Below are 63,168 nucleotides of genomic sequence, written 5' to 3' on the forward strand. Positions count from 1 at the left end.
TAGAAACGGAGCCCTAGCACAGTGTTGGATATTTCTATACGTATGTACTGATATCAGATAAACTCCATTACAGTATTAGACTAGAAAGGGTGCCCTGTAGAATGCAAATCTCCGCCAGGAAGCATGCCCTACCTCTTCCTTTCTGTCTGGGACAAGTGGTGACATAGTGGTGCGCAAGTATGAAAAGGCACAGGGCAATGAGGAAAGGGATATATTAAAGGACTCGCATTACTTCATCCTAGTGATCATATATATAGCCTAATGCATTGCAATATGTGTGCACAACTCTCCCAGCTCCAATGTCAGTAAGATACTGCACGTGATTCTGAACAGATTTATCATTCAATGTTATATTTAATCAGCTAAATGTGATTGTTAATTTAATTCCTTGTGTTAAGTATGTTTGTCACCAGCCAGTTAAATATTTGTCCCCACAGTTGTATACCATAGCCTTAGTGAGAGTAAGTAAACTGTATTGTCACTGAATATTACAGCTACAGTACACACGTTGACATTCAATTGTACACAGAATTGACAAGTGAAGAGATGTAACGATACACAGCTATTGTCAAAGATCACAGACCATTGCCAGCATGTTGTCTCAGGAAAGAGACTTCAGACTTGACTGTGATGAGGGAAAGGTGACAGACTGGTCTCAACCTGCATGACTAATGTTAAATTCAGTAGAGATGTCCCAATCAAATAATTATTTTCAAATCCAGCATGCCCATTTGGCAACTCTACATGTCTGTGATTTCAAGACTGCACTGTTTTAGCTTTGGTGCATGCGTTTGAAAACGTGTGTCAAAGGGGTTAACTGGGTTGAATGTGCCGACTTTGAGACGTGATTTGTCATATATGTATATTTTGGTGTCTTAACGTCAGAGGCATATTTGAGCGTGCACACAAATATAACAATGCTTGTCTTGGTAATAGGCAAGATTAGCTACGGACCGACACACGGGTGAAAACATGATCTCCTGGCGGAGATAATTTCAAATTATGAATTTTGTACATAATCTTTTACTAAACCCCTCTGAGAGAAGGTCATTTAGGAGACCGCATGTCTGGAAATGCATCAATATGCTGAAGTCAGAGCCTGTCAGTAACTGAAAGTGCATGTATCATTAATGTTTCAAAATCTAAGCACAATCAAAAGGAAATATCTTTGCATTGCTGCATTTTCTACCAATTTCTCATGACTGGTCGACTAAAAAATACGTTTGGGTGAGGAAAATGTACATGGTATCAGTACCAATAATTATTTGTGAATTATACCGGCACTCTTTTAATCTCTTGACTTCCTCCAAGGTCAAAAAGAATATGATGGAATGGTCATTACAGTATAAAGCATGTAGATCCATGTTTGTTTTTGAGTGGCATAATTTTTGGGAAAGCAGCTGGTTTATAAATCATACATGAACATGTTTCTAGTAATTTACTAGAGTTAAGTATTTTACCACATGAAGTTTATCCACGTGTCAGCTGTCTTTGATTGTCTGAGCCCAAATTGTTGTCCTCATACCCTTTGGGAAGAGTATAATAAGAGAGAATGTATGTTGAGTCATTTTACTTGTCTTGTTGACTGTGAAATTAGCCAATTTGTTTTACTTGAAGAAAGACACTCATTATTAAGCATGAGAGTGTCTGAACTGAATATATAGCCTATACAGTATAGTATAGTTTTTTGTTTATTTTTCTAATGTGGCTGTATTACACCATTACAAATGCATATCGTATTAATATATATAGAGCATTTTCTTTTGTATTTTGAATGTGTGACAAGCTAGGGACATTTGTTAAAGCGATACTATTTGTGTTTAACGGTGTGGGGGCGATACACAGCCTACTGTAGGAGTAGCTGTCTTTCCGAGATTTCAGGACAATATTTGAGAAGGCTGATCACACCTCAACACTTAAAGGTCTAGAAGTGAAACTACTTGTATTGAATTGCAAATTGGTGCAAAAACGCTCAAGAATGAAAAAAAAGCATAGTGTCGCTTTAATGGCAAAACAATTGAGGCCATTGTTTACGTTTTCATCTCCTTGTGAATTACTATTATATGCAAGTAACACATTTTTCAGGTTTCCCTGACTCAGTGGAGCATTGAAACCAAGTAATTAGTGCGGAGTTCCCCAAGTGTTCTTTTGTTCTTATGCAGTGTTTTCATAAATGCCTTAAGTGCGGATTTTGAAATAAACACATGAACTTGAGTTCATTTAATGTTGGATATCCGTCTGGTTTTCATTTCTTTAGTTGTAATATTTATTCAACTAAAATTACTAACTTTTTTCATGCTGTAGCTATTCCATTATTGCTCACCTACAACCATATGGGGTTTCCTTACATGCTGGAGATTTGCAACACACTGTTCAGAAAACAAGCTGCCCCTATGCTAAGCCATACCCTGACATTTTTGGAAGACACACACCCACACATTGATGCATAAGTGTCAGCAATATTCAATAGTCAGCAGTGTCATTTGGCAACTATACATTTATTGAAATCCAGGACTTTGCAGCTTACAAGTATTTGCTCAGTAATATGATCAGAATAGGCCTCATTGGTGACACCCTTGTGTCTTTTCCACCCTATAGCCATCTGAGGAAAGAAAATTATGAAAGAAAGAGCAAGACAATAACATATTTCTTGATTACAGTTCTGACTATCCAATGAGAGTGCACCGGTTCATTTACATTTGGAGATTTCAACTCGGTAAAAAAGAAAAGAAATGCAGCTTCACTGCTCACACTCTCTAACAGATGCAAACAGTGGAAGACTGGGATCTGGAATGAATGTCCATTTTGTTCACAACGCTCCATAACCAACTTTTGTTCAGAGATCAAACCAGCAACTGTGCTGCCCTCAAGAAAGCACCTTTTCAGCTAAAACCTCTGAGATGATTGGCACAATATACTAACAAAATGTTAGGAGCATGTTCCACACAACCCATTATTACTAAACAAAAAAAAAAAGACAATCAATAATCAAAAATCAGATGTGGAATTTGTAAACACTTTAAACAAGTTCCCTAAAACATTCTGTAAACAATAATAAATGTTAGTCCTTGAAATCCTTTTGTTCTATACAGCTTAGATTACATTTGATTTATTTGATTACAATAAACTATTGATGATAGATATTAGTAAATGTTGAGAATACTTTTTTCTTAATTGCATGTACATAATATAAAAGTGACATTATAATTTTTAATGCTTCTTTTGTGCAAAATGCTTTAGTAAACTATATTTTGGCATTTATGAGTAACTTTGAAAAATAATTGGTTGAAAAACAAATCAAAGGTGATTTTTCAGAGCCCCCTTGGAAATTTCCCCACAATATTTAGACATTAGCAACTTCGTTCAATAAATATCCATCTCCATCTGTAATACTGTGCAAAATTATGGGTTCAGCAAGTGCAAGGAGGTCCGCCAAACTAATCAATCTATCGTGCTCTGCAAGATTCTAGCCAACGCTGGCTAAGGCTGAGTAACTACACAACATCAATGACATACCTGCCCCATTTTCCTAATGATAATGGTAGGTAGTTCAGACAGAAATAAAAAGTTAAGGCATTTGACTCTCTGCAAAGGCAATACCAGTGGCTGCGCTTAAAATATTAGGTGACAGTTTTACGGAAACAAAATATGAAACTGAAATTAAATCGTAAAATAAGACAAATCCTTTCCCATTACTCACTCTACCATGGCCAAATGAAGAGAATGGTTGACAGCTTGAAGGCTAGATAGATACTGTAGGAAATAACACATTTCCCTGAATTAAAATTGGTTAGATTCAAACACAAGCCACCGATGCGATTAAGCTGTCAACATCTCACAATTGAGATATATTTCAAGTCAATCATTAGACTATATAATTTAGATCACCTTCCAAAAATCCAGTTCTGTGGTATTATCAGTAGTGTGGGGTTGTACTGGATATTTGCTTCTAGAGTTGAAGGGAACATGCAGCTACCAAAGGATCTAGCTTTTCATACTGCTTAGTTTACATGCTCTTCATTTTCTTTGTCAATCAGATCATTTGAATGCATTATAGAAAGTGGCAAGGACATTAGCCTATAGAAAGGACATTGTTTAGTGTATGATCGATTACATAAAATGATCAAAATTAACATGCAAACATTTTTGAAAGAATGCATTGATTTCTGTAATTCAGATTAATGCAATCCCAACTTAAATATACCACCAGTACTTTTTGTCAAATTTGGTCACATTTACCGAATGGTTACACTCCTTCCTTCATTGTCAAAACATGGCCAAAGGATGAAACAATGCCAGTTATAAGGGCTAAAAAGACAACACAATGCAACTAGTGTCACTACATATGTTCACCATTTTGAAGGCAGGCCCAAACCCAAGCCCAAATGCTGATCACTGATACTAACAGTCAAATACTGTACATTCAACATGGCGTCCCCATTTTGGGCAAGTCGTTATATAAGGGAAAATAACTGATCTACAAGCTCATGTCACACCAAACTGAGCTCCATCGGAGGTTTGTCTCCATTTCTGTTTGAGCAGAAGACCCACTATTCTGTTAGTTTCAGCACTGTGCTGAGGGATCAGACCAGCGGCTGCTACTCTTCACTGGACAGAAAGTTTGCACATGCATATGACGTGTCCTGAAACTCCAATGCCTTTACACTTTTAGAAGGGCTAGGACGTTGGGATCAATCCGTTCAACCCGAGCTCCTGTTACAAGCAAAATAATCTCTATTCGTGGCTCTAGCAGCATGAAAGTGACACGGCACAATGTGAGCTTGCAGATCGGCCATTTTCACCGCACGACACAATTGTACTACAAAGAATACAATAGGGCTTGAGTGGTTACACTATGCATGTTGTATGAAGGTTATTGTCTGCTACTGTATATAATACTATGTATGGCATCATATTGTACGCAAATTACTTATGTCTTGAAGGGGTGTTTCATTTTTTTCTGAAGGATCAGATACCCAAGTTGGTCTTAGGTGAGCGATGAAATTGCAGTGACTGACCATACATTCGCCAAGTTGTCATCTACCCATTACTGACACAGCCAAACAATTCCCCCAGCTACACCACCAGTCAGTCGCCTCTCCACAGCTGCTGTACTACTCAAACATCACCCTTTAAGTGTCTCTTAAATTGGTCTTTATAGTACATATAAGGCTTTGTTTCATATTGCTTTCTCTGACCACATTTCGACAATAACAAATTTGATAAAAGATGGGGGGGAGAATTCACATAATCTGGTGACCATGACAGAAAAATACATCTTTTTACATTCTAAATTAAGACTGTCAGGAGATTAGATGAGAGTATTAAGGCAACACATTTTCCAGGGGGAAGCTACAATCTTGCAGAATTCGACATCTCTGATCCACGCAGCTTGGCTCAGCTCAGCTGGGAATCTTTGCCATCCCAATTATTGAGAGTAATGGAAGGCGAATGGGGGTGGGGGTGGTGGGGGGGGGGGTGGAAAAGGGTTACAGGTCATCGTCCCCAATTCCCTCAAAAGCGTAGTTGCCATGGAAATCATTCCCACTGATGTCATTTGCAGAGTTGGATGCGCTGATCCCACGAAGTGACACCGAGCTCAGCTTGGTCTGTATGGAAAGTCATAGCATACTTAGTAAATGATGCAATGATGCTAGATGTAATTCTGGCATCTCCTAAACCAGTGGTTCTCAGCCTTTTCAGGCCGCGACCCCAAAAATAATCATATTTTAACCGGGACCCCCCCACCCTGACGAGCAGCAAGAGTTGAGGCATTACATTTTGTATAACATGGTTCTATTGTGAAAATAGCAGATCTACCTGGTCACGTTGTGATCATGTAGCTATTTTCACAATTTCTGCCTCTAATAGTTGACAATTTGGCCAACATTTAATTTGTCATTTTAGAGGTATTAAAAAGTCCTTAAATTGTAATTTTAGAAATGTGCAGATACTCTCTACACTTAAACTTTATGTTGGTTTGTTTACTGTTGAGAGAGAAAACAATGTTGCACATTAGGTTACTCATCTGGGGACCCCCCCAAATAATTTGCCGACCCACAGGATGAGAACCACTGTCCTAAACAGACAGACAACAGAGTAAAGTACACATTACAAATATATAATAATTTTAGAGCATACTTATTATTAAAGACCATCTGAAATAAAATAAATGAACCACCCGCCCCCATCGCTGTGATTGGCTGAGACACACTCACACAGCAACCGTTTCACTAGGAAATACAGTACATCACGATATGGTTTGCAAAAAGCCATTTCAGCTGGTCAGTAAGTAACCAATATAAAGGGGGCCAAATGTGGCTGCATTTTGCTAAACGTGCAAAACCGATAAACAGAAACTTGAACTTAACTATAAATCAAACAGTAAAATGTATTCTAAAATGTACACTTACCGAGAGTTTGACGATCTGTTCACGATTTGGGTCTGGAGAGTCCTGCAGCAATATGAAGATTCAAAGTCAAATACATTTTGCACCAGACAAAGCAGCAAACAAATGTGATATGCTGTCCTAGTCTCACCAGTAGAGGGGGAGATTTCACAGCTTGCTGACTGTCTGACCGGTGTATAGAGCCATTCTGACGTTTCCTCAGCATCTACATGTGACACAGTACAACAGGAGATACTGTATTGCAGCCAGAGTAGAAAAGCTTGAATATCTGATGTGTGCTGTGTGCCTTGCAGATATTTTAGGTTTGTTTACAGACAGTAACAAGCATTATAAAGTTTAAGTGTATGGGGTGCAGTAGTCAATTTAACTAAACGATTAAATAAAACCAATTCGAGAAAAAAAAAAAAAGGATTGGAACCCTCCGTGGTGGGGGGCAGGGACTTTACCACTGCGCCACCCAGGCACTCTAAAGCTCTATACTACAGTATATTCTGATAGTAATCATTGCGATAGTGCAGGGGTCTTCAATGTTTTCAGGCCAAGGACCCCTTAGTTGAGAGAGATGAAGCACGGACCCCCACTACCTTATCATAGATACCATATCGTTTCATTGTTTGACAGCACAATAATTGTGTATTTTGAATTCATGTCAATGTGTGTTTTCACATATTTAACCACTTAAACCGTCAATACTTAATAAACTTGACCTTTCACTCTGTACTTAGTCTGCTCTATTTCCCCTCTACACCAAACCTCTTTCTGCAAGGTGTTGTGAGCTTGTAGATCTGCTATTTTTGGCTAAAGTTCTCCCAATATGGATGCTAGGGTTCAAGTGGTTAAAGGAGTTCACCCCCAAAATGACTTTTTTCTATTTATTAGTCACGCCATGGAGAGTAGAGTTCAGTAATATTTTTTGTTTTTTGTCACATTCCTAAGACAAAAATGTGATAACAATAAATTTACCACCATTCATTCTCTGTCTCTCCAGCTCTTTAATAACCAGAAAATACATTTCCAGGTAGCAGCCAATCAAGAGAGAATAAACATTCATCAGCTTAATTTTTACAGTGTTCCAGTTCCAATTTGGTATGCTCAACCATTTGTGTCATCACTTCCAATGGCACTTGTTTGATCTGTATCCTCACTGAGTTCTCCATCCTGATTGAATAAAATTGGTATCCTGACCTGACAAACGCATTTTCTATTTAATAAAGAGCTTAGCTGTAGTCATGGAGACTCCAGTTACTCAACAATCTATAGCAATGAGTACTATCAAATCAATTAAAAAATTATTTTTCAATTCAAAGGGCTTTATTGGCATGAGAAAAATATGTTTACATTGCCAAAGCAGAAGTGCAAATCAATTACCCTACCTTTAAGTGGTTAATCAAATTAAACTGATTAGGCGCTTATAAAAGATCCAATAGAAATGTCTGTGTTGATTTGTTGATGCATTATTATTATTCAAGTGCTTCTCAATAATTTGATAAGTAGGAAAAGTAATCTATTGAGAGTTGGAAGAGTTGATTCTCTGAATACATAACAAACCTTCTTGATGCTGCCGCCCGACTTCTTCACCATTAGCTCATCCACCATGGCCTGAAGGCAGATACTCATCATGATAGCCTAAAGATTAGAGAAGAAGAGTCAGACAATTCTATTGATCCGATACGGAAATCCCCCAAAATAATATTTACAGTATGTTGTTCCTGCATACTGCCTAGTGTTTTTCTTCCCTCCCCTTTATCCTGCGTTTAACAATTAATCTTAAATACAACTCAGGGTCACTAAAGTAAAAAAGCTCCCATCATCCAAGTTGATCCTTCTTTATTCAGTTAAATGAGTCCACAGGGTCAGCCTGATTTCGTCTTGAGGCACGGTGGAATATCCCTTTAATCTATTTCAATTTAAACGCAGCTCTAATATAAAATAAATAGCTCACACCTTTCAGAGAAAACATACAAAAGTAGTGTATAATCACATTCAACCCAGTCACGCAGTATGTACAAATTAAACCACTCTCAATCTTGGTTCCGTGGACCCTTATTGGTCTGTAACTTGGTTTCATCTGGACACTCTCTGATTCTTCAAATGTCTTCTAAATCCAAAATGTTTTCTGAAAAACTTATGTTTCTATGTCAGTGGTCCTCAAACGTTTTAATGTCAAGGACCCGAAGAAATTAAGTATTTGACCGTGGACCCTCCTCTCAATATATTTTGAGTTACAAATGTTCGCTTTAAAAATATCTGTAATCAAAGATTCATACATTTTCACGATTTTTCAAAATGATCTACAAGCTCATAGCGCAGCACTCGCTGCCGCACTATGACCTTGTATATCTGCTATTTTTTAAAAGCTTAAGTAAAAAAGAATGGTTACAGTGGACAAAAGTGACACAGATGCCATCGAGGTCTAAATGGGTTCAAAGATATTCTCAAGCTGTTGAGTGACCCTGCTTGAAGCCATCATTGAGGTCTTATACCTGTGGACTTGTGATGGTGACCCACTGGAGCCGCTCCTTGCTCATCAGGTACTCGAAGGCCAGCTCCAGCTTGACCTCGCACTTGGCCGAGCTGCAGGGATTGGCTGTGCCATTAGCCACTGGAACCTGCTGTGTAGGAGGAGACACCAGATGGTTATTTGGACAGGCTGAGAGGCAGACGTTGTAATTGCAACCTGACCATATTGTACATCGTCATTGTGGCCACAAGTCCTGTCAACAACTTCTAACCGCTCGCTGTTGATGCATGGACACGTCTTTTGTCCACTGCAATGGTATTGCAGTGAAAGCCATTTTAATTCTTAATAAAACACTTTTAGTAAGCATACAATTACACATTTCAAAGTGATATTCTTTTGGTTAAAAGTAGGCTCTGATTTGTCTGGTAATAAGGATCTCCTAGAAAATACATTTCCCCGTATCACCAATTTAATCCAATCAGGAAAGAGAACCCATTTATCAGCTCAATAGTTCCAATTCCAATTTTGTCCATTTATTTTTGTTTTTGTTTCATCACTTCCATTGTCAAGTATATATGATGTATGCTACATGAGTTTCTTTCTTCTGGTTGGATGAAATTGGTATGCCGACCTTCGGTTTCTAAAGAGCTGGAGAGATTGGGAAACCACTGTTACTGCAGTAACGCTGTCTATTGCAACGATTACGATCACACTATTAGAGCTATTTAATGCTTACTTTAACAATCAATCAATTATACTTGCTTTAAATAAAATATATATTTTTCCCCAACCTCCCTCCGTGTTGTCACACAATGTTATTAACAATCCCAACAAGTTTTCTGCCCTATACCTGGGCAGCATCACAGCTCCCGTTTTCCTGTGAACTTTGCACATAACTTCTGGGCAATGTTGCTTATTATAAGTAAGCAATAAGCAACAGTTGTGTTTTTTTTGGGATTGTTTCTTAAGTGTTGTTGCTAAGTAGTCTTGCTTCCTTATGAAGTTTAAACCACAAATGTTCATGCCAAGGCACATCCTGAAGCTGATCTGGCGGCTTGTGTTGGCCATGGCCAAGAATATAACGTTGGCTTTGGTTGTCTTCATTTATTTCTAGAGGTGACAGAGTACTGAGTCACTCAGTGCTTTCCGGTCCACTAATTAGGACTACTTCCTACTCACGAACCCAGTCCACCCACACCCACACACAAATAAACAGAAGATAGCATGAATGACCCACACACACAGTATATATACAACCTTGTATAAACTGTAACTTTTTGGGATATGGAAAAAGGAACCTGTGTCACAAAGGATCCAATGTAGCCTAGTTATTATTTAGCCACAAGCTCATATTTTTCATTGTTAAATATTTATAAAACCCAAAGAAAGACGTAACCGCTTTCAACCTAGTGTCCCTATGTCAGGCATGTCATTATACCGGTAGGCGTTTTTTAAATATAGACAAAATTATCACATTGCTTGTTATGTTGTTTGTAGATATGCCCTATATTTAATGGTGTGTAACCCCAACAGTAATAGAGCCGTATGTATTTCCGTGTGCTGGCAGTGGCAGCCTGTGAGTGTGTAGGAAGTAATACAGGGTCTGGTAAAAAAAGAAGGCACTCTCACCCCATCTCTCTCACACACACAACTGAAACTGTTTCAAATTGTCTTCCTTGCGGAAACGTACAGCTCATTCCCTTTATTGTGCAACTCGTTAAAAACGTTAAGATGACATTTAAGATGGCACAGTAAAGTAGGATAGCAGTACGCCACTAAATAGGATGTTTTGAATTGTTTGTTTGGGATGGAATGTCCTCATTAACCACATGAACCCTAACATCCCTATTCTGGGAATTTAAAAAAAAAAAGAAAGAAGGGAAAATAGACGATCTACAATATCTCACAATGCGTTGTATGATCGCATCAAGTCATTTTGTGACCTTGTAGATCAGGGGCTTTTAAGCCGTGACATCATTTTGTAGGCAGAGGAGAACTCTGCCCCCAGAGCATTTTCTGTCCCTCGCTATTTCAACAGATCCGAGACAAAAATAACGACTAAAGTATAATTCTAACACTTTCCTTTCAACAACAAAGAGAAGAAAAATGTGTAAATAGTAAAAATAGTAAAAAGATTCACGGAAACTGGGGGCAGAAATTCTCCTCTGCCAACAAAATGATGTCATACTTAACAGCCCCTGTTGTCGACGAAGTATAACATAATGCTTAAGTAGTTAATAATTGATTCATTGATAATATATATTTTCTTTTTCCAAAAAATGTAAAAGCTGTGCTTCCCGATAATTCAATTAACCTAAGAAGGCACCGTTGCCCATATCCATGCCAAACTTTGCACACACACACTCCTTGGATGGCAACTCACAACCTCCACCCCCCTCATTCCTCAGATGCCCCTCTTCTAGCGCCACCATTAGGCCGATTTATTGCAGAACACATCTTTGGACACTGCTCCTACAAATCTTGGCCAAAAATCACGCAAAGCGGTACACAGTATCTCTAACCCTGCAAGGCCCAGCGTTGCTTTTTGGCAAAAAATTTTAAATCATTTAAAAAAAAAATGTTATAATTAGTTTTCCTGTTCTTTTTTCACATTAACATCATCATTAAATCCTATTGTTTAGTATTACAATGCCATTGGCCACGATATTTGCATATAAATACGCCCCACAGAGGCTGACATTCACACTTCCCAGAGAAGTTGAAATTCCAGCGTCTGGACGAACATCATCTCACTTTTTAACTGAAGCTATTCCTCACAAAAAGTAAAGTAAAATCCCTGTAATATTGTTTTTCGTGATCATTAGAATGTCTAGAACATGTACATGTGTTATTATTTTGAAAAATATCCCCAAAATGCAAATTGGAGCATGATTTATGATTTATGGCTATAAAACCTTACAAAAACATTATTAATTTTTTAACATTACATTTTCCTGTGATTAGGACTCCTACAACACCATCTGATTTTTTTCAATTTCTTTTGGCCAGTAGAAATTAATTCGGGCCTTGCAGGGTTAAAGTCATGTCATCAACATGGATCTGTCCAATTTCCCATATTCCCTCCTGATTGCATACGATTGCCTTCTAAAGTTTGTGTATGCGACCTGACGGTCGCTTATCTCCCGATTAGAGTCTTAACTGGTATACATTCTAGTAGAGGCTGGTGCTCCACGGTATGAGGCTGGTGGATCAATATGCCGTTAAGACTTTGTGGTGACTATGTGTTGGTGTAATTGGACTGATGAAGACGAACAACATGGAGGGTCAGCACTTTCAGTCTGCAGCAGGAACAGAAAGTGGTACTTGGCTCTGGCTGGGTGAAGAAATGCGTTCCGTAAGACCCTGTCTGCGCTAATGAGTGAATGAAGTGGTAGCATGTACTGTATGTAGCGTAGCGGTCAAACCCCCCCACAAAAACCCACCTCTCTAGGAAAAAAACATCTGCTCTCTAACTGGATTCGCTCCAACACTTCTCTCCCGCGTCTCTCCTACTACACTATCCCTCTCTGCTGTGCAAAAATAGAAAATATTGCCAAGTGAGAGGACCAGCTGGTCAACTTTACAAAAAGGAGAAGTGGTAAACTTTGTGAACAAACGACAATGTCAACAAGGAGAGAAGCGAGAACAGAGAGAACCAGAGGGTGTCTGATCTTTTTTTAATGCTATAACAATATGGTAGGATTAAAAATGGACAACATCTGTCCTTGACCTTCTCGCTCTCTCTCTCTCAAAAAAAAAACAAAGGTTTTCCCACCGCGCACCAACCAGGTAGGTTTGGCAGGTGCGGTGCATCACAGGATCAGAACAATGGTAACAGAGATAGAAAGGAAGGCACTGGAGCAACTACGATTTAGTTACTGCCTTCTTTATTAAAAAGGTGCAAGGTACACTGGAATGGGACAACATTTTGACATCTCCCATCATTTCCTGACGCCTTCCTTTCACACACACAAATAGCTCCCTTCTTGGAATCACGGGGTAAAATACCTGGCCACCACTGTGGAGACTCAGGTTTGGTAACTGCAAAGCGCCTCCAGCTTGGCCGGGAGGAGATAGCACGTTCCTCCGCATACATTACACCGGTGAAAAGTAGCAGCTGGTGACTCCATGCGTAGTGGAGGAGACATGTGGTTGTCTAGGCCCTACCCAGACACTAGGTGTTGGCAGTGACGGGGACTATAGCGTGGGGAGAATTGGCATAACGACTACATCAGGGTGAAAAGTAAAGAATACGGCTGGGCAATTAATCGAAAAGATATCGAAATGTTTAACTAATAATCGAGATGCAAGAAAAAAAAGGGGGAAAAAAAGACTGTGAGTGTCTTAAAATGTATTTCAATGTCATCACAAAACGTTCTAATACAGTTTTGATAATCAACTAAATTGATCAGTCTAATTAGCACAGAACCCATTTAGAGAATCTTACACCTGAGGCAGATTCTAAAAATTACTTTTCTGAAAAAATAATATTTATTCAAAAATTACAAAGATTATGTTGCTATATACTGTAGTGTACATAGCAACAACTACCCCAAAAAAGGTTTCCCGGATTGAAAGGTAAAAACAAAAACAAAGGGGTTCCCGTCCTATGTATGGTGAGGTAAAAATAAAGTTAGAATAGCCGGCACATTGCAAGCGTGTAGATCTGCCATTTGCACTATATATACACACAGTATATATTTTTGAGCGGTGGTCACACCGTCTCTTCAGTGTGACCGTGTGGCTGTTGAGCAGCCTTGAAATGTGCATGCACGCATGCACACACACAGACACAGCCGTGAAATTATATATTTATAATTCTTCATTTTTAAACAAAGTTTTAAATAATCGTGATATTGATTTGAAGTCATATCGCCCAGCTCTAGAGAGAAAATAACAAACAAAAAAATAGTCCACTTACAGAGGAGGTGACCCGCCAGCACCTCATGCGTGTTACTTTGAAGCTTCCCTCCTTCATCTGTTCGTTTGGTAGCTTGACGTGGAAGTTGAGCTCGTTGTTACCGGCACTGACGATCACATGACAACCCTTCTCAGGGAAGTCGGTGATGCAGGGATCAAACTTGATATAGCCAAAATATTTGAGTGTCTGACCTAGACGGATGAACTGGTGAAAAAAAGACAAAAGATAAATCAGGCAATTTTCTTAATCCTCCAGGCGAGAAATGGTTTTATGTAACCGATTCTTTTCCAAAGGATCTTCCAAGGGAAGCAACTGCAAAAGGAATTTAATGGGGACATTGTTATAGCACTAAAGTATTGGAAAACTATGCACTATTTTCTTCTTGGACACTAAATACACACATCGCTGTATTCATGCGAGACACATTTTTCAAGGTTGGGCAATTCACATTAGATGGTGTTGCTTACTTCTTTCTTGGAGCCTTTCTCCTGCAGTGACTTAAGCTGCCTGTGCTGGTCTTTGTTGACGAGTATCCAGCCTCGCTCAATGTCAGACACTGTCTGGAAGGGAACAGAGAAGAAACCATGCGTGGGACACTCATTTTCCTTTGTAGTGAGGAGGTCATTCAACCATTTCAACCCTGGCATCCCTATTTTGGGCATGTTATTATAGAGTAGATGAAAACTTTATTTCATCTTTTACTTTACTCGGAGCGAAAGAGGAAAACATTATTTTATGGTCAGACATCGCTGATAAGCTCAAGGATATGATTCAAGAAGTCACTACATAGTGGTAACAGCCTGGCACAAGCACGCACTATTGTAAATTCCATGTTGGTCCGGGGAAAGGGGGTGGATGGGTTTGTTTTTCTTCTTTTCTTTTCTTGTCTTGTCATTGTTGTTTGAGTTGTTGTATCTTTGTACATTTATCTTGTGATTTTATTGTTTTCTTATTTTATTCATAACATATTTGTGTAACTTTCTACATTCACACTTAAAAAAATAATAATAATAATAATGTTTTTCAAACTTTATACATTTTCAAAAATAGCCAATCTACAAGATCACAATGCATGGCGTTAATACATGTTGTGAGCTTGTAGACCGACTAGGTTTTCCATTCGTCGTACCATTAAGTATTTTGGGTAAGTGGTAATGTCATTTTGTAACATCGACTGAGAAAAGGTGGAACATTTTAGAAAAGCAATCATCAAATGAAAAACGTATGAAATGTAAATGCATTTCCATGCGTGCCAGACACACATACACATGAACAGAACACACACTCCCTTCCTCACATGACGGTGTTCTTGGACCTCCACGCTGCTGTGCACAGTGCACACTGAAGCAGCACTTAACAAAACCAGATTTTTTATCAAGCCATCTCTAACTAAAAAGCTTGAGAAAATATAAGCACAGTAGAGTTGCTATGGCTAAGGAGATCTGATAGAAATAGGAACAAAGGGGCACAGAGAGCCAAAGCCAAACCACGTCAACTCCACCATTAGATAAGTGATGGACGCAGGAGACAAAACACATTTTATAAGCTTTCAGATACCAGTAAGACTCCCTAATCGGGAGATAAGCGACCGCCAGGTCACATACACAAACTTTAGAAGGCAATGGTAGCCAATCAGGAGGGAATATGGGAAATGGGACAGCTCCATGTTGGTGACATGACTTTAGAGATACTGTGTACCGCTTTGCGTGATTTTAGGGCAAGATCTGTAGCAGCAGTGTCCAAAAATGTGTTTTGGAAGAATCGGCCTCATGGTGGCGCTAGAAGAGGGCCATGTGAGAAATGAGGGGTTGTGGTTTGGCAGCCAAGGTGTGTGTGTGCAAAGTTTGCCATGGATAGGGGCAACAGTGGCAGAGATATGAGTAGGGCAAAAGTGTGACGGGCGGACAGACAGACAGACAGACAGACAGTGGAGGTTTTTATAGTAACTGCGACTTGACGGTCGCAATTATTGATGTCTTGACTGTAATGAACATTTAATAAAAGCACAAGACATTGATGAAAAGAAGGCAAATGCCTTTTTTTTCTCCAGATTTTCTGTTCAGCTCCATTGTTTCTGGGGGTTTAGTAAAGGAGCTCTTGTTTTCATTAACTGTGCATACTAGCGTTGCATGAAGTGAATGCCGGTGTCTGTTCCAGCCATGTTGTGTAACAAAACAGGCAAATGGCTTTAAAACCGCTGGTGACATTTGTACTGACCCCCATACATACCTGGGCATACAGCAGGTTAAGGCCCACTCTGTTTTCCATTACATCATTATCATACGCCATGTCCCAGTAGCTGCAGGGATAGAAGAGGAAAAAGGACATTTAGTCTACAGTGCTCAAAACAAAATTCACAATCAATTGCTCCACTGGGTCAAAACATCTGAAAGGCATTCAAGAATTGTCAAAATTGTAGAGCACATTTAATGGAATGCAATTTGTGTATAGTAGTTGTCTCTTGATTTCAGCATTCTCTGGTAAACAAAAGCTGTTATACTGTTGGTCATAAAGTTTAATTAACTGTCAACAGTTGACACCATCTGGCAGCTGGCCCAGAATGTGAACCATAGAGTTGAACAAGAGACACTTAGGTTGTGTATGGGCTACATAGACATGAATACAGTCAGTAAGCAGTGTACAGTATGCGCGTGCGTGTGTGCGCGTGCGTGCGTGTGTGTTCCACTGTCCTGCTTCTAATGGAAGATATCTCAATTTAAGTCATCATTCTGTTGGGTAACCGTTAGGAAAAACTGTCTCATCGTATCGAAAGAGGTATATTGTCAAAAACTTCGTGCACAATCAATTCATCCACTTTCCGATTAATCTCTCCCTACTCAATTTCCCTCATTAGCATCTCTCCCCCCTGATGCCTCTATTGATGCAGTAATCTGGGCAAACCTTTAGAATATTCAATGTTCTGCTGGTAGCAAACCTCTGAGTAAGTGGAGTGAGTCATGGAGGGAAGAGAGAAGTTGATAAAAGGAGGTATTAACAAAGTTAACTGGCCACATTAGCAATTCAAAAAGATTCAGGAGAAGATGAAGGAGAATGAAAGAGTGGGATGAAATAGGAAGGCCAACCGCAGTCCTCATACAGTATGTGCATCTTTTAGTGTTTCTTTTTCAGATATCATTTCAATTTCAAGTAAATGCTAATAGTATTATTAATAATTCATATTCCTTTCACAATATATCCGCCTCAAAATATTATGTAAAATGTAAATCAAAAGGGTTTTGATGGCTCAGTAACAAATACAAGAGCCACACTAGAGAAGAGATAATTACTTCCATTGTGTCCCAGAGAAGCCAACCAAACTTTCACGTGCACTTTCCAAATTGTAGAGGACACATTATACATTAGTATGTATAATATATACATTAGTTATTAATCTGGTAAGATTTTAGATTTTTAGCTCAATCACAATATTTGGCGATAGTATTGGTGACATTTTTGCCAGACCCAGGGGGTCGGCCTACAAAAGGCTTTGTCGGTCTGTCGGTCGGTCCCTCTTTTCCTCAGTGTGCCTGTGTTTGCCTCTGACTGCTCATCTGCCCCTCCCTTCCCTTGCTCGGCTGATTGCCTTGAGTGCCGTCACCTGTACAGGACCAGCTGAGTTGAGTTGGCTGACGGGCTGCTGACACTATAAATTCCTCAGCCCATCTACAAGCTCACAAACATTTCCAGCTGCTCAGCCTATACAATCCTGTGTGTTCATGTGTTAGTTCAGTGCCATACTAGTCAAAACAGCCGATCTACAAGTTTTCATTGCGGGTCTGGCAGAACCAGGTGACCTGGTCTAGTTTTCTTCCACAGACTTAACTTTGAGAGTATCTCAATAAAGCTACTGCTTAAAATAACTTTATTTGGCATTGTCAACCAATAGATGACTATGTAATGTATTTTTATTTTGTGTAAATGCAAAGAATGTTATTGCGCTTTTGTTGTTCTATGTTTGCAAACTGAGTGCCAAGGACTTCTGATGTAAAAAAAAAATACTGTAAAAGGCCTTATTAGGGATGTTCTTGTTGGGCAGGATGTTCTAAATGTATCTGTGCTGTGCTGCATCTTAAATGTGACTACTGTACATACTGTATGTTGTTTGTTCATTGTGATAATAAATTATTCCTTCAATCAATCAATCAAACCTGTCACCAGGGTGGAGATTGGGTATCAATGGATGAGTAGGGAGACCAACTACAACCACTGCAGATGTGCTAGTTATAGTGTTATATATTGTAAATATTGTTTTATTCATTAAAACGCGTAGCTTTAACTATGGGGTCCACTCCCCCCCACCTGTTAGTTGTGCATTCCCCCCTCCTCCCCTCGCCTGCATTACAGCTACACAAAGTGAAACTAGGTCAGGGGCACAAGCCCTTCCTTCAGGCAGACTGAAAAGTCAACATCCTGTGTACCTCCAGTCAGCAGGAGGCAGGGTGACGAAATAAAGCAAGAGGAGGGCAGATGTCATACGCATGAGCATTCATCAACTTGAGAGGTAGCAACCTACAGAATGTGGCATCAATCGGGTCAGGAATAGGGATGGGACGATATGAAAATGTCATACCACGATTATTATTATTATTATTATTGTGACAAAAATAAATCGCGATTTACGATATTATCGCGATAATCAAAATCCATTATCCTGGGGTGGAACAGTTTGTCAAAAAATAGCCGATCTACAAGCCCACAACGCGTCGCAACGCAACGCGTTGTGGGCTTGTAGATCAGCTTTTTTTGGCGAAGACATTTGATAAAGAGATTTGAAAAAAGACTATCAAGTACGTATATTATAACTAAGTACCTTTTACCAATTATAGAGGGTATAAGTGGTACTTGATATGCAAAGGTGAATTGATCCCAGTGCATGACGGGAGGATGATATCACGATAAATTAAATCTCCACGTTACGATTATTGTGAGTGTTTTTTTACCACGATAAACGATAATATCGCATATCGTCCAATCCCTAGTCAGGAAACGGTCTGATATGTGACATTTGGTAGGATGAGTGGATCTACCCCTTTCCTCATGCTAGCTATGCTCCCATTATATACCCTGTTATTTGTTGTTTATCTTCACTGAATGAAGTTCTTTAAAAATGTTGGCCTGCGTCATCTCTGGCTGCTTGCTGATGTCCTGTTCTCTGGGTAAATACTTGTGGATACTTCTATGCCTCCATATGGTCTCACTTACACAGAGCAGCTGGAGACATGCTGGAGCAATTTCAGGTTAAGAGCCCCTTTGGCTTTGCTGGGGCGACAGTTAAACCCACCAACTGTCTGGTCAGAACAACTACAGTACTTGGAGGGAAATACACCGGCCTGTGTTTCAAATTAAATGTGCCACATGGGGACTTTGCACAAGACGGTCAAGTCAGATAAGCAGACATGTTCATACCCATACAGCTGCTCTGACGTCTTAAGACGGATTCATGTTTTTATAAGTCAATCAAATGTATGTATTTGATTCTCAAGTTAGCCGTTGGATAACTTGGATTCTGTTCATTTCAGTATGGTTTCAAACTTGAAACTTGCTTGAGATAAGTAATTCATCGCACCAAATCTTTGTGTGGTTATTTTAATGTCAAAGTTACATTATCATGGCCGGGGTTCTTTTCAGACCTGTACAGATGTTTACTTCATTTTAATTTAGTGTCTGTTTGTTTCTCTGTGTTTCTGTTCCTTTTTTGAGTAAAATATACCCAAACAATGAAGTTCCGTAGCGCAGGTTACGTTAAGGTCATGCTATGTTATCTTTCACTTTCACTGCTTCTTCTTCTTCTTTCGTGTATCATCGTCCATGATGATTGGTTGACGACATTTTATTTCACAAGATTTTTTGTTACTTAGGGGAGGCCATGGGGCTGGCTGTCGTCTTCTCCCCCTTGCTGACGTCTGCTATTTTTCCATTTATCTGTATCTCGCCATATCATTTTATGTCACACTACACTGTATTATTAGAACTTCATGGGAGATGTAAATAGACCAAGAGGTACCAACGGTTGCCAGGTTAATGTAAGGGAATATTTTAATGACTGTAATGTACTATATTCATTACAAACACTAACTAAAGGCCTATTTATGTATTCCCAAAGCTGTGAATAGATAATGAATGTAATGAATGTATTGACATCAAGATGGTATGGTCAGTTAAGTTAAAGTTAAAAGTTGTGCTGTGAGTGTGTTTCGGTACCTTTTCCTTAGGAGTATGTGAAATTCTGAGCTTCGCAAGCTGGTGATCGATACATAAGGCAGCTCAAACTCTTGCAGCTTCCGTACAACTGATGGAGAGAAAAGGTAAATGAGAGGCAAACAAAGAGAGAGAGAGAGAGAGAGAGAGAGAAAGCTGATCTCAAGGACGTTTAGATTATGGTGGTGACAACAAACATCGAGGGATGGGTAGAGTCCATCTGGACTGATCCCAGCAGGGAAATGTCTGTGCATGTGCATGCGCGTAAATGACAAAAAGTATCATCTGGCTGAGTGAGTGTGTATCACAGCTAGTCCATTTTTGCAAGGACAGTGAAAGGTGAAGCTTTAAATCATGATTGTTGCTGTATTTGTACCATTTCTGCTCAGATTTATTGATGACTATATAATAACAAAGAGAATGACTAACCTTACTTTTTTGTTACAGTTTGGAAAACAGCATGAGCTACAAGCAAATGTTAGCTAACATTAAAATATAATTAAAAAGAAGAACATCTACAAAGTCAATGTCTTTCAAAACTTGGGAGGGCAACCCATATGCAATATGCAGACCATGTTATCATTATGCTTGTTTCATTTAAAGGTGATACACCATGCATTTAAAAAGTATTTATGTCATATTGTTTATGTCCCAAAAACGTTTTTCAAAAGGTTTGAGGCTAAATTACCACTCCTGAATAGAGAGCCTCTCTCATTTTTGAATGGCTCTCAGAGCATTTCAGCTGCAGTACCACCTTTGGCCTGAACTGCGCCAATGATTTTTTTTTTTGATGATGACGTCACAATCGGCAGATGACGTCACAATCGGCAGCAAATCTGGATAGCCTGTTTTGAGAACCCGTGGGATACTTTTAACCTTCGCCTTCTCAAAACCAGAGAAAGACACAACGGTCAGAAATGGGACTTTAACCCGAACGTGCTAGTGGGACCCCAAAAAAAGGTTTTAAAATGGGAAAAGTGAAATTTCATGGTGTATCACCTTTAATACGTCTTAGCATATTGTAGCAAAGCTGCATCACTTGCATCACTTTGTGAATGGTGTAATCTCTGCTCTCCGTCTCCTGTCAGACATTAAATCAATTCCTCTGGATATACCATACTGTCGTTAGTCCCAACAACCCATTTAATTGATTGAGGCCTGCTGGGATGGAGTTTATCCAGCAGTGCAGTTGCAGGAAACATGTGGCCCTACTCTATCACATTTTTAGTTTACTACACTATGCCAAAAACAGAAAGAAAAAAGAGAAAAGAACAAAATTCCTACTATGTCCAGAGATTCCTACAGTTTAGATTGTATTGTTCAACCAGCGCCAATTCCAGCTCAATGACTGAATCTGGCATGAGGACTGGAGAGGCATTTGGCATGTGGAAGTGGAAAAACAAACCTTGGGTGAAGGGAGACCCCACAGGGCTGTGAAAGACTGAAGACCGAGGGCTAGGAAACCGAAGTGTTTCACAGTGAATGCTTCATGTATTATTTACAACAAGTGAAAATGTTCTACACTACGTATGTGATATATAAAACACAGAAAGTGAGACGATCAGGCCTAGTACTGTTGGATCTGTCCTAAAGGTAGCCTTCTATTCTTAGGAGAACATTCCAGCAAAGGTTATTAAATACCATGCCATTGGTTTACCTTTCGAGTCTACCCACACTAGCCCAAGTTGACAAGACATTGAGAAAAGACACAACACTGGTTATTTAACCAGTAAGACTCCCTAATCGGGAGATAAGCGACCGTTAGGTCGCAGCGTGATCTTAGGGCAAAATGTGTAGGAGCAGTGTCCAAAATGTGTGTGATAAAATCGGCCTGATGGTGGCGCTATATGGGACAGATCCATGGTGATGACATGAGTGTAGACATACTGTGTAGCGATTTGCGTGATTTTAGGGCAAAATCTGTAGGAGTAGTAGGACTTAAATCTCTGATTTAGCAAATGAATAAAGTGAGCACTTACATGTTAAACCACCATCCACACCTTCTCGGACTAGGAACAGACTGAAGTAACCCACCAGGTCATCTGGGAGGTCAAGCTTTGATGCAACAGCCTGTAGAAAGATAAAGAGGAGTCATTTAAATGATCCGTCTGCAGAGGACCTGATGGTCAATATAGGGCTGTCACCATTATACATTTTAGTTGGCGATTGTTATTCAAATAATTGGCGATGTAATTGTGTGTTTGGCATTGAACATTGGAACATATGAATAACATTTTTATTTCTGTTTGCCTCGTAGGCTTTGTAATTAGAAGAATCCACAGGGCAGATATGACAAATAACTTAAATATACAAAGAAAGTATTGACATATTTACACATTTTAGACACAATTAGACGATTATGCAATAATTGTGACAGGTCAATATACTGTATTTCCCCCCCGATGAGCTAAAATTACAGTGCAGCTTGTAACATTAGTCCAATGAGGTACAACAGCTTCGTACTTTATATTGTAGAGATGGCATTAGGCTTTTTATGTGTGTAATTTACGCCAAAGAGGAGAACAGCGGAGAAAATGATTGAATGTTGGCTTGTTTGTGTGGTCCCCAGCCGGGACGAGTCATACCAAAGACTATAAAAATGGGACTCAATACTTCCATGCTTGGCACTCAGCATCAAGGGTTGGATTGGGGGCAAGTGCTTGCGACATACGAATGCCATGTCCAGGGGGTGTACTTGTACATCAAGCTGCCTCACGCTACAGAAACGGGAGATGGGCTAATATGGGCCACATGGCTCGGCAAGGCTTACTTTGGTTGTGTGATTATTCATCATGCTTCATGCTATTGGCTACATAATCTATCAGTGTTTACAGAACAGCCTATGGTGTTGCGCCGTCTCAAATAGTAGTTCCTAGCATATTGATAAATGTATAAATTAGTCGCCATGAAAATAATTCATAGTTGCAGCCCTCGAGTAGGCGAATAGACAAGATAGATAACATACTGCACAAACCTTTACACACTTTAAAACTGCTCTGGAGTTTAAATAAATATGATATAAATACACATGAGCCAGGCTAAGGCACAGCAGAACCCACCTCAAGAACATCCTCCGTCTGGTCTGAAGTCAGGATGTTCACTGTAACCTTCTGACCGTTGGAGAGGGAGATCTCTAGAGCAACCTCTTCTGTGGGAATCTGTTGGGTCTCCTGCAGTGAACATCAAAGGCATGAACGATCATCTCTCATGATCAACTTCAGGTCAACTACGGTACAAGGTGGTCGGTAACATTTCTCATGGTGGGAAATTGCTCATGTAAAACTGTTACAAACACCCTAAGTATTTAGTTTGAATACCAAAGTCTGAACATTCCATCTGTATGCAGAATCAGATCAAGGTCACCCATTTCATTTGCTAGTTATTTCGTTTATTTATGGATTGATTTATACATCTGAACGAGTATGTAAAACAAAGGAATGTTGTTGGCTATCCATCCACAAGCCTTTCATTTTATGATGAGCATTATTAATAAATAATAGGTAATTTGCATGATATGAAAAACCTATCAATATTGGACAAACTGGCACACAGACTTTTTCCCTCTCCCAGACAGACGGAACATCATCATCTCTTATCCTCCCTCTCTGTCAACAAGGGGTCTCAAAGTGCATGTTTATCACCAGGGTGCAGATGAGATGAGAACACCGCAAGGGAACTCATCTCCTATTCTGCACCTGCTGTTCCCACGGCGCCAGAGAACAGGAGGAGGGGAGGGGATGGATTCACAGAGGGAAACGGAGAATCCCATGTGGGAGTAAGAAAGGAGAGGCACAGAATGGATGTGACAAGATGCCTACGTGCTCATTGTTGTTGTCGGGTGGAAACCCCGTATGTCCAAAACCGTTCCTTTTGTAATTATCATTATAAAAATGATTTAAACTAGTGAAATGTAGATCTGCTATTTTCACTAGACAGTCTTGTATGGTGAAGCAGGGCTTTTACTTTACGTACACATTTGAAAACTTGGAGATACAAGGTTTCTGCCCAACAGTGACGTCATCTTTGTGATTGCAGACAATGGCAACACAATACACAGCTTGACCAATAAGCCAACAGCAAAAGGGTTGTGTGAACTTGTGTCGAATCCATGGGTACATTTGGCGCGTAAATATTCATATAATATATGGTATCCATTAAGCTCTTACTAGAGCGCAACCGATGTGCCGACCAGACCAATGGTTCAAATACAGCATGTTGCAGAGCCAATCAAACAAAGCTATGAGAAATGTACCTGAACAGGAAACACAGTGTGTCACTTTCTAGAAACCCAAACTACAATTATGCACAAAGACTATTATGCAGACATTGTGTCACCTCCAAATTATTTACCTTTTAATTATTTTATTTTTTAAAGATGGCAGATCTACAAGTTCAAAACATGGTACAGTTAAATAAAATACAGTTCAGTTCATGTGTATTATTTTATATGAATTGTTTGCTTGTTCATTGTAGATTTCTTTGTACATTAAATGTATTTTTCGTATACAGTATTTAAGTAAAATATATACTTAATTTAAATGTTAATTGAACTATATCAGCTCAATTCTATGTTTTTCAAATAGATTTCAAGATAATATATTTTTTACAAAATATCTGTCAAAACTAGTAAATGGTAGCAAGACTCTCCAAAACTGTGATCGGACCCCAAAATCGGTTCTCTTGTTGCGCATGCAGACCAGCAACTGTAGAAAGCCTCTGCAGGCAAGTAGCAACAACCATAGCAGTAATTGTGTTGGTATGATCTCATCTGTCTCCAGCATTATTACAGCCTACAGCTTTGGCACTCGGTTCGGCGCTACATAAAAAGCCTGTTGATGAATTCACAAGGAGGAGGAATCATAACGTGTCTTGCGTTTTCAATATTTTAATGTAACATGGTCTGAAGGTTAAAAGGGATCCAAATCCCACACAGGGCGTAACTTAGTTGTTAAATTTGACCAAGGGTGGCAATGCTGCCGCCTCAAAGTCTCAGATTGGACGCAGTGATTTCACACGCGCGCGTGCAAACCGACACTGTTAACTTCATATTTGCTCGTGATTTGCCAATCGACTGACTCATAGCACCGAGGCGGCAGACATCATCATAACAATCTGGTCCACTAATATGAAAAAGTCATCTCGACTCCCATCAGATGGGAATGCGTGCTGCTGCAAACTGTGGCGACCATAAAGAATACAGCCTTCTCACTCCACAAGTAACAGTGTCACTAAAAGTAATTACCAGGCTGGCAGCAATTACTGCATCAGCCTTTTGGCTCAAGGCGCACACGTTCTGCTGCCTCGCAGGCCTGCTGCCCATGTTGACGGAACAACATCATTAAAAAAAAGAAGAGAAAAACTGCCTGGTTGGGAATCAAGCACCACCCACCTGCTGGGCTTTTCTCAAGAAGCTGTTGAACGTCTCACTGGCTCCCAGCAATGGGTCCTGACGCACTGTTAAAGAAGAAGAGAAGACAACAACGCAATCACCAAATTAGCCATCCTTTTTTTTCTTTTTGCTTTGTGGAAAGTAAAGGGAAGTGGAAGGGAGGTCAACCCGGACCCCTTTACGCTTGTGTGAGAGCTTCATCAACGCCACTGGTTACACAACCAGTAAGACTCCCTAATAGGGAGATAAGCGACCGTCAGGTCGCAGCGTGATTTTAGGGCAAAATGTGTAGGAGTAGTGTCCAAAAATGTGTTTGTAGAAATTGGCCTGTTGGTGGCGCTATATGGGACAGATCCATATTGATGAGATGAGTGTAGACACACTGTGTACCGATTCGTGTGATTTTAGGGCAAAATGTGTAGGAGCAGTGTCCAAAAATGTGTTTGAAAAAAATCGTCCTGAAGGTGGCGCTATATGGGACAGATCCATGTTGATGACATGAGCGTAGACATACTGTGTACCGATTTGCGTGATTTTAGGGCAAAAATTGTAGGAGCTGTGTCCAAAAATGTGTTTTGCAAGAATCTGCCTCAGGGTGGCGCTAGAAGAGGGTCATGTGTGAATTGATGGGTGGAGGTTGTGATTTGGCAGGCAAGGAGTATGTGCAAAATTTGGCATGGATCGGGGCAACGGTTGCGGAGATATGAGCAGGGCAAAAGTGTGACATGTGACGTGTGACAGACAGACTGACTGACGGACTCACAGCTGGTGGAGGTTTTGACAGTAACTGCGACCTGACGGTCGCAATAAAAGAGAACTAATAGAGGTACAGTAGAGTAGGATACCTAGTAGTAGCGGCAGGTAGTCAAAGACATATGGTGAATGACAAGAGTACTACTACTGTTGAGTGGTGCAAATGAAGGACTTTTCTGCCTTCATTTGCACCACTGGTAATGCTGAAAAAGCAAGAGAATCTATATTCTAAGGTGAGCCATAGAATTAGTAATGAGTTTACAGCATTTGAGCACATTATATACACAATCATCCATAACAACTGGTCATCTGGCCTGGTCTCAATGATTTGGAAATTATTTCTAGGAAGAATTTGGCTCAACTTAGATCAAAATGAGTCACACTTGACTTGACACAATCCAGCTGATGACTTCAGTTGAATTAATACTCCAGCCTCCATTGAGGTGCCAGTGCTAATTGTATAGTGAATTTTAGTGCATTCATTCATTGTATGAATACATTACATGATTAACTACAACCACAAATGCTTATTGCTTGCTAGTTAGACTGTGGCACATTTCAAATGCCAACCCTTCCACAAAATGCAGTGCAGTAGGTCGACATTATTTATGCTAACATTGATTACAACACTTTTAAAAATGGCTACACAGCTTTGCAATGGGCCCACTCTAAAAGAGATTGTCATGGTGGTTAATTTTCCATAACCATGATGTAACCAAGCAAATGTCCAGCCAAGAACACACTTGGCCGTGTGTGTGTGTGTGTGTGTGTGTGTGTGTGTGTGTGTGTGTGTGTGTGTGTGTGTGTGTGTGTGTGTGTGTGTGTCTGTCCATGCTCCCAGACTACGAGTAAATACAGCCACCAACAACGCTCCCTTGTTCTGCATTAACCGCCTGCCAGAGTTGGTGTGGATTATAAACAAAACATGGTTAATGCAGCCAGTTCTCCTTCAGTCACGTTGAATGTTTGGCCAAAGTTCACCCTTGACCTGTTTGTAAAATGCGAGACAAGAGGCTTTTAAAGCCATGTTAAACTTTGGTGGAACCTTGGGCTGTATAGTTATCTGGACATGAGTCCAAATATTGTCATTGTCATTTTATCGTATTTATGTTGCTGCTGTGTTTCTAGATTGTATGACAAAACAGATTCTGACCACCTTGCCATGTAGCTACCCAAGGTTCAAAATAGCTTTAAACTTTATATACAAATCAATGGCAAATGAATTAATGGAACATTTGTTTGTTAACTGCCTCCTTGGCAGCAAATGTTCTGGTACTGCCTGATAAGCCATAGTTTATCAGGCATTCCCGACTATTTTTGGCAAGGAAACTGGTGGCAGTGTCAAATTATTTTTAGAGAATACAAATGCATTTGACATTCATAATCATAACCAGGAAGTGGGTTAAAAGACTGTGTGGTAAGATTTTTCAGGTGCGTCAGCATACTCTACCCAGGACCGCCTTGGCCCAGAAGCATGCTACAGTAGCATGCTTTGTGCTTAGATCTGAGTCAGACATGTAGAACTTTCATGTGGCCTGGAGAGAGCAGTTTGTGCTTGCCAGGACCTACACACCAAGCCAAGTCAAATACCCAAGGAACTGCTGTGATAGCAAGGTATACCTTTAATTGTGGATATGGCGTGAATAAAAAATAATGAATTATTCAGAACTTGGGGAATCATTTTAAACATCAGAAACTTTGATTCAACCAGTGAATGGACACAGAAGAACAATCTGTGGTGTTATAAAGTATATAAAGTTCTCAACCTGGGGGTCCCCAAATTATTTTGGGGGTTCCGCAGATGATTAGCTTAATGTGAAACATTGTTTTCTCACTCAACGGTAAACAAACCAACATACTGTACAGTTTAAGTGTATAGATGGTATCTGCACATTTCTGAAGTGACAATTTATGGACTTTTCAATACCTCTAAAATGACAAATTAAACATTGGCTAAATTGTAAACATTTTAGAGACAGAAATTGTGAAAATAGCAGATCTACATGCTCACAACGCCTCGCAATGCAAGGCGTTGTGAGCATGCTATTTTCACAACAGAACCGTGTTATACAAAATGTAATTCCTCAACTCTTGGGTCCCCAGCTAAAATACCAGTAAGAATCGGGATAAGGACCGTCAGGTCACATCTAACGCTTTGCGTGATTTTAGGACAAAATCTGTAGGAGCAGTGTCCAAAAATATATTTGAAAAAATCAGCCTGATGGTGGCCGATTTAAATGGGACAGATCCATGTTGATGACATGACTGTAGACATCCTGTGTACCACTTATTTTGTGGGTCGTGGCCTGAAACGTTTGAGAACACTGGTATATTAAGACGTTGGAGAACTCACCAGCCTGCATGTATTTCTCCAGCTGTTCTCTTCTCTGTTCTACTTCAGCAGGAGTCAGTGTGAAGATCTTCTTCGGGGGGAAGGCTGGCACTACGTTGTTCCCATACTCCTTTTTTATCTGTTGGCACCAAATGGAAATTGTGAAAGTAACTACACAGTGAAATCCTCAGTGTTAATTCATACATTCCTAACACTCAGTTAAATTAACACAGGGGATTTTAACAGTGGATAAGCCGTGAATGTGTGGTGTATTAAGACGTTAGTTCTGCGTTGTTCTTTTGACAATGAACTCAGAAGGACTAACAGATAAAAAAAAAAAAAAAAAAAACTCCAATGTTACAAACACATGACATGAGCATTTCGTCACTGTCGGGCAGAAACCCCAATTTAATTTAACAGTAAAGTTAAGTATAGTTTTACTGTTACGATCAAATGTCATGTAACAGTTTAGTTAATATGCATAGAGATGTGATGTGTGAAGACTCATGTCATGACTAAAAGAACAGTATCCTCAACAGATAGAACAGAAATGTTCTCCTTTTTTAACTTTTTAGGAACACAGATGTTCCTAAAAAAGTTGTTTACTAAAGAAAATGTCAACCTTTTTTAAATAAAAGTACCAGTAAGACGCCTAAGGGCCTAACGCCTAAGGTGGTGCCATGTCTTGGCCATCTATCTGGCCAAAGGGATTTGGTTCCCCTGGCATCACAGGGATCTCCATATATGGCAATAAAAGGGATTTGGTTCCCCTGACATCACAGTGATTATATATTGGAATTCACAGATATGGGCTTAATACTGATGACATCAGCGATATCCATATATGGGCATAAATGGATTTGGTTCCCCAGGCATCACAGGGATCTCCATATCTCCATACATGGCAATAAAAGGGATTTGGTTCACATGACATCACAGTGATGATCAAGCTACTGCCATGGTGAGTTACTTGTAACTGTACAAGTTACGCCTTCAAAAGTAACTCCCCCTACACTGGCCCTACATCATACAAAAGTGTCGCACAAGAGTAGTGATACATCGGCTATTTTCCAGACAACGACAATTTACTGGTTCTAAATTCCATTAACTGCAGCAGAACGTGTACGGTCCCCTGCCTGAATTAAATTCAAGCGCCGCAAATCCACGTCTTTCTGAGGTCCATTCATGCCGTTTCAGATGAATCACAGGTTTATTTTAAGCCTCATTCCAGCAAATTGCTGGTGAAGAGTTTCCATGCATAACACACAGACACATCTAGAATGATGAGCGTCTACTTATTCCAGGAGTTCACCGTCTCCCAGACCTCCTTGACTCATTAATTCCCATTGGAAATGAATTTACCATTAGAAGACTGAACAGTGGACACTAATCTAGATTTCAAATGAAGCCCCAGCGGAACTAGAATCAGACACCAAAATTGTTTCATTGAAATCTGAACATTGCTGCAGGCTTCCAGAACTTCCTCATTAGACATTCGAGGGCGTCTCTTTTACATGTTACATAAGGCAGAGGAAACTCCGGCTCTCTACACACCTGAAAAAGGGATAGGCTGCAGTGCATACGGGAGGCAGGGAGAACATCTTTCACCTCTATTTCCAATGTGCTGCCTAGAAGCAGGCATCAGTCACGCATACTAATCAGCCTGGCAACCGCAGACACTTGTGTGTGTTAAAGATGCATCATAGAGTACATAATAGAGTCCACGCAAATAGAAAAGGCAGCAAACTCACATGCCCTCAAGTGGTCCCGGCACTTACTTTCTTCTTTTGCTTTCAAAAAAATATATAAAGGCATAAGTATTTACTTTGTCCTTGTGTTACATAAGTTTAGCAGAATCAGGGATGCAAACAAGTAAGGGGTAAAAAAATAAAAAAAAATAAGAGGTGAGCACAATGCGTGGATAGAGACAGACTGCCACAACTATGGGGGTTTGTGGGCATGTTTCCCAGTGCTCATTTCTACAGAAGTTCCTTCTAAAGGCATGTGTTTTCAACTGCCTGAAAACTAATTCTAACAATCATTATCAGGGCTTTTCCTGGCGCAGAGTGGGCCTTTGAGGGGTGACTTTGCATGACAGTAAGCATGATGGATCTGCATCATGACAATGTGCAACAGGGGAGGCAATGAGTCTGAAACAATGATGATTAGGCCAACAGTAACAACATAGAGCAAGTGCCCTGGTGCAATCAGCTGAAGTGCTGGCGCAGAGTCACATATGCCGTGACAAACCCTATGGGATTTGGTGTTCTAATCCGGCTGTCTTCTCTCGACGCCTTGTTGCCAAGCAACGGCAGCTTGTCTGACAGGATGGTCCAGCCTTGAAGACATAAATCAAAGTTTGCCCTTTCCTCCATTATTTATTCATAATCACCGCAGGTGATTGTGCATTTCCACAAACATGCTCGTTCATCATCACCGGCATTTCACATCAGACGGGCCCAGGATCTGTCAGGCACTGATGAATTTGACCGCATACCGTCACATCTCCCCACGTGTGCCCTCTCTCCTAGAGCTGATAAATAGATCGATATTATATTGATATTGTGATATGAGACTAGACAGTGTCTGGGATATTGGATATCATAATGTCATGGTATGGCATAGGTGTTGTATTATCCTGGTTGTAATCACTCAAGCCGTACGTGGGTGTTGTGAGCTTGTAATGTGCTATTTTTACCCTTTAAAAGGTTTAAAAAGCATTCATCTTTTTAATCATGTTCATTTTCTGTAATTAATTAATAGAAATTAATCAGTTAAAGTCCCAGCCTTAGTGTAATGCTTTGTTGCACAGTCTGCTCATGTGGTGGCATCAAGACAGGGTATGAGATATTCCAGACACAAACAACACTCCTCCCCAGCACTACCTCCTCAGCCAGTATTCCCTTTGCTCAGCAGGTGCACAATAAAATCCTCAGTGTTAATTTAAGTCCAAGAGTGTAAAGATTGGCTCCAATGGATCATTTGGATCCATTTTACACTCTCTGAGTACAATCAACCCTGAGGATTTTACTGCGTGCAGTGAGGAAAAACAGAAAAAGGCCAAGAACATTCCTTCCATGTCAGCCTCCTCCAATCTCCTCTGGAATACGTGGGTTTACGTGCACTAGTATGACCCCAGGGAACAACAAGCTCAAGAAGTGATGTTTCAATACAACATGAGGCATGTTGAGGTAAGATCTACAATGGTTTTAACACAAAAACTCCACTTTCACTGGATGAAAACAATACTGGACATTAAAACGCAGTGGCACTTTGGTAGAGGGTTGCATAGTTACCTTGCCGTGATGCAACTCAAAATTTATCTTGCTTCATTGATTAGAAATTGATATTCCAAAAACAGTCTCCTCATTGACTTGCACAGTGGAACAGCTTTTCTTTTAGCACATAGACAAATGCAAACAATGCAGATTGGCCAATATACAGTAACATCACAAACCCAGTACGGCTTTTACTGAACAGGAATGTTAACTCCCTGTCGAGTAGACCGTTTGAAGATCCGGATCCGCGATAGTTCAATCACGGAAATGTAACTACACAACCAAGGTGTCATTGGGGCTTTAAGATAAAGAAAAATGTGTATTCCATTTGATCCAAGTTTAATTTAACCACTTTCATTCTGGTGTCCCTACTGTACAGTATATTGGGCAAGATAGGTGAAAATAAAACAAAGTGAAAATCTATCTACAAGCTTACAGCGCATCATGAGTAAGTCAACGCACTTTGAGTTTATAGTTGGCTAGTTCCACTATCTGTTGTACGATGATGTACGTGTACGCCGGGTACGTGTATATGCAGCTTCAGTGGTTACATTTTGTGCAGGCTAGTCTCGCATAGCCAGTCAACTATTCTCCAATCTCCGAATGCTATATAGAGTCTGGAACTACACCTCCCGAAATTAGAGACAGGAAGCTGTCATCTGTTCCGTCATTTCCGTTTACAAAAACACATCTTCACATTGTTCCATTTCTGCTAAGCAGCAAGCTTATATATGTAGATGATTTTTGATTTATTTCAGATACATTTGCGCAACTGTAAAGACAAAACGGAAGTGGGAAGGAGGCGTCAGTGTCACATCAGCTTTATCGCTTCCATGCTCCAGACTGTATGACGGAAGCATTTGAAAATTGCAGAAGGCAACAGTCTGGCTCGCAAGACTAGACTATGTGCAGGCTTACCTGTTCATGGAGGCCAAGGAGCTGACTGTAGCGCACACGACAGTGCAGGACACCATTGACATGGATATTGTAGGCCTGTAAGAGAGGCGAGAAGCTCATTAAAAAGTGACGAGAAAGGCTTCTCTGGCTGTGTCAGGAGACCATGTGAAGGCCTGCGACAACACAGAGACTAGACATCAAAGGCAAGGATCGATTTTTGGAAAGCTCTTAGGTGTAACGTCTGAAAACAGAAAAGACTAGTTTTGTGCTTAATGTCCCAGAGCAATTTTTATTCTGCCTTTGAATGTACTCTGACTACTCTCCAGGGTATTCTGAAACACTCTCCAGAGTATTTCTGCTTTTATTTACTATATTGAATGAGAGTGGAGAAAGACAAAATAAAAAGAAGAATTCAAGACCAGAGCCTCAGTTGAGTTTCAGTTCTAATTTCCCAGAGCACCTTCTCGAAGAAAATCAATCTGCGTCCACCCACAAGTCTCACTCACTGATTGCTCACTGCACCTTCATTCTTATTAGGCCTGCCGCCTGAATTATATTTGTTGTACAACGGTGCCACACTGAAAATACCATAGCAGATCTACGTTCGGAACGTGCTGTTGTGAGTGTGTAGATCTGCTACCAAGAAGGAGTTAGGAGGAAGCCAAGCACAAAAATGTTTTCATAGTATTGGCTTTCAGTTCTGCATTTGCCTCTGAAGGGAAACAATGCATGAAATGTAGATTTTCAAAAACATCCATGGAAAATCCTGGCTAATGAGAGTGAGGATCACAGAGGGAATGTTTCATTCTTTTCCCCTGGACTCCCCTTGTTTATTTTCACAAGAGCTATCATTGGTTACTCCTCCACTACACTGGCATTTGGAATAAACAGAATATACGCAACTGCAGTTTGCATTTAGAGACCAATCACAGAAGGTAAAGCTGAAGGGGTGTTGTTTTTCTGAGAAAACAATGCCTTGTTAAATGAATTATTGTTTAACTGCTAAGTGTGACACTAAGCCACTGAATTATCCATGTATTGAACTCTGAAACAGTCCTTAAAGCTACACTCCATGCTAGGTTTTACGTCCGTTGTATCTCTCCAGACAAAAAAAAGTAATCTGTGATCTTTGACCTACTATAAGGATGCTGTTGCTTCTGGTGTGCAAAACGTCTGCTTCAAATAACTTTATTGACATTCATGTCACAGTATGTGTCATGACACAACAGGGTCTACATTTCTCAATGGTAGAGAAGGCAGACCACTTACAAACACTGAATATGTTCTACTTGTGTCTAAATGGTTTATCAATTAAAATAAGTCCCAGATTGTAGCGTTAAACGCATAATGTAAAGACATTTTTACTGAATAGAATTATCAGACGGGCAATCCAATCTGTATGGTACAGTATGTTAATACAACATAACTTATGCAATTGGGGTGGTTGTATTTGATCTCCCTCAGCTCTACTATTGAGACATCCTGTGTTCAGGTTGAATATGACCTTTACATCAGTGGTTCTCCACCTTTTCAGGCCGCGACCCCCAAAATAATCATATTTGAACCCCCCACCCTGGCCTGCACAAGCACTTGGAATTGTAGGAGTTGGCATTACATTTAGATTGACTCAATCTATTCCATTGTGAAAATAGCCGTCTCTAATATTTGACAATTTGACCAATGTTTGAACAGAGGTACTAAAAAGTTCTTTAAAGTCCTTAGATTGTCACTTTAGAAATGTACAGATACTCTGTAATACTATACACTTATACTGTATGTTGGTCTGTTGAGTGAGAAAACAATGTTGACCCCCCAAAATAAATTGGGGACCCACAGGTTGAGAACCATTGCTTTACATGATCCTTTTCTGGTTTGACCCACATTTTGACCTGAAGGAAAATGTGCACAATGAAGACGAAAAGAGACACAGGCAGGCTCTATTAGCTCTGTACAATAGTGGTAAAAAGAAATGTCAGCACTGGAGACCCAGGTTCAACTCCGGCGTAGAACAGGAAGGAAGGTCACTGAGTGCAGCTTTAAGCCTATGGTTACAAAATCAGTCATAAAACCTATAAAATGAATGCTGTGAGATATCATCATTCAATTGTAGTTTAGGGAAGAAGAAAAATGCCTCCACAAAGCTCTTGTCTGTACAGCAGAACTTTGGCATGAGATGACAGGAAGTGCATACATTGGCTGGAGAAGCTTCCTGTTTGAACGTCAAAAGGCAAAGAAGCTCTGTCAGCATGTTTATCTTCTTTCCTGTCTGTAATTCAATCACTATGAATATTAGTCAATAATTGCCATGTCAAAACAGAAAAACAAAGCTTTATTTATTTGACTCCTGTCTTTTGCTGTCTGTTGTTGAGGTTCGTACATATAGTAGGAATAAAGAGGCAGACACTGGTAAATAAACAAATCAAAACTTCCGCAGAGATAAGAGGAGAGAGAATGAAGCAGAAGATGTACATGATGCATGCAGGCAATTAGTCTGACAGGATGGGAAAAAAATAGGAGCTAGAAAATAATGGTGGAGACAAAAATGTATCAACTCAAGTTAGGAGATCATGATAACTACCGTGATTTACTAAATCACGGTATTTATCATTTTAACAACAGACATTAGATGAGTTCAACTGAGGATAGATCATCAGGATAATTCAAGCAAAGTCACAGACAAACAAAAGGAGCCCTCGTGCACACCTTGAGAGGCCCATCAGTCAGAAATAATTCTTCAGCTGTCTAACTATAATTACATGCAGTGAGGCATAATTAACATCATTAGTCTAAAAACAAATACAAATTATAATTAAAATCTAACAAGCCCCAACCTGCTCCCGACCCAGTGTTAACCAGTAAGACACGCGAGAAGCAACCTCGCCTGTCGCGCGGAAACAGAGACTGACACAATATATCCATATATGGGCCTTCCCAGATATGGGCTTAATATTGATGACTTCAGGGATCTCCATATATGGGCATAAAAGGGACAAGGACAGAATTAATTTGCGAGTGTGGTTGCCATGACGCGAGTCACACTTGCAAATTAACTCTGTCTTGGCCATATATGTAGGGTGACATGAGGCGTGACTGACTGACTGACTGACGCACATGAGCTGCAGGTTTTAATAGTAAATGAGACCTATGGTCCCAACAACTCACCATCTTTTACATATGACTATCTACCTTCCTCACATAGTACACAAACAGGCTACTGTAAAAGCCATATCAACAAGAACATACTAGGCTAGGGTATGTAGACCAGCCCATGAGACAGATGACGTGACATAAACAAACTTTTCTTTTTTTGCGCTTGCTTAGGAATTCTGACGTATTCAAAACTGCATGCATTGTTATTCTAAAAGACCCTTTGCAAACTCTGCAAATTATGTGGCCTCTTGGTTCCAAGGTACACAGACAATCCTTCAACATAATGATTCAGCCATGTCCCTTCCTGCCGTGTGGTTGGTTACAGTAAGGTCACAATGACAGTCACGGCTGTAGGTCTTATTGTCTCCACCAGCCGAAGGCTGAGGGAGAGTATGTTTTCCCCTCCGTCCGTCCGTCCGTCCGTCCGTGCGTCCGTCCGTCCGTGCGTGCGTGCGTGCGTCCGTCCTCGCAGTTTGTGAGCAGCTAATCTCAGTCACCGTTGGCCCGATCGCTGCCAAACTGAGCACACACACTCCCTGGATGCCAATCTAGAACCTCTGCCCCACATTTTTCAAATCAGCCTCATGGTGGCGCTATAACAGGCCGATTTGTGTGGCCTGGTTGTTACCAGCTAATCTCCGGCGCCGTTGGCCCGATCGCTGCCAAACTGAGCACACACACTCCCTGGATGCTAATTCAGAACCTCTGCCCCACATTTTTTAAATCAGCCTCATGGTGGCGCTATAACAGGCCGATTTGTGTGGCCTGGTGGAGACCTGTGCTCGGAAGAGCACTGCTTCTAGTTTCATATGCTTTTATTATCATGTTTGTATTGTATTGGAGCTTCCGAGCGTAAGGTTTTCACATGTATGTACCCTCAGTGCATCTAAGTGACAAATAGAGTGAATCTGAATCTGAATCACAGCCAATAGAAAGGCTGTCTCTCTGACAAGGACGTTTCTTAATGATATTGACTTTCAACAGCGAGAGTATAGGTTTTTGATGACAACTGTAGGAGAGGCGTGGACCTTCACCAGATTAACAGCTTGCAAGCAAGCAAGCTTTTTTGCAAAGTCGTACATGACTACATTCACAATATTTTGATTAGGGATGCACAACATATCAATAATCAATTCATCATAAATAATGAGACTTTTTGCTTACTAGCCTTCATGTCTTACTATACCTTTACTAGCCTTGATGTCTTAACATGCCTCGTACTGTTTACATTTCTGACTAGTAAAGTATTCAATCAATACCGCATCGGGATACCGCATCGGGCAATTAAAAATATATATATATAATATGTTATCGACATTGGATAGATATAAAACATATTACTGTGCTGTGTTGCACTGATATTATAATATGTACTGTTAATAATGTTGTGCCAACAACAATGTGTTGGTAGAGGGCTGGCCGCTGGTCCTTGGTGTGCAGCTAGCTACAAAAGAGATAAGGTCTGCACGCCTGTGCAGGGTCAAATGTGCTATAATGCCTGTTTAGCTTCAGTCATGCAAGGAGATTGTTTAACCATTTTGAACCCTAGCATCCCTATTCTGGGGTGAACCCCTGGGGTACTATTATTATATAGGGTTTTTGTAAGTGGTTAATAACAAACAGCAGCAAAATAGCACTCTATAATAGCACTCCTCTGCACACCTGTAGTGTGGCGGTGCAAAAGGCACACTATATTTCAAAGAGAATGACCATAAAACAAAGCATTTTGCAAGTCTACCTGACTGGCAGCACTTCTGTATCACAGGTAAATTAAAGTTATTTGCCAAAATATAAACATTGTGGTTCCCTAGTTTTGATTTCAACTTGTCCAGATAATTTTTGTTTTATTCTAGAAACTAGCCATTTTCCCTACTAAAGGATTAAACATTACTTTATTTGACTTGAAATAGTCTAAATTGAAACAGTCTAAACAAGCACACAATGCCTCTGCTATCAGATATTTTCACTGTTTTAGATACATCTTTAAAATGATAAATACAAAACAAACAGTTTTGGACATAGGCCTACAAGTTTTCCACCCGACGACAACAATATACTTCATATAGGAGTGGGTTATTTGTCCCACAGGAATATGAAATTGATCTCAGGAAAATGTGATTTCACACTTTCCTGCAATAGATGTGATGTCAAGGGCCAGTACACCTGGTAAGAGAGGAAATGTGAAGTCATGGATTTAAGTGTTAGGTGTGTGTGTCATCAGTACTTCAGGCATCCAGTGACCACAAGCACTGTTCCCACATGCACGCATGTATCTTGCACGCACATAATTTAAAAAAGCACTAAACAGCATTCTTTACTCTTTAGTTTTACATGTTTGTTTGGCTTACTTGGCTACTTAATATCTCTAAAACAAGTTTCTGCCAGCAGTATGGTTGTGTGCTCACACTTGTGGCCATGAGTAAAAGGAAAGGTCTTTAATAAAGCCCACGTCATGCTTCATGAATCATCCTTTCTAGTCACTGACACTCTAGCAATGTGCCAACAGCCAGTTACTCTGTGGAACTTGTTTACAACCCTTGCATGGGGCAGGCATTTCAAAACCAAAAGAGAGAGGCAGAGAGACAGGCAGTAACATTGGCACCAGACATGCACACAAAACGTTGCAGTGTGCAGTCTGTGCACCATAATAGTTAGAACACAGACATAGGCTGTAGTTGGAAAGACATAAACACAATTTCCAAAGGGATATTTTTCTTAAGAGGGGGGATTCAGGATTGGAATATCATGGTGGCAAACCTCCGTCCTCAGGGATGCTGACTCAATCTCAATAACAAAAGGAACATTGTTGTTGCCCGAGTTCAAGCCAAAAGGTAGACTGACTGTTGAAAGATGTCCTGCTTTGGGAATTAGCTAATGTATGTCATCATCATTTTTTGTAACCACAACATTTGAACTCTATAACGTGGTTTTCCTGCTCAATTAAGCTGGTAGTAAAATTGCATAATTATTGAAGACTGCAAGGCACCATTTGGTGACAGGGTTTTTAAATTTAAAATTGCCTTATGGAATTGTAATCATGTCCATTGCTCCACTCAACTTCAAACATGCACGGTGTATAGGCTGTCCTCTTACAATATACAAGTTAGTTGTATTTTTCCTCAAGCTACATAATCCAGTGGTTCTCAAACTTTTTCATGTCAAGGACCCCCGGCCCAAACTGACACTTATTAGCCCGCGGACCCCCATTTGAATATATATGCCAGGGACCCCAGTCACCCCATAAGAGAAGATGTGTAGGGCTCTAGCAGTGATTCTCAAGGACCCCCAGTTTGACATCCAGTAGGGCAGGCTACAGACCCCCGTGACATTGCTATCTCTGGGACCCCAATTTATATCGTAAAATCAATGTTAATTTAACTCAAAAGTGTACAAATTGAACCAAATGGACCCGTCACACTCTTAAAGTTACAGAGCCTTATCTTAAGGGTCCATTTGGTTCCTAACTATCATTTAGATGGGGACCCCCTGGTACTCCCTCAAGGACCCCTGCGCCCCCCCCCAGACCCCACTTTGAGAACCGATGATATAGCCATACAAGCAACAATTTCGAATATTAGGCCATATCTGTATTTGACAGACTAGGCTAGATTAGTGTTGAGTTAGAATAACACAGCTGTACGTGCAGTTGCACCTGACGTTAAAAGATAACGTTTGTTTGCTCCAGTCCACCACTCAGACAGACTCACCACATATGTTGATCCATTTTCCCCCGAACGAACCTCTGTCTCAGGTATGGAAAAATGCATGGTAGGTCCAGACTGCTTGGAAGACAAGTCCTTTTTTTGTCAATATATTTTTGCTTTAGTTGATTCTGACAAAAGTTCTCTGCAGTGGCGGTGGCGAGCGACCAACAAGCCCCACTGTATTCCCACAATGTGCTGCTTCAAAAAGTCCGAACGGTCAATCGGTACCAGGTCCGAGCAGAATAACGACTTGTATTCAGAACCCAAAGTCTCATATACCAAGTAACATTCCTATCAAACTTTTCCCCACGTCAGTGCTAAACTTTTCTCGCTACCGCGTCCGTAGCAGCCATGTTGCAATGTTAAGTAATTCTACCTTCATTGCTGATGCAAAAAATTGATTTATTCCGTCCACCGTGAATGATTCGGGCTAAAAATGGACACAGACATTACGCTGGGGGAAATCCTCCTCCTCCGATCATTCCGTTATTCCCTCACTGCTGATCGGATGAACTTTCTTTTCGGGATGAAAAGGTGCAGTTTGTTTGTGCGAAACCCCCGCGTCGCACGGGCAGCGCGATGCTAAAAAAACCTTCACTTGTGTCACACAAACAATCCAACGTGGAGTGGGTTTTGCGTGCTCTCCTCGTCTCCTAGAACTTCTTGATCAGATGCATATGGCTATAAAACAACACAGCAACAAACATAAAATGTTATATATTGACCGACGAAAGGCGGTTACAAGGTTGCAGCCAAGCAATAATGTATTCAATATGTATCTGTAAGCATTGCAACAATCCCTGGGATCAGACCATTGTGTTTTTTCCAGCAGGGGCGTCCAGTCAGTGCACAATTTGATTAACGCATATTTTCTTCACACATTTTGAAACATATTGATTAGATATTATGGCAATTTCCACCTAAGATAATGGATCGACTAAAATATTCCTTCTCGCGTGTACTTGTCTTTCTTTGACTCCTGTGGATCGGAAACCCCAACGTCCAAAGTCAAATGGTTTTGCCCAGAGTGTCAAGAGAACGAAAGCGCAGGAGTCAACATTTATTAGATCAAAAGTCAGTAGGCTATTTAAACACTTCTAGAATACTTCACAATAACTTCATAACTTGCTTATTAACAAAGCTGTTAAGAAAATAATAATAATAATTTAAAAAAAAAAGTGTAATCATGATGTCTAGGCGTCTAGCTATTTTTATTTATCTTTTTTGGGGAGAAAAACTCAAAAAGCTCTAGCAAATCTCAGGGACAATATTTAATGTATCCAAGTGCTGTTGCAAATGGGAGATAGTTTGACTTAGGCTAATTATAATGACAATCCCTACGGCGATTGGAATGCACAAAATGTAACGCAATATGATGGCGCGAAGGCTTTGGCTGCGCCGTCTGCATCCCTTCATTCTTCCTCTGACTGACTATTCGGACAAATTAAGCCTAAATGATAAGATTTTGTGTGAAATCAGATGTTTTTTACTGACGGGGCGTAAGCCTATTGTCTGAGTAATGATAAATAGTTCATGCGATCTTCCTTGCATGCGATCAATGCGATGCGGAAGGCTGGGAACGTCGTCCTTCTTGTCACATGACCAGCCTACCATTGGTCATATGACTTCATTCGACGAAAAATGAGAGCTGGGTGCTTCCAGCTTAAGTCACCAGTGATTATATTAATCATCTTTTCATGGTTTTATACGAGTTGTCAGTTGACAGAGCTGCAGGTAAGTGCACTGTTAACCAATAATACCTTATAATAAGTATATTTTTTAAAGTGTAATGGCTATAAAATGGCGTGTATGTGAAAGCAGAATGTTGTTGTTGCTGCAGGTATGTAAGTGGTGCAATGGGACCGTCCTGAACGACTCCTCGCTGGTGGGACAGTTCTGCAGCTCATCCGCAGGTCGCATTGACGGCCGCTGCTGTCTGCAAAATGACAACACAAGCAATCCGGAATACATCACCGGGTAGGGGGTTTAATAATGCACCACTAGTTTGTCTCTGACAAACATGTATTTGGTAGATACAATCCTCAGTGTTCATTAGGATCATGTGGTTACATTTGTACCTCTCAATGGCTACTTGTGTAACTAACATGACATAGGCCAGTGTAATTACTGTAACCAATTATTATGTTATTACAAGTGAGATAACAACACTCTTGAGTAACAAATTAATAAAGGAACATTGAGGATTTTAATGTGTAATGTCAAAATTAGGACTGGGCAAATCAATATTGTGATTTTTTTAATGTTGTAATATTGTCATTGATAGGGCATAACCCTGGTTTTTAGGCTGCATTACTGTAAAGTGATGTACTTTTCTGAAATAACCTGACTTTTAGCTTAACTATGAGAACCTCCACATCTTGGCCGTCCGTCCTTCTGTATCGCCTCAATGTCTATACTAGTCTATAGCTGTTGTCACATGTTGACATTGTGACATCACCTCATCAAATATCAAACCCCGGATATCCGTGACATCACATTGTGACATCACATTCCGTCCTTGTCCCTTGTATGCCCATATATGGAGATCACTGATGTACAGTATAAAACAACATTTTTCAGTATAACTGTCGATCCAACCAATATGCTTATAAAAGGGGACAAGGACTGAGAGACATACTGACACACACGGATGCATGTCTGGGGTCTCACAGCCGTTACTGTACTTGCAAAATGTACAGCTGTATGAAACATTTCTGAACCACCGATCCAACCAATATGCCTATATCTCCATATATGGCTAAATGGTCAGATATATTAATAATTAATTCAGTCCTTTTCGCCCTTAGGCATCTTACTGGTTATATATAGACATTACTGATAAACTAAAACTATTATAAACCTGTGTAAATATTTTGTGAAAGCACAAATTGTCATCCTCACAATCAATACTGAGGTATTTGCCAAACATATTGGACTTTGTCCATATCGTCCAGCCCTATGTCAAATCAGCAGTGCACATACTACATTCATATAGCTTATTCTACAACTTTACGTGCTTTCTTTGTGCAAGTATAAGAGTCATGATTCTTTTTCAGGCTGGATCTGTCCAGTTGCTCTTTAAGTAATGTGAGTGATCTTCAAGAGGCATCAACCGCTGTCATTATGTATGTATGTTTTTATTTGACCTTTTCCCAATGTTGTATTATGTATAGCCTAAGCCTATCAAACTGATGGCAAATGTGGTTCACTTTTCCTTACAGTGATCTCTCACACAACCCCATTGACAACCTCGGTGATGAGGTGTTTCAAGGATTTATTGATTTAAAAAAATTGTAAGTATCATGTTATATCATTATGTACTGTATGTACATAACGTCACTGTCTGGCCAAAACCCCTTAAATGTGAGTTTTTTTGGCATATATCAGGGATATTGAACTAGCCTGGCTTAGCCCGACTCTATAACTGCAGTATAGATCCCCACCTTGTTTTAACATGGTTGGATTGTGTCTAGCTGAGCTAGGCTACTATTGAACACCCTTTACATCTGAGTGTTGGTTAAAATAATATTGAACCAATGGAAAGTAGTAAAAATCACACCCGTGTGAACTGAGCGGTGGTTTACCCACCAACCCCTAGAGCTTCGAATTAATTTATATTTAATTAAAACAACAAATCTGCAGCACTTCTCGCGTGTAACGTTAAAATGTGGCTGGTCTCGCGAGGCAGAAGTCTCCATTCGCCGCTGCAAAAGTGGGCTGATCTACAAGTCCACAATGCGTCACTGATCCAATAGGTTGTGGGCTTGTAGATTAATTAAAAGGGTGCTTGTTTAGCGACACCGACATACAGCGAAGAATAAACCTCCAGCTACTGAACTTTCCCTACACTGACCGTCCTCCGCCTAGCAGACAGTGCTTTGCCTCTTGAGTTAAACGTGCTCACGTTTCACACAATGTAACTTTAATTGATTCAGAATGATAACGAGTCAAGCTGAAACGGGCGACTCATTTGGTAGGGACGGGAAGGCAGACTGTTTACGAGACTTCTCCACCGAAAACACTGTGTAAAGCATGGATTTCTTCTCTCACGAGTCTGCCTGCACGCAGCCACGTTCACGGTAAAACTCCCTCCGTCCCTCTGTAGACTACCTAATTTGGTTCAAACGAAAACATAATCCATTGGTGTGATTATAATTGCTCGTTTCACATCGTGGTTGTTCCACGCTTCGCATAGACGATGCGATGATACTGCTCTTGCTTTTACCAACGCCAGTCGTCAGGCACGTGCACACAGACATCAAACGGGGCTTGAGCCCCTGCCCTTTTAAGAGAGAATTGTCCACCAAAGGGCCCTTTTAGAAATGTCAGCCCCTGCCTCTCTTAACATTCTCTGCACGTCCCTGACCAACGCGGTCCCTGACCAACGCGTGAGAGAGAGAGAGAGAGAGAGAGAGAGTGTGTTGTCTGCCTCAGTGGTGCGTGTTCCCCACACTCAAGCCCCCACCGTTGCGCTGTGTGTGTGTGAGAGAGAGAGAGAGAGAGAGGGAGAGAGAGAGAGAGAGAGTGTGTTGTCTGCCTGCCCTGCTCAATAGCGCCCCTCCTTTAACGTGTGTGTGTGTGTGTGTGTGGTCTGTGTGTGTGGTCAGGAGAGGTATGGCCGGCGACAGAAATACACGGCAGGCGACAGACATACACGGCCAGTAACATCTTGAAAGCGAATCACAGGAGCGGCTACCACCGCTCAAAAAGTGCTTGGGACAAAACCTCTAACTCCACACTTTCTGCCACACCAGCTAATTCCACCCGATTGGCCCCCTCTTTTTTTCATAAATATGTGCTATTGAACACCTGTGTGTTGGTTAAAATAATATGAAAAGTAGTAAAAAGTATTTATCTAGTTTGTTTTTACTTGAAGGATTTTGCCTTCAAACCAAGTTTGTCCAGGGGGAAATTCATCTTGGGAAAAGGTGGAAGTCAACGAGGGAAATCGTCTTTGTCAAGATCCGGTGAACGTGTGCAGCCAAGCAGGAAAGCTGGGTAAGTCCTTGTATGTTGCACTGGGATCCACCTGTCAGCCAGTGTTCAATGACGTGGACCAGTCACTACCACGATAAGCGTAAGCCAAGTTAACTATAAAGCTAAATTATTGGGAATACATATTTGTTCATTTCTGGAATGTTGATGACCCACAGCTCTAGACTGTCCTGAGAACTCTCTATGTGCTCCCTATGGCCCTGGCTTCTCCGAGTGCAAATGTGCTGGCAAACACCATGGATACAAGTGTCTTCGAGAGGTCAGTCCCATAAGCTACCGGTACAGGCTTGTCTGCAAGTGGCCCTTCGTGAATAATCAGTTATTCTATGTCAAAGACCCTTGAGCTTTGTTTTTGCATTTGTTTAACAGGGGCAGTTCCCAACTCTCCAGGTGTTTGGACCTCTTGGAGCGTCGACGGTCCTGGTTTCCACCATGCTTTGGGTCACCCAGAGACGCAAGGTCAAATCAACCTGACAACTTGAACCCTAGTATCTCTATTCTAAAGGGAACATTCGCTGAAAATAGCGTTTCTACAAGGTCACAAGTTACAACGCAATACAATACAGTGGGTTGTAGATCAGCTATTTTCTGCAAAGCTTTTTAGTGTAGATCGAAAATAATAGGGAGACGGATAGAAGTTTAGCGTTTCTCTTTAAGAAAATAACAGCTTCAGCTGGTGAGTCTTATGACAAAGTATAAATTAGACCTTACTCTGTCCCCTGGCTTAAGGTTTTATCGCATTGTGATCTGTTTTTAATTTAAGTTGATTAATTCACAAGGGAAAATGCTGAGTTGGTCTGCCTCAAGCCATTTGAAAATGTTTTACTACTTAGGACAGGTTGCTGTTTTATTTATGGAAAATTATAAAAACTGACATTTCTTTCAGATATTATAACGTTTTAGTTTATAGTTTTACATCCACGTTTTTATTTATTTAACCATTACTAAATTAATACAATTCGACAGTATTACTATATTATGGATCTTTTTTTAACAATTCTTTACCATTACTAAATGTTGGACAACACTAAGCTTAGCTGACATGAGTGAAAATGAAAAGGTTTGTTTTTAAGTTGTTCTAAGTTAACTGCCAAACACTGTAAATAGAAAATGGGTTTACATGAACACTGGACATTTGTATTTTAAGCATGAGACTGCATATTTTGTGAGTATTTTAGTAGATTGGAGCAATAGCATAATGTAGCCTGAAATTGTATGTTGCACATGTCCTTTACTGAGGTTGAAAATACATCATATTATGAATCACTGTGAGCCAGTGAGGTTCACATGAGTTTTTGTGCCTATGCTGTAATTTTATAAATTATCTCTGCACATCAGCAATAACATTTGATAAGAGCTGCATAATGATGTATTTAATCATGACTACTACTTCATTATATTGGTCAGTTCTGGTCATGTCACTTGGTAATTGTATAGGATAATAAGTAGTTGTTTGACCCAACAAAGAACTGACATGTACAATGATTTGTCTCTGTGGTAATTCATGAGTCGCATTTAACATAATAGCAATAAAACAAGTCTCTTCCATTAAATCTTTCAAATAAATGCTTTCATCTACAACAAACCAGTACTTTTGTCACTGACTCAATGTGGGTTCTTTATGTCGGGAGTTTTAAAAGTATTTTATGGAATGAAGTTCGCTGGATAGAGTACAGGAATATTGTAATCCTGCAAAATAATTGAAATTAAAATGTTATCAGTACAGGCCTATTTATTAGAACATTTAGCCTTTTTTCCATTAGAGAGAATTTCTTTCCAACTACATTTTTACAGAACTACAGAAAAACGCATGTTAACTTAAAACCATTTTCAACTGCAATCCCAACACAAAATGCACTGACTCCATTTAAAAACAATATGCCATTTCAGATAGATATTTATTGCATGCCAAAAGCACGATATCCTGTGTCGTGTGCACACATTCATGCACACACACACACACTTCTCCGGAGAGACTGCTTCATGGTTCGGACCGGCTGCACTGTAAAATGCACCCTGTTAATTTAACCGAGAGTGAACAAATGTAACCAAATAAGGGTACATTTGTACTCTCTCAGAGTTAAATTACCACTATGGAAGTTACAGTGAAGGTGGAACGGAGAGGATTCACTGGTCCACGTTTTTGACCCTCAGTACCACAGGGACAGAAGTGCAGGGGATCATTCCCAGGTCTGTGATGACCAGATCCACAAAATCAGGTGGTGTCACGTCATAGACCAGGTTGAGCAGGCCCAAGTTAGGCACTTCCTGCCAGTGCTGCAACTGCGTCTTCCCCTTCCGGGTCACAATGAGGTCATCAGGGTCATCTGATAAGACATGGCACGACAGCCCAATTCATGCTTAGTTGCATGACAAGTGTCGCACCCGAAAATAGCTGAACCAAGAACTCACAACGCGTCGCAGATGTGACACGTTGTGAGCTTGCAGGTCTGCTACTTTCAATGCGCGACAGAGCATAACATATGCTTTAAAGAGAGAAATTGTTGGTCCACATAACCTGGTCAATAATGCAAGTCTAATGGTGCAATATAATCATCATAATGCATCGATTAATAATTACTTTAGGAGTCCCAAATGTCCACTTATGCACAATGCACTGGAAATAACCAAACCATTGACACGTTTAACTACACAGATGGCCGTGGTTTCACAATATAGAATAACCGGTCATGGAAAGTGCAATCGAGAGTGTCGTTTCCATACCTAGTTCGTTGGACACGAAGGAATCCGTCTGTACCCTCTCGCAGAACTTGTAGGTCTCGCAACACACCAGCACAGGCACATTAAAGGCCCTGGCCACGAGAGCTATCTGTGATGTCCCCACGCGAGACATCACATAGCCGTTGGCCAGCAAGGCATGGGCACCAAGGAACACCTTTGACACCTGTGAAGTGTCAAAGTAACACATTATCACTCAATAAAAAAAAACTCAAGTATGACCAAGTACACACCTGTGAAGTGTCAAAGAAAATGCATCACTCAATACAAAAACAAAGTAAATTCAGTTTAGTTCATCACAGCCCTGAATGATTATTTGTACACTACTATTAGCCAGGGATCCCTTGGTTGGATGCCAAATGGTTCTATTTGTACACACTCACACGATTTTGCACAGATCTCCTTAAACATAGGGTATGGGTTGTGAGTAAAGATTTACATCATGGCAAGGTAAGTACTACACTACAGCCCAAACCTCTACCTAAGTGTCACTGCGCTTTAAGAGATGGAATTCATAAGACCATCATTTCTCTTTTGGGTCTCGAGCTGAAAGGTTTGGGAACGGCTGAATTAGAGATACTCTATGTCCAGACAGCCCACCTCTGGTAGTATATAGGAGACCGCCGAAATGAGGACGTAGGTGCAGCTGATGCCCCTCTGGACCAAACGCCTCAGAGCCTCCCTGCCCTCTAGCCGGGGTCTGCTGTCCACCACGATCACACGGAACTTCCTGCTCTTGTCAAAGGCCTCGCACAAGATGTGGTTTACCAGTGACGAGCTGAGGAGAGGAAATGACGCTTACATTAGGAGAGCGTGAGGGAGGAAAGCGGAAAGGAAAGATGTCAAGCCAAGAAAGTGTGATAACAACATTAAAGCCAGGTGTAAAACCTGAGTTAATGTGAATCGCAAGGTTCTGGATTCGATCCTGGGCATCAACAACTCAGCGTAAGAGTAGCAGGGATTGGGTGACAAAGTTAAGTACTGGGACCTGATGGTACAGTAGTCGTGGCATTCCATCTTCAAAGTGTCTAAACACTTTGTAAAGGGTATAGTCCCCTATCTATCTGATAAGACACCCTTGTTGCTCGACTGATACAGACAATAAGCCACTCTGACCTACTTAATTAACTCAGTTAAGGGAGTCTTGGCTAAACACTGTTTTTCAGATGGCTTAGATCATGTTTACATGTTCTTCTTTTCCCAGGTACTATTTTCAGCTAGACTTTTGAAATCAATCTGACCCTTTAAAATTAAGCGCACAATTTAAAGATTTTGCATGTTGGGTCACCATCTCATGCAAGCTGCAAGTCTATGCAAGTACATTTTATACTGCACTGAAATGAATGAAATCTAAAGGCTTCCTAGAAAATCAAACGAACCATGGTATGCTTTGGCAAATGATCAATTGTTGTGTTGAGTATACATCAAATGAGTCAACGATATTCGCATCGACACACTGTGAGCTTGTAGATTGGCTATTTTCACTAGTTTGGGTCCCAGGGAGTGATACTGTACATTCTCTTTTGGCTCTCGAGCTTAAATGTTTGGGAACCACTGCTTTAAGAAATGCACACAATGTGAAAGGTTACAAGAGACGACAGTATCGCTCAGTAAAGTTTGGTAGGCTTAATAACCAAACACACACACAGGCGTATTTTCAGAATGTTTTTCTTACCATCCATACACTAGAATTACATCTCCATCGCTGATCTTTTCAATGGCATACTTGGAGATAGCTTTAGCTGCAAGAATGATCTTCTCATTAATGTAGCAGTCTATACATGTCTGCAGTTTGCTCTTAGCCTAAAACGGAGTGAGAGAAGTTGAGATGAAACACAATGGAAGCCCACACTGAAAAGTTGAGAGCATTAAGTTAAGCCACCTTAAGTAACATGATGCATTACCAATTAAATGTGTAAGTGATGTAATTTCTGAGGTGTGAGATTATGTGACAGATGAAAGAAAGCTACATTCCAACTGAGAACAGATTACCTCTTCTTCTTTGCAATTACTAGGAATATTGGAGATCTCTTTTTTGATGTACTTGATTGCATTACCCATGCTGGCTGACAGGGGGCGACATTGATTCAAAAAACTGCAGGAATATTAAAGAAAAGGGTATTTTTAGGTTAAATACTTCAGATTCAAAATCAAAAGCTACTCTATTAACTTGATTCATGAGTGAACACTTAAAGTATATTCTGTCATTACTGTATAAAAATAAAAATAAAAACGTTTGAGAACCACTGCATTAGATTCTATGTACAAGACATTTTTGTACCTGATGTAGGGTTTCAGCTTGTTAACAAGATCTCGAGACAGCTCCTCATTAGGAGGAGTAGTGTAGTCCCTTACGACCTGGAGACACAGAAGCAGTTATAGCTCATTTACGCCAGAATCTGCATCGAGAAGCATTGCACGGTTCAAGTTGTACTACATCAACCCCTTGATACATTCTGGAGACAACAAATCATAACCGGAGACATGCGCAGCATTCAATTATGCAATATGCAGTTATTTCCACACGTTTGTTTGTCTGTGGGATGGGTAATCTTTTTTTTTTATTAAAACGATAATTATAACCTTGCAAAATAGATTGTAATGTGTCCAGCTGCGATGTTTATTTGTATTTCCTAAAGTGGTGCATGTCCTTCTGTTGCATATTTGTCACATCCAAAATATCTCAAATCAATGTATTTATACTGTATATTGGGAAACAAATGAACACATTTCTTTGCATTCAACACTTCAGTGAGGATAGAAGACAAGGGAAACAAAATCATGGATAAAACACTGAAAATTAATGGACCATTAATTTTCAGTGTTGGATATGTAAAGCCTGAATTATACTTTGTTGTACGATGGCAGCACTCACAAAACAATGTGAGCTTGTAGATCAGCGACGAGTACCACTTCAGTGCTATTTTATACTTCATTGTACAATGGTGTTGTGGCAAAAATAGCCAATCTCGTGATGCAACGTAGATCTGCTATGCTTGCATAACACTACCTGTTTGAAGGCGTTCAGCAAGGCTACAGAGCGTGCATTCGACCCTGCCACAATCCCCTGGGAATACTGCAGACCCAGCCTCACAATGGCAGGATGAATCACTGTGGAGGGAATGCTGCCGCAGACCAAAGCAATCCATGACAAGTCAGAGATAAAGGTTAAAAGACATGGGTTTTATTTTTTTCACATGTATTTTATTTACTACTAATGAACTTGAACTATTAAATAAGTACTAATTACTAATCACCGGTTAAAATGCAAAAAGATATGGCATTTTATTTAGCAGAAACCTTACAAATCTTGCAGAAACCAAACAAATCGTGTAATTCTAATGTACTATAGCAGTGGTTCTCAAAGTTCTCAAGGTTCCTTGAGGGGATTCCAAATGGCCAAAGCACTTACAGGTCTGTAACATCTGCACATTCTCAGAGTTATGATTGTCCTTGAAATCAAAAAGTCTGAGAACCACTTCTATAGATTGTATGCAATATACAGTAAATGAAGGCAGATTACCTGAGTTGCTGTGTGAGAGGCGCTTTGCGACTGTACTGGTGGAGGTGAGAGAATAGGCTGACTTTGTAGCCGTAGTCCGATCTTAGTGGGATCTAAAATGAATATTGAATAACGTCATACACCAATGTTACCAATGAGTTATGCTAGTCAACAAAGCCCAAAAAGATTAGTGAGTGTCAGGTGCAAACCTCATATGTCCAAAACCGTTACTTTTGAGGAAATGGAAGCAAGAACTTGTGTTCCAATGGATCAAATGTAATTCATATTTTTTGTTACAAGCTCCTAATAATTTGGTTCAATGTTTATAAAACCCACTTCATCGACCCTAGGAATGATAAGCCATTGCAGTATTTTGACTTTTGATAAGGTTCATCTGGATTTATTCCCGACAGGCCCTTACATTTGTGTCTAATTGCACGTCACAATATCACAAATTAAACAGCAGCAGCAAATATTCCGATACATTAAAAGTGTAGAATTCAAACGAAACCCTTCACAGCAACCAGCCCTGTGCTGTCCGTTAGCACAGAGCACACAAACAGGAGACACAACTCGTAGGTAAACATGTTCAACTGCTCGATAATACCCGCTTTCATGTTTCAGGTAATGACAGAGAAGTGATCATGAGAAAACACAACAAAACAGTAACCAAAACAAAACAATAAGGCACACGTTTCAGGGGCCACAACTTAATGAGCCCGATACCTTTTTAGCAGCGCTTTGCCCTGGTGTCTGAAAGAAATGTTTGGCACAGTGACATGCAGTGAGGAATGAGGTGGCCATTACTTCAAAGAAAATGTCCTAAATGTTGATGATTGAATTGAAATGTTCATGTTGCGAAACGATGACGTCAAATGGGTCGGTTATTGGGCATACATTCCATACGCTCAACATTTTGCGGAGAAATGAACAGAAGACATTTTTACCACACACACTATATCCCCACATCACGACAATGGGATTTGAATTATGTTTCCCTCTAAACTCTGGGACTGCACCAAATAATGAAACGTCCTTAGCAAATTAAATGTTTTATTTAATAATTAAGTCACATTCAACCAGGTAAAGCAGTCGTTCAAGGGGTAAACACACAAATAATAGAGCAGCTGACCTGTTGCCTTTCCAACTTCTTGGCAAGCTTCTTTAAAACATCTGGGTTGTCCACTTGGACATGCTCTGGCAGCCGCTTGACCACTGCAAATAAATAACAGTTAAAGTAGAACTGGGTTTATACAAACGAAATTAAATTTGTCAAATGAAGATTTACATACACGATTTACATAGACATGATTAACACAACTACTGCCTCTTAATCTGAAGGTTTGCTTGGTGCCTCGGTGCCACGCCGTTTCCTCCATAGGCCGCCGCTATTATTTTGAAGGGCTGGAAGGGGGTTGTTTTTGTTTTTTTGGATTATCACTTGACGGCAACGATTACGTCATCTAGTCACATGACAGTGTGGGTCCAGAAGGGAAACATGGCTGCGCCCATCCCGAGTCTAGAGTGTGCAGAGTGGAGACCCCTCTTTGTATACAAATGTCTTTTATGAGTTATTGAAGTTTCTTCATGGGCCTCTCAATGGATTTACTATGGAGGAGCTTCACTTCGCGTGCACGCCCGACGTGCGTTGTAAACAAATCGCGGACATTACCGATGCGGGCGGGACCGGAGCGACGTACAGTAAGTAATAATATCTTTACTGTATATACAGTAAGATTGACAGTCCTCACCGTCAACGGCGCCATGGTATTAACCCTTTCAATGACGATGAGGACTGTCAACGGCAGCAGAACAGTTAATAATCAATGCAAAGCATTTATTTCTGCATATATTAGAGAAACAAGAAAACAGTGAAATACATTTCGCAGATAATAGTTCTAACATCCAAAGTTCTCCAGTGGAGGATGTCCCACAGACCAATGTCTCCCTGAAAGTCTAATATCCCATAGATAGAAAGTCTGATGCCTCACTGACTGTCTAATATCCCATAGTTTGGCAGCCTAACGTCTCTCTCATTGACCTCGTAATTTGATTTCCCATAGTTAGGCAGTCTAATGTCTCATGAGTCATGACAGTGTAATATCCCATAAACTGTCTAATACAGGGGTGTCAAACTAAGCAAAGGTGTCCATTATTTACAACAGTGTTTCTCAAAGTGGAATCCAGCGACTGTGGGTTCCTTTAGGGGGGGTCTAAATTCATCCATACAAGTATGTAACTCTGACAGTGCACAAATGGAACCAAATGAACCCTTACGGGTCCATCTGGTTCCATTTGTGCACTGTCAGAGTGAAGGGGAGACCTTGAAATGTAAAAGTTTGAGAAACACTGCATTGCAAGATGATTTGAGGAAGAAGGGAAAAAAATCTTGACCATTTTGTACTGTATGTATCTGTATGACAAATCTCTGGTCGTTCTCTTGCTGCCGTCTCTCACTACCACTGACTAGCAGGCAGCTTTGTTGTGGATACTTAAAGGGGCACTCCACCACTTTTCAACCTATGTTCATATAATTGGTCCTCACTCAAAAATATCTTTCCTTTTTTTTTTTTTTTTTTTTAGAGGAGGGCTGTGGGGAGGTCAGAAACCCATCGTCTTGTGACATCATCGATTGCCAATCCAGCTTATAGAAACTGCAGGCTTTCTATTCCTGAAAAGTTGCAATTTTAAAGTGGAAGCCATTGTTCTCGCCATAATAAAAATCTAAATATTTTTTTCAAAAATATTGATTAATTTTTTTGGGGGGAAAATGATGATGTCACAAGACGATGGATTCTGAACTTCCCACAGCTCTCCTAGGAGACTTGGACTGAGTAGAAAAAAATTGTGATATTTTATCATGAACATTAGTGAGGACCTATTATATGAAGACAGGTTGAAAAGTGGTGAACTACTCCTTTAAGAAAACAAGAGACTGGGGCGCCCGCTGGCCTAGTGGTCAAGGCGCATACCACATACTAGGCTATGATGCCTCCTGGCATCGCCGGTTCGATTCCCGATCCGGACGACCTTTGCCACATGTCATTCCCCATCTCTCTCCCTGTTTCCTGTCAGTCTACTATCCTATCAAATAAAGGCATAAAAAGCCCAAAAACAAATCTTTAAAAAAAAAAGAAAACAAGAGACTGACTGTGTGCCACTCCACTTAACCCTGACCCAGTTCATTTCTCCTCCCTGCAGTCTGTACTGTACGTGTTGCTCAAGGGGAAAATGCACTCCTGACACCTGAAAAAGGGAGCTTCAGGATAGTTTAAAAAAAGTTCAATGTGTGAAAAAAAGAAAAAAGTGAGTGCTATTTTGTTTTAAACATGTACTCGATGTAAAGGATTGGGAGCTGTGCAGTCTGTGAACTTCTACGTCCACTCTACTTTATCGTCAAAGGAAATGAGGTGAAATCGTGTAGTGTACATTTACATTCGTTTTGTTAGTTTTATGTTTGTGTCAGCAAATAATCAATTTCAAATAGTATATTAAAGGAAAGGGTGTGGCTGACAAAACAGCCAAAACAAGGAAGTGTTGATCAAATAGAATTCATATTTGGTTACTGCATAGTCTTATTTCTTGCTTCAAATGTTTTCAAAAACATTCTTGAGAGCAACGTTTAGTTGTAAATGTCGCTGTGTGTTTGTTTACATGGCTGACATGTTGGATACAGCACTAAATTCACGCAGCGCAGCCTGAATGCAGCAGGAGTTCTGAGCATATTTGATTAGGCAGCGGTGCATTATAGAGCGGAGCGGTCATTATTCACCTATAATTCACCGCTAATTTCAGCGCTTGGCCAATCAGAATCAAGCATTCAAACAAGCCGTGCAATAAAACGGTCTAATATCTCAGTGACGTATAGAGTCAACGGGATATTAGACAGTGACTCACTGATGTTTGACGTTACTGATTGTCCCATACTGTCCGAGGTCTCCCGGACTGTCCTCTTGGACGTTACAGTACCTTGCTGCTCATTGGGCGGTGCCTTGGATTTGCCCGCGGGGGCCTGTGGACCCGTCTTGTTCTGTTTGGAGAACCTCTCAGCCTCTTGCCGAGCCCTCCTCTCAGCCTTCAGCTCTGCTTTACTCTTGGCAGGCTTGTCAGCTGGGGCGGGACCTTCCGAAGCCGGTACGTGAACTGATGCAGGCGCAGGCCCTGCTGAAGGAGCTAGCGGAGGGACAACGCACAAAAAGGTTGCATGGTTAGATGATGTAGGTCAGTTCTGTTCTCAAACATGTCAAGGACAAAAAAAAAAGTGTGCATAAGAGAAGATATTTTGACATTTTTTCAAATTTGGCAGATCTATTTGAATGGTCTAAGTACAAAATATTAGTAAAACTTATTTTGATGTTACATACTCAGCCCTATGTTCCCTCAATGTTAACCACGATGCCTAACCCTAACCCTAACCTTAACCTCAGTGAGGGAACATAGGGTTGAGGGAACATAGCATGACCCCCATACAAACACAGAGAGAGAGATTGCATTGTACTGTGTACTGTACACCTCTGCTTTGTAAACGTATGTTTTATCATGCCAATAAAATTGGATTGAAATTGAATTGAGAGAGAGAGAAAGAGAGAGAGAGAGAGAGAGAGAGAGAGAGAGAGAGAGAGAGCTTGGGACCCCCTGAAACCCCCTCAAGGACTCCACTTAGGGGCCTTTTCCACCGGCAAAGAACCGGTTCTGGTTCTTTCTACCACCTACAGTATGCGATGAACCAGAGGTGAGCTTTTCCACCAAGAACCGGAGTTGGTTCCGAAGCGTAAAAGTTGGTTCCGAATGGGAACCATGGTTCAATCTGGTGGAAACGCAAGCCGGTTCGCAAGAACGAACCAAGATTCCAAGAAAGTTGAACCGGCACTGGTTCTGGAACCGGTTCTTTGCCGGTGGAAAAGGCCCCTTAGAGAACCACTCACTGATATAGTGCATTTACAGAGAAGTCAAGAGTTCAAAAGATGGCTAGAAACAAATAAAAAGAGGTCAACCTTTTTGTGATGGGGGCTGTTGTGTAGGCAGCTGAGAAGCTGCTGCTGGTGGTGATGATGCAGCAGCAGCGACAGGCTTCTTTTCCTTCTCACTCTCTGCTGAAGCCTTGTCATCCTTTTTCTCTTTGCCTTTCTTTTGTTGTTTCTTCTCTTTCCTCAGCCGTTGCTTCTCCTCTTTGGTCAATTCCTTTCCTTCGCTCTGTCGGGGGGGATGGGAAAGAAAAAATGTATTTACTGCTCTGCATTTCATTAACAAATCACACACATCAGGGTAAAATGTTGTCTTTTACACCAGGGGTCTTCCAACAATTTTAGGCCAAGGACCCCTTAGTTGAGAGAGAGATTAAGCAGGGACCCCCACAACCTTTTCATAGATAACATATAGTTAAATGTTTTGACAGCAAGATCATCAGTGTATGTTGGATTCATGTTAATGTGTTTTCAGATATCTAACCACTTGAACCGTCAATACTTAATGAACTTGACCTTTCACTCTGTACTTAGTCTGCTCTTTTCCCCCTCTACACCAAAGCTCTTTGCCGAAAATAGACGATCTACAAGCTCCCAACGCGTTGTGAGCTTGTAGATCTGCTATTTTTGGCTATAGTTCTCAGAACATAGAAGCTAGGGTTCAAGTGGTTAATATAATATAGGGGAAAAAAGATTTCTATCACACAGAGATTTGGAGGACCCCCTGTAGTAACTCTGAGGACCCCCTGTTGAAGACCCCTGTTTTACACCAATAAGTCATACTAACCTTTATGTTGTCAATGTCTTTCTTTTCAGGTTCATCTGAAACACAGTAAGGTAACAATGTGATTACAACAGCTACGTTACTGGCACGTATCAGTTAACCGTGGCTAGAATGGGGAGTATGGGTCTGGGAGTGTTCCGGAGGCCAAGCAGCTGTGACTGATAGTTATCCAGCTTTCCAAGAGACACAAATGGGGGAAAGACCTCCATTCAGAAACACCCCCACTTAAAAACATCCCCATTCAGAAATACCCCCACTGAGGTTAGGGTTGGGGTTTAGGTTCGTTTTAGGTGACACCTCCATTTAGAATAATGGAAGTCAATCTTCTGAATGGCAATGTTTCTGAATGGAGATGTGTAACCACACAAATTCTGTTTCGGCAGGCGACAGAACATCCCAATCCTCCTAACGCCCAAAATAACTCATTATGGCAACAACAACACAAGTTATAGAGTAGTCTGGCCACATATTCACACTCAGATGGAGGGATGAACTAAACATGCTCTTCCAACAATGGTATTGTCTTGGATAAATGAACAGGATGATGCAATGATATTCAATAACATGAAGCTCACCCACCGCCTCACACACTGCTGGCTGGTTTAACCGTTACACATGCGATGCTAACATTAGCTGTACTGGCCGCACTCCCTCGTAGCAAGCAACGTAAAGTATCCCAGAAACACAAGCTGTTAGTAGTGGACGTTTAGAGGCTACATACATCCTCGAGCAAACGTAAATACATGTAAACCGTCCCGTCATGAGGTTGTTATTCTCTGGAAAACTCACCTGTGACTCCACTGTCAGCCATGTTTACGCTGCTACCGCTTCTCTCACTTCCACTCGTGGGAGAGCTGACAGAGACGACCACTAGGGAAATGTCACAGCGCCTCCCTGTGGGGAAAAGCAGTAAGTACCCCCTTTCCATTGTCAGAATTTGGATTTGTAGTAGAGGAGCCTATCAATTTCCGTAATTTTGGAATGTTAATTTTTGGAGACATGTATATCTTGAATCTTGGGGTTCTCAGAATGCCAAAAAAACATGTCTCCAATTTTTCTTTTGGGGTTTAGATTTATTATTATAGCTCTATGGGTTTAGCATGTGTAATTAGCATAATTAGCCAATTCATTGCCCAAAACAGGAAATGGCAATAACTTTCCTTCTAGGTAACTTATAAAGGTGATCTAAGAGTCTAAGTCCATGTTTGTGAGGTCCAGAAATTCATCTGTTACCATTGTGAAGTCATACAACCTTTCCTAATTATCATAATTAGCATACATTATTCAGAAACGGGTGAAAATAAGTAAATTGCTGCATTTTTTAATTTTTAGTCAACTTTGAAAGCTTCTCACAAACTCTAAGATGTATGTTTACAAGTCATCAATTATCATCATCCTATAAATAAATCATGTAACCCTCTGTCTGTGTAATAATGATGTAATAATCACACCCAAACGAGAAATAGCTATATTTCTTTGCTTTAAGTTAATTAATAAAGATGATCTTGCAGACAGTTAAGTCTGTTTGCATGTCTAGAAAATATTCTCTTTCCATAACTAGGATATCTAACCTTTCATTATTAGCTTAATTTGCATATATATTAACGACCCTGCAAGAGATTGGGCCGTAACTCGCCATGCCAAGCGAGCTAGCTCTCTTGGCGTTGTGGGTTGCTTGCCTTGTCTGCTGAGTGGGGGGCTGGGGTTCGCTTCCCGGTTTGGGAGCGAACTGCCTCACTCAGTCTGCAAAACGTTACATTAGTGTCAGACGGGCGGGCCCGTGGAGCATGCCTTTGCGTGAGGGACGTGAGGGACTCGGCCGTGGGCAGTGAAGCGTGAGGAGGGGGTAGTGTAACGACCCTGCAAGAGATCGGGCTGTAACTCGCCATCTTGGCGTTGCGGGTTGCTTGCCTTGTCTGCTGAGTGGGGGGGCTGGGGTTCGCTTCCTGGTTTGGGAGCGAACTGCCTCACTCAGTCTGCAAAACGTTACAATATATATAGGCCTATATATATCCCTCATATAAAATAAAGAACAATATGAGAAATGGTCACAGATTTATCAGATTGTTTATTCTACTATTTACAGAAAGTTTTGTAAACACATTTAAATAGAAGGGTCTCCATCTTCATTGTCATTATCATCAATCCCCAACAGATGTGCCTTGCTTACATTACAACACACCTATTCATCTGCCCCACACATGCATACCGGTATCTGAGAGCAGTTACACGTTTGAGATCGACAAGAACAATGTGACGTGCACTGGGATTTCAGTTGGGTAATGGTGGCTGGAGCTGGGGGATCATGTGTTGTGACTAGCACCAGTTGATTTCCCTCAGCCTCCCATCCATATTCAGTTGCTGGTGGTATCTGTGGGTGTACGTGGTCCTGACTCCTCATACCATACAAATGCCTGGTAATGGGCACGGGCAATGGCTTGATGTAATGCTCCTTGTGTAGGTTGCAGCTTCTCTGCTTCTAATTGTTTCTTTGTGAATAACCTCCACCTGAGCTCACCAACATCCACAAGATTTGTACCGGGATTGTATTTGTAGCTGGCAAACAAATGCTTCAATCTTTTTTTCTGTGTCAGAACTGAGCTTGTTTGCAGTACCTAGAGTAGCAAATGCAGATACCACCTCCACAGGACACGGGTGTAGGGCTTGCCAACAGGTTAACTTTCCCTTGCCAGCGAAATGGCCTGGCTGGTCAGCTCCAGAAATGGCATGTAACCCTGGTAAGGCTGAAGTCCTTGTTTTACCCAGTGCACTACTGGCTCCAGTGAGATGATACGTTTTTTGTTCCCCACACCGGTGATGAAATAGGTGTCCTTGTACAGCTGATGGTAACCCACACACAGCAGGCTGTGCAGGATTATCCTTGTGTCAGCCTCTTCCTGTGAACTGTGGATATATTTTACATTGATAGAGTTTGAGTGGACATGTTGCCTTGACGTGATTATGAAAATGTTGGGTTTCCCCTGGAAGTGTTGGAGGGCTTTCTTAGCCAGATAGACAGTCAGCTCATCTTTGGTGTGGATACCTGACAGTTTTTCTGACACCTTCCCTATTAGTGTGTTGTCTTCCACATGATAAGTGGTAGGGGGCTTGCCACCCTGGCATCGCTTACATGTGGCCTCCCTCAGTGAAGATGCAATGTCATGGCAGTCAAATACTACATGGGTTTCACTATGTTCTTTGGTCTTCCTGTCCAGTGTGGCTATGAAGTGGTCAGCCCACTGGGAACATCTCTTGATCCATGATGGCTTTCCCATTTGCATTTGCTACTCTAGGTACTACAAAAAAGCTCAGTTCTGATGCAGACAAGATTCAATGATGCAGACATGCTTCAAACAAGATTGAAGCATTTGTTTGCCAGCTGTACGAGCCCGGTACAAATCTTGTGGATGTTGGTGAGCACAGGTGGAGGTTATTCACAAAGAAACAATTAGAAGCCGAGAAGCTGCAACCTACACAAGGAGCATTACATCAAGCCATTGCCCGTGCCCATTACCAGGCAATGGTATGGTATGAGGAGTCAGGAACACGTACATAACCCACAGATACCACCAGCAACTGAATATGGATGGAGATCAACTGGTGCTAGTCACAACACATGATCCCCCAGCTCCGGCCACCATTACCCAACTGATCAAATGTGGCTGCAAAAAATCCCAGTGCATGTCACATTGTTCTTGTCGATCTCAACATTTTAACTGCTCTGAGATGTGCATGTGTGGGGCAAATGAATAGGTGTGTTGTAATGTAAGCAAGGCACATCTGTTGGGGATTGATGATGACAACGACGAAGAAGATGGAGACCCTTCTATTTAAATGTGTTTACAGAACTTTCTGAGAATAAACAAACAGATAATTCTGTGACCATTTCTCGTATTCTTCTTTATTTTATAACACTTCACTGCCCACGGCCGAGTCCCTCACGCAAAGGCATGCTCCACGGGCCCGCCCGTCTGACACTAATGTAACGTTTTGCAGACTGAGTGAGGCAGTTCGCTCCCAAACCAGCGAACCCCAGCCCCCCACTCAGCAGACAAGGCAAGCAACCCACAACGCCAAGAGAGCTAGCTCGCTTGGCATGGCGAGTTACGGCCCGATCTCTTGCAGGGTCGTTACAATATATATGCAAATTAAGCTAATAATGAAAGGTTAGATATCCTAGTTATGGAAAGAGAATATTTTCTAGACATGCAAACAGACTTACACTGTCTGTAAGATCATATTTATTAATTATCTTAAAGCAAAGAAATATAGCTATTTCTGGTTTCGGTTTGATTATTACATCATTATTACACAGACAAAGGGTTGCATGATTTATTTTTAGGATGATGATAATTGATGACTTGTAAACATACATCTTAGAGTTTGTGAGAAGCTTTCAAAGTTGACTAAAACTAAAGAAATGCATCAATTTGCTTATTTTCGCCTTGTTTTTGCATCATTTATGCTAATTATGCTAACTAGGAAAGGTTGTATGACTTCACAATGGTAACATATGAATTTCTGGACCTCACAAACATGGACTTAGACTCTTAAATCACCTTTATAAGTTACCTAGAAGCAGAGTTATTGCCATTTACTGTTTTTGGCAATTAATTGGCTAATTATGCTAATTACACAAGCTAAACCCAAAAAGAAAAATTGGAGACATGTTTTTTTGACATTCTGAGAACCCCAAGAATCAAGATATACATGTCTCCAAAAATTAACATTCCAAAATTACGACCAACAGAATCTGCTCGATTGGCTCCCCCACTATTGGATTGGTAGGCTAATTAAATTGGTTAATAATCTGAAGCAAAAAATACTTTCCTTATTTTATTTCCTTTATCTTAATTAATTTGTTTTAGCTTGTCCCTTTTCCACTGGCCCAACACCACACCACACCACCCACTTATGCCAGGTTTTCCACTACAAGGACCTGGGTAGAGTGGTGTGAAAGTGGTACTAAACGTGGTACTAAAAAGTAGCTCTGGTCCATCGCTTTCACCTCCCGCATCGCAATGCGGGAGGTGAAAGCGATGGACCAGAGCTAACTAAAAAGTATCCAATCTAGAGTAGGTCTGAGCTAGGCCAAACAGGGCCAAACACTTCATAATGACTGATCACTCACTGACTTTTCATTTAGACCACCAGGATGTAATACATGATAATAGATGCTATTGTGTTATAACCACTATCAAACATATAATTTTCCGAATGTCTGAGTGAGTGAGTGAGTGTCTGTCTGAAACAGCGTTTCTTTCTTGAAATCGCATCACAATTAGCATATGAACACACCTGACATAACTGTGGAGCCCGTTTGTCACTTTCACAAATCGTATGCTGTATATTAGCATTTTTATGGTGTATCTACTATCTATTCTGCATCTAGCTTGAGGCTAATCTATTCTGCATCTAGCATGAGGCAACATGTTTAACCAGCTGTGTGTGTGTGTGTGTGTGTGTGTGTGTGTGTGTGTGTGTGTGTGTGTGTGTGTGTGTGTGTGTGTGTGTGTGCGGGGGGGGGGGGGGGGGGGGGGGTGTCTGGCCCTGTTACAGATGTTGTCCAATTTCCAGAAATCATGCAGATCGGTACACAGTATCTCTGTAGCCATTAAACGAAACGGGTATTTCTTACGTTGATGCTCCTACATATTATCATGTAAGCACCAGTTAAAGTTACTTCCCATCCCTTATAGACCTACTGTGTGCACAGTGCACATCCCATAACCCACACACTGCACATCATGTCAGTGCTCATATCTTTGAACGGGTAAGGGCTAGTTATAATCTATTATAGTCTTAGAAATGTGACAAATATCAAATAGGCCTAAATATTATTTGAACCCAATTAACTGCTCCTTTAACTCCCCCTGATCTTTTATTTTATTTTATTTTTTTAATGTTGTTTTCCAACTGTCTTGTGTTTTGCAGAGTACTATGTTTTATTTGTCTGTCATTTAATGTTGTATGAATTGAGAAAAAGGGACCCCAATTTAAACACGCCTAAAAGCTTTCTTGTTGTCTTTATCCTTTTAGTTGACCTTGTATCAGTGAACTGTACTGTCCTGTACCTTTTCCTATGCAAACTTCTGATGAAGTATTCAATCAATATTCAATTCTTTCACCATCTCTTTGAGTCTATGGGATCATTAAACAGACCATACTCTGCTCTGATTTTATGTACGGACGGTGAAACCTTTCACAATTCAAATGATTTGAATTATTATGCCCTAGCTCAGTGGTTCTCAACCTTTTCAGGCCGCGACCCCCAAAAGAATCATATTTTAACTGGGGGGACCCCCCACCTTAGGAACAAGAGTTGAGGCATTACATTTTGTATAACACGGTTTATTGTGAAAATAGCAGATCTGCTGTTTTCACAATTTCTACCTCTAATATATGGCAATTTGGCCAATGTTTAATTTGTCATTTTAGAGGAATTAAAAAGTCCTTAAATTGTCACTTCAGAAATGTGCAGATGCCCTCTATAATCTTAAACTTTATGTTGGTTTTGTTTACTGTTGAGTGAGAAAACAATGTTTCACATTAAGTTAATCATCTGGGGACCCCCCAAAATGATTTAGGGACCCCCCTGGGGTCCCGACCCACAGGTTGAGAACCACTGCCTATAGGTAGGAGCAGTGTAATAGTCCACATGACCTTTGTTGTGGATGACTTGCCACTGGCG

At 40.7% G+C, this 63,168-nt stretch overlaps 3 protein-coding genes across 5 annotated transcripts; 1 reads left to right on the top strand and 2 right to left on the bottom strand.

The window, feature by feature from the left end:
- Positions 1-2,477: 2,477 nt before the first annotated feature.
- Positions 2,478-40,239, bottom strand: snx17 (sorting nexin 17). Of its 2 annotated transcripts, none has more exons than XM_080744655.1 (15): positions 39,497-40,239; positions 32,661-32,735; positions 28,486-28,603; positions 25,380-25,444; positions 23,050-23,160; positions 21,970-22,060; positions 19,994-20,081; positions 16,022-16,091; positions 14,260-14,352; positions 13,793-13,996; positions 8,894-9,019; positions 7,959-8,036; positions 6,541-6,615; positions 6,414-6,455; positions 2,478-5,609 (listed from the first exon to the last, which is right to left on the bottom strand). In XM_080744655.1, the coding sequence occupies exons 1-15, from the start codon at positions 39,554-39,556 to the stop codon at positions 5,490-5,492; spliced, it is 1,416 nt and encodes a 471-aa protein (XP_080600781.1). In that variant the 5' UTR covers positions 39,557-40,239; the 3' UTR covers positions 2,478-5,489. The 2 variants fall into 2 exon arrangements, with proteins under 2 accessions (XP_080600781.1, XP_080600780.1); XM_080744654.1 differs by having other exon boundaries at positions 8,894-9,022.
- An 892-nt stretch (positions 40,240-41,131) lies between these two features.
- On the top strand, positions 41,132-46,012 carry atraid (all-trans retinoic acid-induced differentiation factor). The gene is made up of 7 exons (XM_080745197.1): positions 41,132-41,227; positions 41,334-41,470; positions 42,550-42,618; positions 42,715-42,786; positions 44,370-44,491; positions 44,647-44,747; positions 44,858-46,012. Exons 1-7 carry the CDS (start codon positions 41,135-41,137, stop codon positions 44,960-44,962), a joined length of 699 nt encoding a protein of 232 aa, XP_080601323.1. The 5' UTR covers positions 41,132-41,134; the 3' UTR covers positions 44,963-46,012.
- A 396-nt stretch (positions 46,013-46,408) lies between these two features.
- Positions 46,409-57,308, bottom strand: eif2b4 (eukaryotic translation initiation factor 2B, subunit 4 delta). 2 transcript variants are annotated; one of them, XM_080744317.1, is made up of 13 exons: positions 57,267-57,308; positions 56,481-56,515; positions 55,724-55,922; positions 54,699-54,902; positions 51,862-51,944; positions 50,751-50,842; positions 50,238-50,352; positions 49,509-49,585; positions 49,220-49,322; positions 48,903-49,030; positions 47,828-48,005; positions 47,213-47,393; positions 46,409-46,815 (listed from the first exon to the last, which is right to left on the bottom strand). In XM_080744317.1, exons 1-13 carry the CDS (start codon positions 57,286-57,288, stop codon positions 46,616-46,618), a joined length of 1,617 nt encoding a protein of 538 aa, XP_080600443.1. In that variant the 5' UTR covers positions 57,289-57,308; the 3' UTR covers positions 46,409-46,615. The 2 variants fall into 2 exon arrangements, with proteins under 2 accessions (XP_080600443.1, XP_080600442.1); XM_080744316.1 differs by having other exon boundaries at positions 54,627-54,902.
- Positions 57,309-63,168: the final 5,860 nt, after the last annotated feature.

The sequence above is a fragment of the Nannobrachium achirus genome, assembly GCF_963921795.1.
Source record: "Nannobrachium achirus genome assembly, chromosome: 16".
NCBI lineage: Eukaryota > Metazoa > Chordata > Actinopteri > Myctophiformes > Myctophidae > Nannobrachium > Nannobrachium achirus.

Bases quoted from the DNA above. Each gene is read 5' to 3' on its own strand.
- snx17 (XM_080744654.1), bottom strand. From the start codon at position 39,556: ATGCATTTTTCCATACCTGAGACAGAGGTTCGTTCGGGGGAAAATGGA. The intron at 28,604-32,660 runs GTAAGCCTGCAC...TGGTGCCAACAG, and splicing joins TCCTTGGCCTCCATGAACAG to ATAAAAAAGGAGTATGGGAA. The intron at 13,997-14,259 runs GTAAGCAACACC...TTTTTTCACCAG, and splicing joins AGAAAGGCTCCAAGAAAGAA to TTCATCCGTCTAGGTCAGAC.
- atraid (XM_080745197.1), top strand. From the start codon at position 41,135: ATGAGAGCTGGGTGCTTCCAGCTTAAGTCACCAGTGATTATATTAATC. The intron at 41,471-42,549 runs GTAGGGGGTTTA...ATTCTTTTTCAG, and splicing joins AATCCGGAATACATCACCGG to GCTGGATCTGTCCAGTTGCT. The intron at 44,748-44,857 runs GTCAGTCCCATA...TTTGTTTAACAG, and splicing joins GATACAAGTGTCTTCGAGAG to GGGCAGTTCCCAACTCTCCA.
- eif2b4 (XM_080744316.1), bottom strand. From the start codon at position 57,288: ATGGCTGACAGTGGAGTCACAG. The intron at 55,923-56,480 runs GTTAGTATGACT...CCCCCCCGACAG, and splicing joins AAGACATTGACAACATAAAG to AGCGAAGGAAAGGAATTGAC. The intron at 50,843-51,861 runs GTCAGCTGCTCT...TATTCATTTTAG, and splicing joins AGAAGTTGGAAAGGCAACAG to ATCCCACTAAGATCGGACTA.